This window comes from Peromyscus maniculatus, chromosome 9, assembly GCF_049852395.1.
Source record: "Peromyscus maniculatus bairdii isolate BWxNUB_F1_BW_parent chromosome 9, HU_Pman_BW_mat_3.1, whole genome shotgun sequence".
Taxonomy (NCBI): Eukaryota; Metazoa; Chordata; class Mammalia; order Rodentia; family Cricetidae; genus Peromyscus; species Peromyscus maniculatus.
In genome coordinates this window covers 9105443-9169296 of record NC_134860.1, presented here as the reverse complement: position 1 = coordinate 9169296, position 63854 = coordinate 9105443, and the positions used below count along the sequence as shown (strand labels likewise).

The window sequence follows — 63854 nt, the reverse complement described above, 5'->3', positions numbered from 1 at the left end:
GAAATTCTGACGTACACTATAAAATGGATCAACCGCAAGAACCTTGTGATCTGTGAAATAAATCGGCCACAAAGGGACAAATGGGTGAGATTTCACTTACATGAGAGACCTAATACAGTGACACTTGCAGATAGGAAAAACAGAATGTTTGCCAGGGACCAGGAGAGAAAGCAGATGAAAGTTGCTTAATAGGTAAATAATTTTACTAGGGAAGATGAGAAAGGTGTGGAGAAGAGTGGATATACTTAATGGCATCTAATTTGCACCAAAATATGGTAAAATAGTAAATCTTAGATTAAATAAATTTAAGAACAATAACAACACACACACACACACACACACACACACACACACACACACACGTGCGCTCAAGTGTGTAAAGCCTTTGCTCTTTGTAATGCTTTCCATTCACCCACGTGAAACATCCCGCCACAGGCTAGAGCCTCAAGGAAACAGCCTGTTCTTCCCCAGTTCATCTCCACTTCCTCCAGATAAAGGTGCAAGTTGCCAGAGCAGTCTTAGATTCGAGCTTCTGAGCCAAAGCTGAGGCAGGAGAGCCTGCTCGGAGCCACATTCTTGTGATCGTGGAAAGGGATGCAAGGCGACTGGAAGAAGCCCTTCTTCCTCACCAGGTCTTCCTCTTCTTGGCCCGCAGGTTCAGCAGCTGCACTTTCTGGTGGTCCAGCTCCCTCCTGATGCTCTTCCTACTACTCCCAACTCAATCCGGCCCCAAACCTCTCAGTTCTGCCTGTAGATATCTTCATCCTTCTGCACTTTACCATTACTCCTTATCCCAACTGCTGAGACTCCTCACTGCCCCTACGTACAGTTGGTGCCTTCTCACATGTTCCTCTGGGTAACCCGATGTCCCCACTAGCACAGGACCCTGGTTCCCGCAGTGCCAGAATGTTCGTGCGTACCACAAGAAAGACTGGAACTCGTTGACACCTATCTGTCCCTGGAGCTCTCCAAGACGCCAGCTTCCCTGAGCCTCTTTGGACTGACCACACGCTGTACGTGCAGAATTCTTCTTGGTGATATGTTAAAGCATGTCCCCACATTTTTTGGCCCCTCCATCAGACTGGGAAAAATACCACACCACTCCTGTGGCCTTCAGGAACTTCTAAGCTGCCACAAAGATAACCCACAGTTCAAGGCCACTCATCTCTAAAGAAGCCCGTCAGCCTCTGTGGGGAAATGGCCTTGAGAGGCCCTGAGACCAAACAGCGAAGGAGGGAAGCGTGTGCAGCCTCCTGCCCACTCCATCCAGAGGTGGTCAAATCCTCCTCAGAGCCCACATTCACAGAAACATGAGAGATAATAAGGTCATGCGGTTTGAAAGAATTCTTTTTTTAAGATTTATTTCTTCATTTGTTTACTGTGTGTGTATGTGTGCGTACCTTCGGAAACATTATGCACACTACATACCTGCAGGTGCCTAAGGAGGCCACAAGAGGGAGTCAGATGTCCTGGAACAGGACTTACAGGTGGTCAGATCCAATGTGGGTGTTAGAATCTGAACCCAGGTCCAGTGCCAGAGCAGTAAGTGCTCTGAACTGCTGAGCCTTATCTCCAGCCCCAAGCGATGTCATTCTTGAGCTGTGGGGTTTGGAATGTTTTTAGGCTGTAGCAGGTAAGCAAGTCCGCTCCTCCACTCCACCTTCATTGCACCTTCACCCTCTCCCTGCCAGTCTTCTGTCCACTTCCTAGGAGTCTGAACCTCACATCCTCCTGCTACTTCCTGGGAGTCATGACCCCCACCTCCACCCTTCCCCTGCCTGCTTCCTCTGGGTCCGGTCCTCATAAACACACCTCCGTCATTTGCCTTCTGCAGCTCCTGATCCCACAGTCTCCTCCTGTCTGCTCTCAGCTTTGTGTCCTGTCCTCAAAGCTTTGTTCTGTCTGCCTCTTGTGTGTCCCACCCTCACAGCCTCCTCCTGTCTATGGCCTTGGGATATAAACCTTTTCTTATATATTCCTTGTGGATCTTAACCTCATCATTTTTTCTTACCAGATTCCTATAGATCCTGATTTTCCAGCCTCTTCCTGTCAGCTTCCTATAGCCTAAGTTCACAGCTTTTCCTTACCTCCTTCCTAGGTATCCTAACATGCCCTACCTTAACCTGTCAGCCGCCTAATTCCTAGCCATACCTATTTCCTGAGTCTGCAGGCACTATGTACTTCCCACATGTCACAAATACTATAATAATGTATGTAATATGTGTTTACACTGCCTACTCAGTGGTCAGTTTTGAAGGAAGGAAACGGCCCACATTACTGTTTCATCTTCCAGTGTCTATCACAGGAATAGATTCATCAGCCACAGCAGAGCCTATCAGAAAACCTCACTGAAGTCAGTAGAATTCTTCTTTCAAATTGTTGGGTTGAAGCTAGGGAAAAGAATTCTTTTTTTTTTTTTTTTGGTTTTTTGAGACAGGGTTTCTCTGTGTAGCTTTGCGCCTTTCCTGGAACTCACTTGGTAGCCCAGGCTGGCCTCGAACTCACAGAGATCCGCCTGGCTCTGCCTCCCGAGTGCTGGGATTAAAGGCATGCGCCACCAACGCCCGGCGGGAAAAGAATTCTTTAGAAAAGTAGCCACTGGCATTTCACGTTATCCCTTTTTCCAACTGTGGGACATCATGTAGATAAGCCCTATGCCCACGACAAAGCAAGCACTCTGCTGCTCTGATGCCTGTGTTGGATAGCCATTCATCCTATAGCCCAGAAATGGGGTCTCAGTGACCCAAAGCCCATGAACAGATGTTCCCCAATGTAACCCGTAAGCACTCGTACTTTACTAATGGTCTTTGATGAGAAATCTATACCTGCCAATGAAAGGAGGCCAAAAAGCCTGCCCAGCAACCAAATGACATCCAAAACCCAAATTAGAACCAAATAATTATTTGGCTTTTGTGATGATGGACTGATGAGGACATTAGGCAAATTGTATTATGTAAAGTGTTCAATGTGCCTGAGTTTTGTGTTTATTACCATGGGACCTCTGCATCAGAATTCAGTCTTCTCAAGTATTTCTCCTAATTTGGTTGCCAAGTGGGGAGGCCAGTTAATGCAGGTGGGTTTCAACTTTCATGTCACCCAAGAAGATCAGGAGGGTGAATAACTCTTCATAATGAAGAGAAAAAGCATGCCATAAAGATAGGTTCCTAAATGGAGGAAATGATGGATAACATTTCTTCTCTATATATTCAAGAATGTAGATGACACATGAGTATGATGAGAAGACAAACTCAAAGCACATAAACAAATAACTGACATGTAACATCAAGAGATGAGAAGTAATGCATCTAAAATGAAAACCATCTTGGATGAGATCAATAGCTTATGAGAGAATTAGAAATCAGGGGATTTGGCAATGGGGCACCGTACAAAATGGCACACAGAGAAAACAAAATCTGAGTTAAGAGTAGCAGCGACCTGTGATGTGATTTAATATACATTTGACTGAAATCACAATTAAAGGAGGGGAAAGAATAAGAAAAATTAGAGCTGTGATAATGAATTTTTTTCCAAATTTATTAACAACTGTAAATTCGGTGATCTAAGAAGTTCAGCAAACCTTAAGTAAAATAAGTCTAAATAAAATTCTTGCCAACAAATGGAAAGGGGAATGTTTAACAGCCATAGAAAATGGATGTTTTAGAGTGCATCACAAAAATATTAAAGTTCAAAGGCAAAAATTACAGCCAGCTGATCACTGGAAACTATCCAGGTGAGGAGAGGGTGGAGGAAAGAGCTTTGGACACTGAAAGAAGTGCTTGGAGGCCAGAGCATAGTTCACGAGGGGTAGATCACTGGTCCTGAGTTAGACCCGGTACAAAATAGGAAATGAGAGAGGAAGTAACGGTGGGTTAGCAAAATCATAAATTCTGATGATCCCAGAGTGGACAGTGTTGAACAGATAACAGCACTCTAGTCCACTGTCTCTCAGAATACTAGCTAGTACAGATACTGTGTCCTTCTCTATTAACACATAACAAAACGCTAGCAATGTGGCCACTTAAAACTTAACTATTTTTACAGAAATGACTCAGCAGTTAAGAACATTTGCTGCTCCTCCAGAGGACTTGAGTTCAGTTCCCAGCAACCACATGGAGGCTCACAGTCACCCATAATACCTGCTGTAAGGGATTCAATGCCCTCTTCTAGCCTCCAAAGGCAACCACACCTCTCTCTCTCTCTCTCTCTCTCTCTCTCTCTCTCTCTCTCTCTCTCTCTCTCTCTCCCTCCCTCTCTCTCTCTCTCACACACACACACACACACACAGAGAGAGAGAGAGAGAGAGAGAGAGAGAGAGAGAGAGAGAGAGAGAGAGAGAGACCTAGACGTATAAATAAAATAAATCTTCAAGATTGTTAGCATTTTCACAATATTATGAGTCAGAAAGGCAGGCATAGCTTATCTATGTATTTATTCTATTCTCTTAGGGTCTTATGGCAATATATTGGTTGAAGCTAAATTTATCCTCAGTAAGAGGGTCTGAGACCTCTGCTCTGGATGCTTAAAATCCGAGCATATGAAGATAATAAACCACTAACCACCCAGCTAATGTCCAGGCTTCCAACCAGGTTGTCTGGGTTCACCATGATCCCCAGTCCCAGCTACTGTTGACCGAGCAGGCTACTCTCACTACTCAGTCACAGACAATGATAATGAGGATTAGGTGAGCTGGCATGCCCAATACCTGGCACTAAGTGCTCGTGAGTGTCAGGTACTCACCATCGTCCTCTGATGTCCTCAGCACAGCCCTTGCTATCATGGTCTCGAGATAAACTGTTCCAGACTCTGAGCACTCCGGATGCGATGACCCTGGTCAGCAAGACAGGGGTGAGCCAAGACCAGGGACCCTGCCCACCACACAGATCTCCTTCTCCCTGGGACTGAGGTCAGTCCTAGCTGCACATTCTCCAAGCAGGCCTGAGACAGCTACCAATGGGAACCTCAGGGAGCTCTGGACAGGAGGCACCTGAGAGATCTTGGTCTGCTGCAGCTTGAGCCTAGCATTTGCAGAGGAGGCCCAAGTTTAGGAATGGACCATTCCTAGACTGAGGGACACCTGGGGACCTAGATTCAGATGACAAGGTCAATGCAGCTCAGCTGGGGAAGAAGGAATCCCTCCTTCCTTGCACCAGCCCCAAGACCTGCATTCACAGAAGCCAGCACAGCGGGACTGGTGGGCTCCAGAGAAAGAGCTGGGAGGCTTAGTGGTCTTGGCCAGCACAGAGTCCAGTTCCTAGGATGATGTCCAGGGCTCAAGTGCTGACCCAGGGTTCCCTGAGATGCAGGTCCTCAGGGCTCTGGAAGCAACCTGGTGTAGGAAAGTCCATACCAAGTGGAGTCCTAGAGTAGGAAACACAGGCCAGGCAGGTGCTGGCACCCCGGCACCCCCATCCACCCAGAAGGCCTCCCATCCCTCTCTGCCACCCTGACTTTGTCTCCTGCCACCAATGTCCTTCACCTCCTCAGAGCTATGTGTGACCCATCACAGCACCCACATTCCAAACACCTGTGTGTCTGGGGTGTGACAGATGGGAGGAAAGAGCATAGAGAGAAGGAAGAGACGGGGAGGAATCCAGAGGAAACGAGGCAGGGCAGCAGGGGAGGGCGGGGTGGCCGGGGATTAGTATCAGATCGGGGACCTCCAGCTTCAAACCAAGCTTTAAGACCTATAGAGACCCACACAGAGACAGAGGAGGGACAGCTTGGCAGGCCATCAGGACCCCGATCCTGCAGGATTCTGAGCTCAATGAAATGGGGTCACAGCAGGGTGGCAGAGAGACTGGAAAGCTCACTGGGAAGTTGCCAGCACAACAGACTAAGGAGAGCCTCTTCCCCCTGCTCATTCATCACCACAAGGCTCCACCGATGAGAGGACCAGCACTTAACGGGAACCGCTCCTGAGCCAGACTCGGCTGGGTTGGCACCCTGCTTGGAGGGCTGGACCACACTGCTGCCACCTACCCTCCTTCCCAAGCAGAGTGACTCCATCTACTTGCCTCACCAACCCCACTGCCAGCCTGCCTCATTCTGAAGATCTCCGCACACTATCCACGTATGAACACCTTCACCAAAGGGCCAGATGTCTAGATCAGTTAGAATGTAGATGTAAACCTTGGACCTAGCCGTGAGTCCTGTAGACTTTGTTGGATTTCTGGAGTCGCCACTATCACTGAGGACCACTTCAAGTAAAGACCATAGTCACTGGAAGTAAGAACAGTCCATCCTTGGCTCATGAGTAGGGTCACAGCAACAGGGGGTCGCACAATGGATATTCTGAGTTGGTTGGTGACAAAGACAAGCTTCTCACCCCAGATCTGTTTCAGGAGCATCTTCCCAGATCAGAGCTCTGAAGAGTTTGGAATTAGGAGATAGTGCTGGGGAGAGGAAGAAGGGAAACTCAGGGGGTCAGGTGTTCCATTGCTAAGGGGCCACAGGAGAAAGAAAAAGTGATGCTCTCTCATACCCACTGGCTACTGACGCCTCCTGGTGGGCATGAGACAAAGCCCAGCCTGAGGGACATCTGAACCCAGCCAGAAGGGTGGGGATGAGTCTTGGCATGAGTAGTCCCTAGTTTGGGAGGCACTGGGATGCATAGCATTGCTGGGTAAGGGAAGCCTGTGAGGGGCCAAGTCTACCCCAGCAAGCTCCCTCACTCCAAAAGCATCCCACTGAGTAAACAGAGATGAATCTTGCCATAAAGAGGGACTCCGACTGATGCCATTACTAATTGCTGGCAATAAAACTGCTAAATAAAGACCAGAGACGAAATGATGCATCTACGGGAGGTACACCGACAGAACAATTAGGCTTGAGAGATGAACCCATGCTCACAGGCTGCACAGCCAGGCATGTATTATTAATAAAAACAGACAGTGAGCCCAAGTCCATAGCAAAGGAAAGGGGGCCACAGCCTCTCATCCCACGGAAGCCATCAAACTCTCTTAACCTTGGCACACAGCGGTGTCTACCACCAGGAGGCGCTAGACCCTGACCCCATGCCTGGACCCTGATGATTCCACTTGCTCCTTCCCAGGTCTAGGCCCTCTGCTCTGAGAATTTGATGTCAGGAGATGGTGCCAGGGAGAGCAGGGAGGCTAGCTCCCGCTGTGACTCGACGCTGGACAGGTGCTAGTACCTCTCCGTGGCCCGGCATCACTCAGCCGCCACTTTCAGTTAGCTCTGTGCCAAGGTTAAGAGCCGGTGTGCGGAAGTGGCCCCCACCCTCTTGTTGCATAACAAATTAACCTGGAGCTCAAGAGCTTAGGCTGCTGCTGTGTTGCCTGAACATCACCAGGGAAAGGAGTTCTTCCATCCTCACCCAAACGGGCTTCCATTCTTCTAGGGCTGTGGACCCTGAGGCCCTGAGGTTCCCGCCTGGGGGCATGCAGCTGCTCCTCCCCCTCTATCCCTACCAAGCCTTCCAAGACGGGGCAATAGGCTGCATCCGACAGGGGAGCTGCCATCTTCTCGCAGCCCATCTTGGAAGCAGTATCTCAGAATCCTGAATTACTCAATCCGGTGTACACTCAAGATGAAGGGATCGTGCAGGAGGCTGGGACCGCTAAGGTCACCTTAGAGGCAATCTGCCACATCCCTGTATGTGCTGGGGTGACAGATGATGAGGTGAGTGGTGTCACCAATGAAAAGGAAGTTAGGGTTCAAGAAAGTCAAATAAGTCAAGGGAGAGAAGGAAGGGGAAGAGGAAGAGGAGTGGGGAAGGGGGTAAGTACGAAAAAGGAGTCTCCTACTCTGTGTTATTAGTCAGCTTTACATGACTATGAGAAAACACCCAGCACAGACTGCTTACAAAGTAAAGAGGTTTGTTTTGACTCGTGGTCCTAGAGAATCAAGTCCAAAATGCAATAGCCTCATTGTTCTGGAAAAGGCCATATACCTTTGCAGAAGCATGTGTCTGAGAGCAACCAGGTTCATCAAGAGCAGATGGCAGAACTTCTGGAGTCTGGGGTCCCATAATCTCCTTTAAAGGAACACCTTCAGTGACCTAATGATGTCTCACCAGGCCCCACTTTAAAGGGCCTAACCCTGCCAGTCTTAGCACCAAGCCTTTAGCAAATGAACCATAGCATCCTGGCACCTACCTGACCTTCTAGGTGTAGCACTACCCTGCAGCTCCTGAGATGTACAGAGGGATCCATGCCCCTTTGTCAGTGGGGTCCCCTCATTTCTCCATCCAACTACTGCCCCCAGGGGGCCTGGGCTGCATATGCATACTGTCACCACCCCATTGCCTTTGATACCATTCTTTTAACCAACTCACTTTTTTATGCAGATCAAGTATTCTGTAGGTTGGGGGGAGGGGTGTCCTGGAGAGATGGCTCAGTGGTTAAGAGCACCAGCTGTTCTTCCAAAGGACTTGGGTTCAATTCCCAGCACCCATATGGCAGTTCACAACTGTCTATAACTCCAGTTTCAGGAGATCTGACACCTTCATACTGACATACATGAAGGCAAACCCCCAATGTAAATTAATAAATAAATAAACAAACAAACAAATAGTCTATAGGGAAACGACCTCAAAGGCTTGCCGTACAGTTACTCATTTCTAACATTTGACTGGTACACATCTACATGGCAGCAACACTGCCACACCGATTGCCAGGTATTTCTGGGCCAGTAATTCTCTGCAGTCCACAACCCAGGAGCTTCTCTGCCTTGGCTCCGTGCAGGGCACAGTCAGCCTGCTGTCAGCGCAACTCAGGAGCTCAGGAGCCCTGGAGGGGTGGGGAGCAGGACACACAGGAGCCAGCCATCTGCTTTGGAATGGGCAGGGATGAGGGTCCCTGTGCTCCAAGCAGACTCTACTCCAGTCTCCACTGCAGAGAGCAGAAACTTCTCTCCCCCCGCAAGCAGGAGGGTTCCTAACAGGGCCCTGTCACAGGCTATCTTCCCGGTGGGCCAGCAGCAGCAGGAAGACAGGGTGATGGAGTCTGGGTTCTACATGCCCTAAGTGGGAATTCTGGCTGTTGGACTCTGGATAAGTCACTCAAACCTGTGAGCCCATTTTCTCTGAAGAAAATAAAATAAAACCCACTCCTGTGCCGCGAATGTGCGTCACAGTTCTCCTGGGTCGCTAACTTTAATCTCTCTTGCAGTGGGGAGGAGGTGGGGCCTTAAGAGTTGCTGAGGGGGACTTTGTGGGTAAATCAATGTCCTTATCACAAGAGTGGGCTTGTTACGAACCAGCCCCGACTCACGTGCATAGCCCCCACCCTCTCTCACACGTACCATGTGATGCTTTCTGACCCAGTGAAGCTGGACCAGCCAATCTTCCCAGTCTGCGAAATGATGAGCCAATAAACTGCTGTTCTTGATAAATCACTCGGTCTCGGGCATTTCATTACAGCAGTGCAGAGCGAACCAAGACACCGGCCTCACAAACAAGGAGAACCTGGCACCATGCCAGCAGCTGGACAACACCATGAACAACCTCTGTTTCATACTCACAGCCCGCCTTGATATCCCCAACACTTCTGCCTTTCCTCGTAGATTATGCCAAGCCTTGAACCTTGGCTCACAAGCCCTTGGTAATGTGTCCCAGCCTGTGTCCCCCACCTTTCCCCACCCTCTGCCATCTGCTCAATCCCTTTGTTCTCTTCACTTAGGAGTATTGACTACTTTTGAAATTATTATCATTTTTCTTATGTTAATTTTAATGACACATATTGATTACACATATTTATGGGAACTACATTTCCATACATTATACCAAATGTGAGGGGAAGATTAGGGTGATGGGCATATTATATCCTTACTTCTTTGTGTCTGGATACAGTGACTCTTCACATATATACATCAACCTTTCCACAAAGTGAAGCTTTCACACATTGTACAGGCACCTGTAAATCTTTTTGAACCAAAGTTAGACTTTGAAACATTGGTCAATGAATTGACATTTGAAAGAAAACATCACTTTAGTAGATTTGTGTATCGATGCGGAAGTGTTTGTGCTCTACTACACTATCATTTTTTATTCTCTCTCTCTCCCTCTCCCTCTCCCTCTCCCCCTCTCCCCCTCTTCCTCTCCCCTTCTCCCCCTCTCCCCCTCTCCCCCTCTCCCTCTCTCCCTCTCTGTCTCTCTCTGTCTCTGTCTCTGTCACACACACACACACACACACACACACACACACACACACAGTGGTAGTCCCAGCACTGTGAAGGTGGAAACAGAAGGATTCGATTCCTGGACATCACTAGACAGCCAGGACAGCCGAATCCGTGAGCTCTGTTTCAAAAGGCAGAGGGCTTGGAAGATGGCTTGTTGAGTAAAAGCATGAGGATCTAAGTTCAAATCCCAAAACTTACACAAAAAGCTGGACGTGTAACTCCAGTGCCGTTGGGGGACAGAGGCAGGAGGATCACCCGGGCTTGCTGGCCTCCAACCTAGCTCAAGTTCAATGAGAGACCCTATCCCAGGGGCCTAAGGTAGAGAGTAACAGGGCAGGACTCCCAATGCTGTTCTCTAGCCTCCTTGTGCACACATGGGCACATACACACACACACACACACACACACACACACACACACATTTAATTGAAGTGGAAAAAGATTGAGGAAGACATCCAACCTCTGGCCTCCACACACGTGTACACACACATGAACATACACACATACACACACACACACACACACACACACACTCATAGAAAGAACAAACAAATGAAAGTCATTGGGCATCTAGCTGTTACAAACTGCTGCGCTCTCACCAGGGTTCACTGGACAGAAAACACTGGGCTCATCAGTGAGGAAAGAACAGTGGAAGAGTCCACATCACAACTTTAAAGAAGTTTCTAGAGGCAGAATGTACCAGTGGAGGGAACCGAGTCACATTACTTATGAATGAGCTGTCAAAGTACACAAAGACAGGGTACTCTTCCCAGATTATATACTTTAGAGGGGAAAAAAAAAGCAAAGACCAAACAGTGCAGAAGACACGCTAATTTTGCTTGAAGAGAGAACATATCGGCACACACATCTCTGCCAGCATGCAGATGCTGAGGAAGAGGGGCAGAGAAAAGGAGCCTGGTAATACCCTTCCTTACTGTGTGAGTAGATGGGAGCAAGAGGTCCGAGTTCAGAGAAAGTTCACAGGCCCTTACGTTACGCTTCAACATGCTCCAGATTGCTTTGCCAAGGCGAGCAGGCTGGCATTCCATCTCCTCTTGATAAATTGTTCCAAAACATTAATAAGACATTGCCACAGTCAATGTTGCATTCTTCTGCTTCACACTTTCAGGATCCCCATTAGCTAAGCTTTTTCCACTTTGAAAATAGTTTCCTCCAATCAGCATCACTAACCATTATGGAAATACCGATCAAAGTCACACCCACTAGCATGTTCACTTTAGAAATAAAACAAATGTCCAGTGTGATAAGCATACTGAGAGACTGGAACCCTTGCACACTGCCAGGAGGGATGGAGGAGGGTGTGATCAAAATGGAATGTGGTATGGTACCCCCTCACATGAGTAAAAGAAGAGCTTCCGTGAGATTGACAATCCCACTCGTGGATATACACCCAAAAGATGTAAAAGCAAAAACTTGAACAAATAGTTGCACAACTGTGTTCCTAACAGTGCTATACACAAAAGGCAGAGGTAACCCAGTACCCAGCAGCAGGTTAATTCATAAGCTAAATCTGACACATATCTATAGTAAAATATTCTGGAATGTTTATCTCCTCAAAAAGACACATGTTAAAGCCTTAACCCCCAAGTCTAGCTGCATTGAGAGATGGGGGTTCTAAGGGCGAAATTAAGATGAAATAGGGCCCAGATCTGATAGAACTAATGTCCCCATAACAGACAGTGGAGATAGCGCTCTCCTGATCCTCTCTGTCCTCACCTCACTCACTCATCATCATGCATGCACAAGGAGGACAAGCCACATGGAGACCTAAGAAGATTGTCTACAAGCTATAAAGGGATCAATCCACTGGTACCCTCATCCTAGAACTCCAGACCCATACTGATAAAATAAATCTCTGAGGCTTAAGCCACCCAGCTTGTGGTGTTATGGGACGGCAACCTGAACTAATAAATGTCTGGTATGGTTAATGCTAACTTGCCGCATCTGATGTCTTAAATCACCACGAGTAACAAATCACGCTTAACACTTTTTAAAACTAGTTGATAGCTCCTTCAGAATTCTGCGTATAAAACAGTCTCAAAATAAAACAGATTGATGAGGAACAGACCTAGTTGCTAGAAGTGGGGTTGGCATGCAGTTCTGCACCCCCGCTGAATGACAGTGAACGTGAACCTGCACACGCAAGTGGTACATCACCCAGCTGTTGCCTGACCCACAAAATGAGCTCAAGTAAAAAGTGGTGACATCCTAAAGATGTACAGATCACCAGTGCCAGTGCCAGCGACCTGCCCAAGCCTACGCAGCCTGCTTTGAGGGGACATGGGTAAAAAGAACCCAGGAACACTGTACCATTTCTGCAAGTTTTATGAGTCTAAAATTATTCCCATACCAAGAAACACCCTTTTCTGTTCTGAAGGCCATGGTGGTTTTTAGCTACCCTAGTTGAGATTCTGCCTCAGATCCTAGGTTGAACATCAATCTTTGTGATGTCATTGGGGTGGGGGGATGTGTGTATATATTGTAAAATATTGCTACCAACAACAGCTGACTTGAGCCCTCCATGTCTCCATTTGGATAAACTAAGTGGTTAGGACTGTTGTAAAGGGTTCCTATGTGGGTCGAATTTCTTGGGTTACAAGCTGTGATATTTGTATCTTTAAGAAGAATGGCCAGGAGCCAGGCGGTGGTGGCGCAAGCCTTTAATCCCAGCACTCTGGAGGCAGAGCCAGGCGGATCTCTGTGAGTTCGAAGCTAGCCTGGGCTACCAAGTGAGTTCCAGGAAAGGCGCAAAGCTACACAGAGAAACCCTGTCTCGAAAAACCAAAAAAAAAAGGCCAGGTTGGGACTTTATCCTGTCCTTGTCCCCTGACCAGCAGGGGCTTCTTTACTCTGCCAGCTTTGCATCAGAAAATTCCACTTAGAGAGCACTCAAGGTTGAACAACTGACCTAGAGGCATTGCTGGTAAAGGTGATGGAATACATTGGGCTTGCCTGTGGGTTCTTTCCATCAACTCTTCTACACCTACTAGCACAGATGCTGCTGTGCAGGGAAGGGGTATATCAGGTCATTTTTGTTTTCTCCCCATATCTGTTACCACCCCGACCTCCCCTTCTGATTATCCTATCTCTTGCTCTTTGTAGCTGCTTGTCTAGGTTGTTCTATGAACATTCTGGTAGTTCAATTATGGAACCTTCCTTTTCTCCCTTCTGTACTGTGTTGAGCTATTTGACCTTGGAATAATCTAGTGCTGGAGGGATTGAGGTCTAGGTGCCTCCTCTGCTTCAGCTGCTAACTGTCCTGCAAGCTGGGTATATAGCCATATCCCAGCTTCAGTTCCCAGGCTGGAATCCCAGGTGTCCTGTGAATTTTCTTCCTGAAGCTGCTGTAACTAAGTGCCAAAAACTGGTTGGACTAAAACTAGAGATTATTGTCAAAAAAAAAAAATATTCCCAAACAAAAAGCTTTTTTTTCTATTGGATTTACTTCCGGGAATTCCTTGCCTGAGCCTATGTTTTGAAGTGCTTTACCTATGTTTTTCCTCTAGTGGCTTCAGAGTCTTGGGTCTTACATGAAGGTTTGTGGTTCCTTTTGAGTTGATGTTTGTGAAAGGTGAGAGATAAGGGTCTAGTTTCGCTCCACTAACTGTGGGAATACAGTTTTCCTAACATTGTTTGTTGATGAACCTGTCCTTTCTCCAAAACATGTTTTTGACACCTTTGTCAAAATCAGCTGTGTGGCCTCTAGTCTGATAAGATCAGGCTTGTTTGGGGGCTGGAGAGATGGCTCAGTGGTTAAGAGCACTGGCTGCTCTTGCAGAGGACCCAGGTTCAACTCCCAGTGCCCACATGGTGACTCACAACTGTCTGTAACTACAGTTCCAGGAGACCCAACACCCTTCCACGGGCAAAACAGAACACCAATGCACATGAAAGCAAATAATTTTAAAAAATCAAGTGTGTTTAAAGTGGCACAGTCAAATACAGGCCCTCTGCTCTGTTCCGACGGCCCACGTGTCTGCTTTCGCGTGGGTGCTATCCTAGTTTTTCCACCTCAGCTCTGTTATAAAAGATGGCACTGGAGATAACTCCAAGACTTCATTAAAATAAAAAGCTTCTGCATCCAAGATAAACCATCACCACATAGAAGAAGGATCCTAAAGATCAGGAAAAATCACTTTGCCAGCTACACAGCACACATATGCAGATGAGCTGTTTTTAAAAAACTAAACACATACACAGAAGAAAAAAAAACTCATCCAATCAATATTTGGGCTAATAAACTGAATAGATGGCTCTCAAAAGAAGACATGAAAATGGCAAGTGAAACTTTGAAAAAGTGTTCACAGACCTTCATTACCAGGGAAATGCAAAGTCAAATACTTTCAGGTTCTCTCACCTCAGTCAAATAGTTATCAAGAAACAAATGACAGGGTTGGAGAGACAGCATGGTCACTAAAGGTTAAAGTTCACAACCCAAATGACAACAGATGCTGGTGAGGATGTGGGGAAAGGGAACTTTTAGTCACTGCAAATGGGAGTGTCAACTTGTGTAGTCACTGTGGAAGTCTGGGTAGAGATTTCTCAAGAGGCTAAAACTAAAACTAACATAAGACCCCGCTATGCCATTCTTGAGTAGATAGCTGAAGTGACTCTAAGTCAAGACACCACACATCTGTCCACCCATGTTTACTGCTGCACTCTTCATCACAGTCAGGAGCTGGACTAGCCTGCGTGTCCATCAACAGATGAATGGATAACGAAAATGTGGCATGTGTACCCAATGCAGCCATAAAGAAAAATGAAGTCAGGACAGTCCCAGGAAAATGGGTGAAACTGAAAAGCATTATGCCAAGCAAAATAAGCCAGACTCGGGAAGATAAATACCACATTTTGTTGGTTGGTTGGCTGACTGGCTGGCTGGTTGGTTGCTTAGTTGGGTGGGTGGGTGGGTGGGAGGGTGGGTGGGAGGCTGGCTGGCTGGCTGGCTGGCTGGTTGGTTGGTTGGTTGGTTGGCTGGCTGGTTGGTTGGGTGATTAGTTGGTTGGTTGGTTGGTTGGTTGGCTGGTTGGTTGGTTGGGTGGGTGGGTGGCTGGTTGAAACAACCTTGATTTTAAATTACTAGACAGGGAAGATGGCACAGAGGTTAAGAGCACGTGCTGCTCTTACAGAAGACCCAAGCTCAGGGCCCACCACTCACACTGGGCAGCTCACAACTGCTTATAATTCCAGTGCCAGGGGATCTGATGCTGCTGCCTTCTGAGAATACCTGCATGCACATTATCTACACACATAATTAAAAATAAAATAAAAGCAAAAGTGGAGGGGGTTGAGTGGGTGGGTATGAGTGAGTGTGCAGAGTATGAAACTAGAAAGGGAATTGTGAGAAGGGAGGAAGAGGTCTTAAGGGTGGTAAGAATACACATATGAGGAGAACAAAAAGGGGAAGAAGGAGGAGGAGGAGGAGGAGGAGGAGGAGGAGGAGAGAAGGAGGAGGAGGAGGAGGAGGAGGAGGAGGAGGAGGAGGAGAAGAAGGAGAGAAGGAGGAGGAGGAGAGCTGCAGCAAGAAGGAGCCAGCTGGAGGGGAGACTGCGCATGGAGGAGGGCTGTGGGGGCGGGGTGAGGAGGAATGGAAACAAAGCCTAATGACCTGTGTGTGAAGGTGCCTGGTGACATCCATTACTTGTATGCTAACCTAAAAAGTAATTTCAAAAGGAAAAAGAAAATCATGACATTTGCAGGAAAATAGATGTAACTGGAAATCGTTAAATAAGTCAGACTCAGAAAGACAAATAGCACATTGTCTCTTATATACAGAACTTAGATTTTAAATTATGTGTGTTTGTATATTTATATCCTAAAGCTGGAAAGGGGGGGGGGGATCGTGTGAAGAGAGGCAGCAATTTTTTTTTTTTTTTTGAGACAGGGTTTCTCTGTGTAGCCCTGGCTGTCCTGGATCTCGCTCTGTAGACCAGGCTAGCCTCGAACTCACAGAGATCCACCTGGCTGATTAAAGGCGTGTGCCACCACCGCCCAGCCTGAGAGGCAGCATTCTTAAGGGAATGAGAAAGTGAGAGGGGATGCAGAGCATATGAGAAGAAAGCAGAGGAGGTACTCCTCTGGAAAAGTGGGGGGACCAGCAGGCTGGGGGACAGGCATAGAGGAGGACAGGAGGGACAGGATAATTAAGGAAAAGTATAATGCACACAAACGGAAATGCCGTAAGGAAACCAGTTTCTTCGATGCTAACCCAAAAGGCTATTAAATACGGGGCCAGTGAGATTGCTCAGCAGGTAAACGAATGTGCTGCCAAGCCTGAGGACCTGAGTTCAATCCCCAGAACTCCTGCCAATTGTCCTCTGCACTCATACGTGAGCAGTGGCACATGTATGTGAACGCAAAATAAAATTAAAGTGGAAAAAACTATGAAAAAAATAAATATATTTTTGTTTTGTTTTAGTGTAGTCAATCCTTGGGAAAGTAGCTGTTTTTTTGTAACCCTCGGTGACAGAACCCACTACATAGTGTGTTGACGTACAGAGTCAGCACAGCTCCAGACGCATTCCAGGAGAACACTCAGTGAGTCCATCTCACAGATGGGAAAACTGAGGCTTGGAGAGGTCAAGGGACTAGTTGAAGACACACAGTCAAGGGATGATGCGGAATCCTTGTTTCCTGGGGAGAGCTCAGGTCATCCCTGCTGTGCTTCTGATCACCCCCTATTAGCCACCTTGCCTGCCACCTGCAGGCCGGCCTCTGGCAGGGAGCAGGGAGCTAATTCGAGGCTGTGGGCAGAGCAGCTGTTCCCAAGCCCCAGCAGCCTGCCTGCGGCCACGCTGCTCCAACGTTCTTGTAGAGAAAGTGCTCCACTTAGGAGAAGCGATCGCCGCTCTCCCGCGGCAGAGTCATTAGCTCACTGACGACTCCTGGAAAAACCATTTGGCCCTTGCTGACAGATGCGGCCATTACAGGATCACTTAGCCCCTCTCCCTGCCCCTCCCGACCTTGGGGGAGGAGGAGAGCTCAAGGCAGGCAAAGCCCGGGGGACAGTCCGGGCCGTTCACTTCCTGCCTCTGCCTCCTCCCCAGTCCTAGGCTGGCTGCATCTCTCCAGGCCCCACTGACGCGGCAGCGGGAGGCAGCTTCAGACGCTGTAGTAAGCTGTGCCAATGACCTCGTCCTCCTGAGACCCGTTCCGAAGCTGCCCGCACCTTCAGCATCTCCTTGGCCCCTCACAACCGTGTGTGCTGGAAATGAGGGTTATAACAGTCACTCCACAGGTGTGGACCCGAGAGGGACAGCGCAGTTGCGCTGCCCAGGGTCACACAGGTAGTCATGTCAAGCCTCAGATTCCCAGACCTGTCCTGCTGGGGACTCCAGTGGGGGAGCCCCCGGGGTTGGGCTAGAGCAAGGGCCATTTCTCTGAATCAAAAAGATGGAATGAGCTGCTGGGCCTGGTTCTGGAGGGAGAACAGCTCATCCTGGGAGGGAGAAGGGGGCCATGGTCAGGACAGAGAAAATGCAGGTCCGGTATGTCACACATCACTTCTGTTGAACAGCTGTTGATGGTGCTGTGGCTCCAGGGGTCCACCCTCCCAGGCAAGAGCTCTGTTGTCACTGGAAAGGCCATCTGGAGGCAGGTGGGAGCCGCTGGGTGCGGTGTGGCCACAGAGTCCATGAGCCTCCTGGATTTGGGCAGACACGTTACACATTTCATGCTTCTGTGTGGATCTGAAGCGGTGGCCGAGCCCTGCTATGAAAATATCAAGTGCTGAATTACGAGGAAGTGGACCTCCTGTGTCCTGGAGTGGAGCCTGGGTTGGGGCTGTGCTGCCTTTCTTTTTTAAGTGGAGGTGGGTCAAACAGCCCAGGCTGGCCTTGAACTTGCTGTGTAGTAGAGGACAACCTTGAAGCCCTGATCCCCTGCTGGCACTTCTTGAGAGCCAGGACAGGCAAGCATCACTACGCCTATTTTCATGTGGTCCTGGGAATCACACCCAGGGGACCATAAGGCAAGTACTCTGAGCTTCACTTGGAGCCCTCAACGGCCATTTTATAAATGAATCTCTCAAATCTCTCTTTAAGGAGCGTATCGTCCTTATGGTGATTCTTTCCACCACATCTATCCTTCCCTGCCTCTAATGCACCTGCCCTAAGAGGCACACTCCTTGTCTCTATTTAGGACTGGGTGAAACCTGGCAGCCCTGATTGGCCGCACTCTGCTGGACCAGGAGTATCTGCTGGGCCCAGGCTGGACTGATCAGTTCCACTACCCAAGCGGTCCAGATGAAGCTCCACAACTACCATGAACCAATCAATGTCCAGGTGAATGAGACAGAGGGGAGGTGAAACAGGGTCTGTGCCGCCCAGGGCAGACATCAGAGGCCTCTCTGCAGAGAGCCACAGAAAGAAATAGGGAGACCCCCAACAACTGCCTGGTTCTTGATTCCTGCCCCCCTGAAATCCACGATGAGTCTGAGACATATGAAGTGACCTGGTGTCCTTTTGACTTAAGCACAAAACTAAGAACCTGTACCAGGGCATCCTCATTCCGCCCAGAAGCCTGCTTCCCCTGTCTCAGTGCTGAGGGTCAAGTGCAAGCCTGAGCACATGCCTCCTTCTGGGTGGAAGTCCTGCTCTTCCATGAATTTTGCTGGAAAGGGGTCTGGTGAGCTCCTTCATCCCCTTCCCCCCTTTCCTTCTTGAGGACATGAGGTTTCCAACTAAGAAACCATTTCCAGACCCTGCTACCTACGAGCCATGGTGGGAAGAGAACCAGCCTTCACGCTGTGCTTTCTCTGCACCAGGCACCAATCAGAAATGGATCCAATCATCGCCTTCAAAATAACCCCAAGAGCCTGTTGCCATGGTTACAGAAGAGCTACAGCACAGAGAGGTGAGATGACTTGTCAGAACCACACAGCCAAAAGAGCTGGGATGTCAAACATGTCAAATGTGTACCGTGGGCAAGACTCTGAACTGGCAAAAGTTTTACTTTTTCTAGTGAAGCCAGAAAGTTTCATCATGTGCCTTGGTTGAGTCCCAGCCTGATTGGTGGTAAGCACCCTAGAAAAGCCATCGGAGGTGCCCAGGAGCTCTCATACAATCGTGGCTGGGAATCCCTGCTGGGTCCGTCCCCAAACAGACCTGCACACACCAGAAGGCTAGTGCTCTGGCCCAGAGGCAAACCAAGAGGGAACAGGCTGGCTTCTGCTCGGCTAGGCTGAACCCAGGGAGGCCTCCTCCCTTCCCACAAGCCTTCAGGCCAGAGTCCATAGACAGCAAGCAAGGCAACAAAGCGGCCCACTTGCCATCTGTCAGAGTTCTGCTACTCACCTGCTCTCAGAGGCCACCTGTGCCCTGACGATAGGAGCAGGGCCATTAACACTGCTGTGTGCTCAGCAGTGAGCCCCTGTTCCTCCACTGACCCTCACCAGGCAGTGTCACTCTAGAGACGCTATCCAACCTTCCTGCCCTCAGTTTTTATATCCATTAAATGGGTACAGGAATGTCTCAGATGCTTGTGGCCAGAAGTGTTTGAGATTTGAGACGTTTTCAGATATTAATTTTTTTAAATAAATATAAAGAGATGCTTTGGGGAAAAGACCAAAATGAGACCACAGGTTTGGTGTTTTGTAAACACTTTACATAGACCATGCATAGTTGTTTCAATGATTTGGGGTATGAAGTGTGGAATGGAATTTTCTACTTCTGTAAGGTCAGCACTCAAGAGCTTTTGGGTTTGGGAACATCTGGGACTTTGGATTTTCAAATAGGGTTGTATTGGAGCAGGAGCAGTACTTACCTCATGCGTGGATTGTGATGGTGTAATGCATTAACCCCTGTTGTGTTCCCAACAATGGGACAGTGGTGTCTAACAAAGCTCTTGCTATCCACTTGAGAGCCCCCTGCACTGGATAGTCCTAAAAAAATGCAAACTGACAAAGGGAGGAAGCCTCCTGGCAATGGCCCAGAGCCTTGTACCCAGGTCACCCACTGTGATACCCCGGGGCCCAGCTATCGCTCCTCTGCCCAGAACCATCACCCTGACCAAGGCTGGCCACTGCCCATGTCATGGCTGCGGTGGCTTCTAAGCTCTATTTCCATAACCCACCCTGCATTAAGATATGCTCTTTGGAATGTTTCAACTAATAAATTAATAATAGTTATTAATCAATCATCAATCAATCCCTAGGGCCTGAACCTCCTTCCCAGACCAAAGCTGGATGTCTTTTTATAGTCACATTATGAACTTCTGCAGACAGGGCAGCCCACAGGGGCTCCATCTGTAACTGCCCCAAAGAGCACTTCGCCAATGATGGCCCTGATTAGGACAAGGTGGGGCAGGTGGCCTGAGTCCCGAAGACCTGAGGGAGAACTCTGGGTTGCACAGGGGCCTCCAACCTGCCCCAGCATCTGCTAAAAGGTTCTTGTGCCTGAGGCTTCCAAGTCCTCCTCCTGCAAGCTTCAAGAACATTTCCATTTGCACGCTGGCCAAAATGGAGTATTAGAGAACGCAGACTCCACCCAGCCCGGAAGCTTTGGGATCAGGGACTAGGAAGGAGAAGGAGAAGTCTAGGGAGGTCTTTAAAGTCTAAATTTATTCAGGTGTTTAAACGAACAGAAACAGTATCATGCATCGGTTACCTTTCCCCTTTGTACAGCAAAACTAAGTGCTCAGATATCTCTGCAGAGGTTTGGCGCTCACTTTTTCCCTTTCTTTCCAGAACGTCAGGCAGACTTTTCAATGTTATCCAGTTTTGCACAGTCACTGGAGTGTCGCGTCATGAATTATTAAATCAGTGCTTCGTGGTAATACATAATTTCTTATCAATTATTCATGCTAATGTGTGTGTAGTTTACTTAATTGTGTTATTGACGATCAAAAGTAATTTCCTGAAAGTCCTCAAGGACACAAAATTTAATCAGCATAACTACTTTTCGGATGCAATGCTGTTAAGTATTCTTAATTTGCCCAACAGTTCACTTATTTATGTACCTTTCTGGAGGAAATACGAGTTTAATCAAACAATTAGATTGAAGAGTTAGTGCGCATAAGGGCTGAGCATACATTGCCCAACCAAACCTTCGTAATTACAGGCAAATGGAAGCAACTCGGCCGCTTTTTGGCAAATCACTTCATCTTTGTACTCAACAAGCAAAATACAGCAGGAACAAGGATCTGGCTTTTTTTTTTCCTTTTCTTTTCTTTTCTTTTTTTTTTTTTTTTTTTAAGGAGACAGTGTGTTCTCTCAAATGCGTTCGTTGCAGTAATCGTGAGTGAGGTACGGTACACTTAGGAGGACTACAGGGATAGGGAAGAGTCAAGAGGGAGGCCGAGGGCCTTTCGATGACCAGAACTGAAACGAAAACAGCTTGCATGAAAGCAGCAGCTCTTTGCATGGAAACATCATCAGCCAGAGCTGCCCATGCCGCCTGCCTGCTGCAGACCACCACCCTTCCAGGACGGGAGGGGGCGGGGCTCACGCTATTGCACGTCTCCCTCTGATCTCTTCCGGGTCACCACCCACGTGAAAGAACACAACCACACCAGACTGAGGCAGAAATCTCTATGCAGTGTGGCCCTTTGGGATCCATTCTCTTCCACCACAAGGAGTCATCTTCCTGGGTTCCCTGTCTGCACGTTGACACATCATCGGCCGGTCCTGTCTCATCGGCCCCTGCAGACCCCCTCCACGTGAAGAAGGGCCGTTGACTTGTGCGTGAGTATTTCAGGAGACTTCCTGGGGCTCTCCTCCCTCTTCAGGGGCTCTTGACCTCTCACAGGCCACAAAGCTCCTTTCTGGTTGGTGACCTTCCCAGCATTCTTTACCGTTCTTCGAAGAGACACAGGACCTGCGGTGGACGCTCGAATTGCAGGGGACCCACACTTGCCCCGCACCCGCAGTATCGAGATAGCAGCCCCCGGGTCACAGAACCGACAGGCTGTATGACTGGGACCAGCCAGATGTGTCCAGGGAACTCTGCCAGGGTCAGGACCACTGTGCAGTCACCCCACATCCTGTCACTTCCTACCCAAAACCTCAGCTAAGACCTTCAAACAAGAGAAAGGGGGTCGTTGCCAGTCTTGGCTGAGGGGAGTGAGAACTGGTAGATGTTCTGCTAGTTCTGCGGCTCTGGAATAATATGAGAGTGACTGTCTCCTTTCCTGTCGTGAGATGTCACTTCTTGGTGTCTTTCGGAGGTGATCCATGCCACAGTCCTCGGAGTTGACAAGACCTCCCCAGATAGCTCAACAAGAGTGCTGAGGTGAACAAATATGCTTTGTTCCGATGCTGCTTGGCCTGGAAAACAAACAGACAGCCCAAGGGCCTCCCCACGGAGCAGTTTCCAGAGCCGCTCAGTGCCATTGGGGACTGTCACCGAGAAAAGCCACAACAACACAGCCCACCAGCAGAGTTCTGGAGTGACTCTCCGGGTGTCAAATGGCTGCAGGCCTCTCTTTCCCTGCCAGACCCATGAGGAGGTGGCTACTCCTGGAGAGTTGCAGGGCTGAGGCTGAGAGAAGCAGGGGGTGGGCAGGGCTCCAGGCTGGGTACTCCGGACCCTCATACACTCTTCTCTCCCTCACTCTGTTCCTTGGTTGGGGAGGTCTTGTCCTGGCTGCCTTCCGGAGGTGCCTGCTTGGAGGCGGGGCTGGGGCTGCTGCTGGTGGACGGCAGGAGATTGGCTGACTGCAGAACAGCTTCTGAATGCTCACGGGCCTTCATGCGCAGGGCCGCCACGCTGGCGGTGCGGTTACTCTGGCAGCCGTAAGTGGGGAGGAAGGAGAGCCCCATGGGGTCTGGGACACAGCAAGAGCACAGTGGGCCTCCTAGAGGAAGGAAGACAATAGGCTCCATCAGTGTCCACACCCTGTTTCTTAGGGCTGGGGAGGGGCTGGGCCCCAAAAGAGGGACATTCATTCCTTTTGGTTCCAGATACTAGACTGAGGACAAAATCCCAGGTCCCCAAGGATGCATGGCTGTAGGCATCCAGTTGGTAGTCCAAAGGAATATCAGAGCATCAGGAGACCTGGTCAGTCTTGATCCTCTCTCTCACCAGCCATCTGTGTTGTCTTAATCCAACATTGGCTTCTCTGAATCTTAGCTTCTATTTTGGGATATGTATCCCAGGATTGTTATGAGGGGCTGATGAAGTCATCCCACACTCCCAAACTGTGTGTCAAGTCACCCTTGACAGCTCAGTGTGAGGCTTTGCTGGGTAGCCAGCCACTGTGTCAGCTGCCAGCTCGAAACCACTCACAGCTTCCATGTGAGACCAGAACACATCCCATCCAAGAAGGTCAAATCTTTGTGAAGCATACCTTTGCAGGGACCACATGGGGGGGGGGGGGGACCACATGGGATATAAAATGGAAGTGGTGGTGTGGTCTGCCTGCAATGTTGGAGAAGCTGAGCAAGGCTCGCCATGTGCACCAGCTCATTGCAGGTGTCAGCGGCCTAAGCTGATTATCTTTCCAGTTATAAGAATTCTTTTCCAAATGCCTGCAAAGTTTCCGAGAAGACATACTGCTCACTAAGTCATTTGGATCTGGCCATTTGATGAAGAGAACTGTTGGCTATTGCTTATGGCCCCAGGGCTGGAAGGACTGAGGTCTGCGGCTCTGAAATAGTTGTTGGAAACACATTTAGCACAAACCCATGCCATGGGTTATTATTCTTCCTCACTTGTGGCCTATTGGCAGGCAAAGATGAGACATACTGCACTGCCATCCCTGAAGGAGCCCACGCCAGAGCTGAGAACCATGGAAAGACTAGAGTCCTCTGTGTCCGATTCACCTGCCATCCCGGACATGCCCATAAGTGCTTGTGGCTGATTTTCTACTCTCTGAACATGGCTTGAAATACCCTCTTCAGGCCACGTCAGAGCAACAACCCAAATGCCACTGCCCACTTAGCCTTCAAAGCCATGAAGGCCTGTGTCTCACAGAGACCAGCCTCTGGGGGTGACCTCAGGAGTAGGCATCTGGAAGGCCTCCACCCTGCTTTCCCAGGGACAAGCTTTGTCTCTCAGTGCCAGGGCTGGGCAACCCTCCTCCTCTGCAGCATATTCAAGGGCTTTGCCCTTCTTTGCCCATCCTGCTCAAAAGCAACAAGAAGATCCCCTTGGCCCTGTTCTCCATCACCTCTCATCACCAGTATGGCCCTGAGAGGGGTGAGTATTCCTCCTCGATCTCTCCAAATAAAGAGCCAGTCTCCCTGCCTTATAGAAGTGAGGGCAGCCACTTCCGGCGCCTTGGTTTTTAAATGAGGACCTGCTATCTATACACAGGTAGCAGCTACCACGATGGGGAGATGTACCACCAAGGCCAGGTGCACAAGGGAATTCTGAGAGCCATTTTCCAAACCCTGACCGCCTGGCTGGCATCTAACCTGAGGTGCATTTGATCAAGCTCTGAGCCCTGCCTGTTCCCTATTTCCCATGGCTTCACACAAAGTGGTATGCTGACACACGTCATAGTGAGATGTCACTGCAGAGATTCAGTTTTTGCTGGGAAGGATGTCTGTGCAGGCGCCATGATCTGGGGACCTCCCCTAGGAGGTCTTCTCCCCTCCAAGTCCCCTTTCCAACAAGGCACTTGTTGTCTAAGAAGGTGTGAAGAACCAAATTGTGAAGAGACTAAAATACTAAGAATTGTGGTCGCTTTGGGGAGAGGGATTGCAAAGAATTTGTGGTTCCTCAGTTTGGAATGTTACACTTTTCTATAAAGATCACAAACTTCACTTAAACCTAGAAACCTTCTTTGTTAATGAATAGTAAAAAGAAAGAAGACTGGAGATGACCCAGCCTTCTGAGAGGAGGCCGGGTGGCAGGGAGCCCAGGGCCACACACAAGTTGAAAGTCCCAGAGAGTGGGCTGGGGACCTGGAAGAAGCCGTAACTTCAGGATTAACAGGCTCAGCCCTAAGCAGCCACTGTTTTGAACTACCTAAGGAAGGCTAGTTTTGCCACAGAAGAGTACTTGCTCCAGCGTGTCATGTGAGTTAGATGCTCTGTGACTCAGGTGACAATTACCTTCTGTAGAATACAGAAGTGACAAAGCTTCTCCTGAGGCCACAGTCTACATGCCCTAGGTGACACCAACAATGGCCCCAACAGCCTCCAATAACTTCAGTCCTGGCCCTCAGGCCCCAGATTTAGAGGTGAATAAAAATAATTCAGAACCCAGTTTGTGGCCCATTTCCCATCCCACCCCCACACTACACAGATGGGGAAACTGAGGACCAAATGAAGTCAAAGGCTCTAGGGGATCCTATGATTAAAAACTGTAAGTGCTGCACACGATGGAGTGACGTTCTTCTTTGGAAGGAGACACTGACCCATGTCACAACAAGAAGGGACCCCGAGGACTTGATGAGTGAAATTAGCCATTAGGAAGACTGTGCTCCAGGATTCCAGTCACAGGGCATACTAAAGACAATAGACAAATCAACAGGGACAGGAAGGAGAATTCTAACTCTGGAGGCTGGGGCAAGCAGGGACAAGGGACTGCCATCTAATTAACACAGCTCTAGTTTTCGGAGAGGAAAAGACTTCAAAGATCTCACGAAGTAAACAATCATCCCTCAGCATTCATGTAGGACTACCTGCAACACCAAAACCCAAGGATGCCTTAGTCCCTTATAAGAAAGTGGTAGTGTTTGCACAGAACCCATGAGCACCCTCACACACTTCCTCTCATCTCTGCATGATACAAGCATTGGGCAAGCAGCCGTCATACCGTATTGTTTAGGCAATCATCACAAGAAAAATGTGTCTGCCTGGGTCTGCATAGATCCAAGTTTCAACCTGTAGGTGGTTGAATTGAGAAATGTGGAACTCTGTACATCCAGGTGGTTGCATATTTAATGACATTGAAATGTACACTTAAAAGTGGTGAAGGGGTTGGAGATCTGGCTGAGCAGTTAAAAGCACAAAATGTTCATGCAGAGGACCCAAGCTCAGTTCCCAGAACACACATCAGGTGGCTAACAACCACCTGGAATTCCAACTCCAGAGGACCTGACACCCTCTGGCCTCCAGGGCGTAGCACTCAAATACATATATTCCTCCTGTAGACATACATATATACACACCATTAAATTAATTAAAATAAATCTTTTTTAATGTGGCTAAGATAATAAAATTAGTTAAATGCACTTTTCCATAACTAAAAATAAATTTAAAAAACTGACAGGTTCAAAGGATGGGTCCAACTAGTAGTCTATGAAGATAAGGACCACAAGAGACTGCTAAGACTTTTCAAATTCCTACAGTGACTGAGGACTTCCAAAGTCCCTGGGGCCACCCTACACTGGCCTAGCCATGCAGCTTCACACCCACTGGCTAATTCCCTCAACCCTGCTGGCTTGGTGGGTCTTTGTCTAAAGCAGCATTGCAGGGTTGTAAACCTCCATCAAGCTGGTACATGCCTATAGATGAGACCATGAAGCAGGGCACCGATTCTCAGATGGACACTGACCACTGGGTTCCTAAGGCATTCATCAATGGTCAAATTGTCTAAATGAACTCACAAATGCCTGAACCCCCATCCAGGAAAGCTGAGGAATGAAGCCTCAGCAGAGTGAAGGATGTCCAGTGGGGTATCAAAAAGGGCCTTTCCCTGTCCTTCCCTGCCCTGCTCTGAATAAAAACATGGAAGATGTAACTAGCCAGGATGGAAATGTGTATGAGACAGACAGGAGATAGACTGTCTATGTGATAGCATCAAGAGCAAGCAGAAGACAATGGAGTCAGGATGGGATCTAACAGGGAGGAGTGTAGAATCTGTGATCTGTGCCCAGTGATCCAATTGTCCAAAGTGAAACCTGCTTTGTGTAGCTGGAGGGCTTCTCTCCAGGTTCCCCAAGCCCCGCAGTCCCACAATCCACTTATAAAATAATCACTCAGACGCTTATATCACTTATAAACTGTATGGCCGTGGCAGGCTTCTTGCTAACTGTTCTTTTATCTTAAATTAACCCATTTTTATAAATCTATAGCTTGCCACGTGGCTAGTGGCTTACCGGCGTCTCTACATGCTCTTCTCCTCGCGGTGGCTGCAGTCTCTCTCCCTCCGCCTTCCGCTTCCCAGAATTCTCCTCTCTCCTTGTCCCACCTACCTCCTGCCTGGTCATTGGCCATCAGTGTTTTATTTACATAGAGTGATATCCACAGCACTTCCCCTTTCTTCTTTTTTTAAAAAGGAAGGTTTTAACTTTAACATGGTAAAATTACATATAACAAAACAATTACCGAGCAAGAATTATAGTTACAATATTAAAGAAGATGTCCTATCTATCTTATATTTGTGAGTTTAAGGTTTTATAGCTAACTTATCTTTTATCATAACTGAGGAAATTACGACTAGCGAGGAGAAGAGCATGTAGAGACGCCGGTAAGCCACTAGCCACGTGGCAAGCTATAGATTTATAAAAATGGGTTAATTTAAGATAAAAGAACAGTTAGCAAGAAGCCTGCCACGGCCATACAGTTTATAAGTGATATAAGCGTCTGAGTGATTATTTTATAAGTGGATTGTGGGACTGCGGGGCTTGGGGAACCTGGAGAGAAGCCCTCCAGCTACAAATGGCGCCCAACGGCTCGAGTTTCCACCTTAAACCTGAGAATATTTAATAACCAATTCTAAACAGAGCCGAAACCAGGTTCCTGCTTCTTGTCTCATATGAGCAGCTAGACGCCGCAAAACGCAGGTTTGAACACTGGCGGGTTCCTGGCGGGTGCGTTTGACCGGCAGTATGGCGGAAATGAGGCATCTGCCAGCGACAAATTAAGCTGTGTGGTAGATTTAGTCTTTACTAGTATTTAAAAAAAAAAAAAAAAAAAAGAGGTTTCTGGGCTACATGCTGCTTTGATAAAAGCTTAGACCCACTATTTCTGAGACTTGATGACTCCCAGAGCTGGCGGAAAACGTACCACTGCCATGTTGGGAAGCTGAAGTGGGCGGAGCCAGCAGCCACAGCGCCGTTTCAGGCTTACAATGGTACAGTTTAAAGCAATAGGCTCAAGGCTCAAGGTAATATAAAACATAAGCCACATAAAGATGGCTACCACACAGAGAATCTGGATTATGTTCTCTTTGATATTCATAACTAAAGAAAAACATTTGATTACAAAACCTGTTGAGTTATGCCAAAATGTATATTTTAAAGGTACCTTGACTTCAAAATTTGGATATAAGGATATGTTACTTTGGAAAAGAGGTTCTGCTTTTGTTTCCACAGAAAGCCAGAGGCTGTGGACTTGTTCCAGATTAAGATACATCAGGTTTCACCAGCCAAGACCCCCTGAAAGGTCTCCGATGACACCATGGCCCAGATGATCCAACATCCAGACCGGTTTCAAGGCAACTGGTTCACACAATACAGCCTCACGGACTACTCCATAGGTCTAAAATTTTCTTTGTATCCCCATAAGATACAGCGCCCCCCTCCAGCAGGAAGTAGTAAGAGATGCTACGCCCAAATTCCCAAATATACCAAGCTGGCTTTGGAGGTGGAATTGGCTCACTCCCCCTCTAAACCCAGACATATTGCTTTAAAAAAAATGGTTAATTGATTCTTGTGTCCCAAATCAGAAGAGCCCTCTGGTGTGGGACAGACAAAAACCAATATTTTTATTTAAAACAGGTTGATTATAAATGTGATCTCTTTCAAAAAAAAAAAAGAAAAGGGGATATGATATAGATATATAGGAGGATATGGAGATGATAAGATAAAAGGGTAGATTAATGAACCTACTTTTAAAGAATAACTTGTTTAAAATGTTTTACATTGGTATAGATTTTAGTTTATGTTTAAAATGTTTTACATTGGTATAAATTTTGGTTCATTGATACAAACTTGAAGTTAATTTTGTTATACTCTCTCTATATATGTATATATTTCTATTCTTGTTTGAGGTGTTGTGTTTATATAACTCATTTAAAATTGTAATGGATAATTAAAAAATAGATTAATAATTAGTCATCTATGATAATCATATCTGTAGCCATGTTAGTTAAGTCTTCTAGGTATACATAGATATATTTCAGATAGATAGGTAATCTTCAAACACTTCATAGACCTGGAGAATATGGCATTTAAATAACTTAGAATTCTGTTGATGTGAGACACAATTGCTCCTGGCTGCACCAATTGATCCCGAGAGAATGTTGGGCTTCTAAGACATTTCCATTCGAAAGTTTGTCTTTTTGGCACAAAATGGCCTACTGGGCAAAGAACTGCCCTTGCCTTGACGGCTGACAGTACAAATGCAATGCTGTCCTTTCTGGACAAGCGGGACACAAGGAAAGCGACCACTGTACTCTGCCAAGACAGGGTAAGATGGTCTCTCAGAATTCCTGCTTCTGAAAATGGTCTGTCAGATACTCTAGGCCTGTAGCCAATTTGAATGCACCAACAATGCTGAGAAACTTTAGGTGACTGTCCAGGCTGCCAGCTGTCTTGGTCTACTCTTGCAAGACTCCCGAAGTTGCTTGCATCCGTCTACCATTTCTCAAGTACCATTATGTTCCTTCTCAGGTCTTTGATGGGATTGAAGACTAGCAGTTATAGTTACAACTTAGTATATATAATATCTTAGATAGAACATATTAAGTATTAGATTCAGGTTCTTTAGGATAGGACACCTTTGAATGATCTTTGTAACATGCCGTTTACCTATGCTCTATACTTCTCTGGATTTTAGAATGTGTTTCTTGCTTGATATTGTTTGCATTGGTTGTAGTTACATCTTATCTAGGTCATTATCCCTCATTATTTCTGGACAATATTTGATAACCATTCCTTTGTATATAGTCTTGTATTAGTTTAGAACCTTCTTCTTTAGACAAAAAGGGGGAGATGTAGTGGGTAGCCATTCCAGCCTGGATCTGGAAGCTCCAACCCCCATTGAGACTCTGGCAACTGTCACGCCTACGAGGCGGGGCGAGGGGAGGTGCTGGAAACCTGAGAGCTGGATGGGCAAGCGCTCGCTCGGGGCTCGGTCTCTGCGCCTGGACCCTGGATGGTGGAGATTGATTGTGCAGAGCTCCAGAGAACACCGCTGGATTGCTAGACGCCTTCCCCAGACCCCCGCGACCTATCCATTCTTTCATTTGTAAGTCATCCACTAAATAAATCTTCCTTTTAACTACGTGGAGTGGTCCTTATAATATTCCCCAATAGCTTTGTCCATGAGTATGTTGTCAAAGTGACTTTATGGGAACCTTGTTGTGACCCCATAATGTTATAAGCTGCCTTAATAGAGGCAAAATCCACAGGAATGAGGATGGAAAAATCTTCTTCCTCTCGGGTGGCTATACTATGCCTTTAGTACTCCACCAACAGATTCCTGCCATCACTCTAGGAAAAGGGGGTGACACTCCAGATTGCTGGGTACACACACACATATTCATTTAAATAGCCATCAGCCAATATCTCCCTTAAATCTCACAGCCATTTTTAAACAAAGAAAACAATGACTTCCACATAGAATCCCTATAAATCTAACTCTTGATTTCTCAGTAATCTTGCAAATAAGGGCAGGCCACCAGATGTTTCCACAAGTCATCATCCCAAATAGCTTGCATGGCCAAAACACTCCTGAGAACTTGAGACAACAGTGGTGAACTTCGTCCTCCCTGTCTCCAGAGTAGTTGGTTATCGAAGGGCCACAGTGGGGAAATTCAGGCCAAGACTCAATGCCCGGGAAAAGTTCATTCAAAGCCTTTCCCGGTGCTTCTGGGTTCTTGTACATGCATTTCTGGCTACAACTGTCTGGTTTAGAAGGCTGTCACAAACAGGGAAAGCAAACATGTTGGTGGGTAATATAGAGGAGACAAGATTACATAAACAGCCTTTAAAAAAACAAACTCAAAACACATAGAAACCCAGGGCTGTCTAGTCCTGGGAAAGCCCACAAGGGAGGACTAGGGAGGAAGCCCAGGGGTAACATGCTCACTGAGTCAGAATAGGGGCCTGAGTTCAGATCCCCAGAACCCACAGAAAAGCCTGGTTCAGTGGTCCTCGCCTGTACCTTCTGAGCTGGGGGCCAAAGACAGGCAGATTCTAGGGCCTCACTTCCAGCTGAAATGGGAAGCTCCAGGTTCAGTCAGAGACCCTGTGTCAAAAGCTAAGATAAAGTGATGGAGGGAGATAGCTTTTGACTTCCGCTCCTTCTTGAACAAGTGAGCACACACACATATGGACAAACATGTACACATATATGTGTATACACACACACACACACACACACACACACACATATAGATAATTTTTTAAAAAAATTAGGAAATGATGGCTTGAAGCTGTCATAACAGATTGGCAAGTCACACAAAATGAAGTTGTATGAAGCTTTGAAATCCACGCCACACTTATGACTATTAGTGACAGTGACATCGAGTTGGCCAGAAGAGGCTGAGCATTCTTCTCTAGTGCATCAAAGAAGTAACAAAGACATTTAGAAAATGCCTACAGCAAAATCAAGTCATCATTGAGTTCAGAAGCTCAAGGATGAAAGGATGTCTCTCGGCCTGCTTCTTACTTCATTTCCACTTCATAAGTTACCACTGAGATCTAGTCTAGAAAGTAGGGTGCTAAGTCCTCAAACTGTAACTTCCATAAATCCTGAAAACAGTAGAGAGCAATTGAAAGTCCCAGCTCACAGCTTCCTCAGTTTTCTGTTCTAATCGGCCTGACTTGTTCTGAGTATCCCAGAGCATGGCCCCGAGAACAGGAGATGGGCGTCACAATGCTCCACTGAGGCGACATTCCCCACCCTGCCATGGGGACAATTCCTGCACTCTTTTGGCCACGTTTATTCCTCCGCCAAATTTTCCATCTGCCCCAGAAACAGAATATTCATTCTATTATGAGAATTTTGAGAAGTAAGATAAACAAATGTTCAAAGCTCCTGATTTCTAGACCTGGAGAGCCAGAAGGGATTAGCTAGAGAAGTTATCATTCAATCTTTTTTTTCCTTCGTTTTCCCATCTTGTTTTGTTCTTAGTTTACCAAAATCCATCATCGGATTGGGCCAAAAATTAAATTCTCTACAAAGGAAGATGTTCTGGTATGGCACACGGCAATGAGAACCATGAGTGGTCTGCTCGTCAATATCCAGAACATACTGCTTCTGTGTTGAACTTGCACTGCGGGAGAATGGCTAGTGCCATGGGAAAGACAAGAACTAAATAGCAAGCAGGTCTAGGGACAGGAAGTCAGAGTGATCCGGCTTTGACATATATGTGGGCCCGCAAAATCTGTATATTGAGGTCCTAATCCTCACAGTGATGTCACAGGGAAGCAGAGCCTTTAAAAAATGATTAGTTCACAAGGGAAGCATTCTTCCTGTAGGATCTCAAAGAACTTGAGAGGTGATCGGTAGATGATAGACAGACAGATAGATAGATAGACAGAACTTGAGAGGTGATGGGTAGATGATAGACAGACAGAACTTGAGAGGTGATGGGTAGATGATAGATAGATAGATAGATAGATAGATAGATAGATAGATAGATACATACATACATACATACATACATACATACATACATACATACATACATGATAAATAGACTGAAGAAAGGAAGGAAGGAAGGAAGAAAGGAAGGAAGGAAGGAAGGAAGGAAGGAAGGAAGGAAGGAAGGAAGGAAGGAAGGAAGGAAGGAAGGAAGGAAAAGAAAAAGAAAAAAGAGCACACACAGCTGTCCACACTATCTATGGGGGATTGGTACCAGGACCCCCTGAGGATATGAAAACCCATGGATGCTCAAGTCTTTTAAATAAAGTGACAGAAGTTTGTCATTTTTCACACTCCTCCCCTAAACCGTAAATAATTGCTAAACCCCTTGTAACAAATACCTAATAAAATGTAAGTGCTGTGAAGATAATTGTGCTGTATTCTTTATTGTACAACAAGAAAAAGTCAATTTTCTATTTCTTTCTCTGTGGGGTTGAATCTGTGGGTGTAGAACTCTCAGAGGAATCCAATAACATGCATATAGAATATTTACAAATATATATGGCATGTTGATTTTGTTATCACAGGTATGTATAAATTTACATTTAAAAATTTTTAGAAATATAACATTTATTAATTTTAATAACAAATTTAAATTTATAAATAAGTTACAGGGTAAAAAAAAAGTTGCACAAATACCAAAAAAAAAAGTGGTTGGTTCTGTTTGCTGGTTATGTATCATCTTTTATTTGCGTTGTATTGTATTTTCTGAGCTAAGGAGGTATTGCTCTCATCAACAGCATGTCTGGTACTTCTTGTGGCCTCTGCTTTCCAGTCTGCTCCCATGCAGACAATGGGACAGATGTTGCTCCAGTCCCCTGAAGCTGCAAAGGAGCAAAGACTATGTCCTCAGCTCCCAGCAAAGACTCTGAATGGCTAATGGCCTCCGGCTGCACCAGACTATTAGTACAGACATAAAGCTGAGGATGCACGGTGAGATTCACCCAGAAACACTCCATACATCTCCCAGTCGGTGAGAACTGACATCTGTAAGTCCCGTCACATGGGACCCAAGCAGCCCCTAAGCCTGTAACACCCCCCAAAACCTCCCTCCCTTAGACCACCAACTTCTGCCATCATGCAAAAATACGTGGTCCTTAAACACAGCCTGAGAATTGTTTTGTTTGGGAAAATACTACCTCCTGGACACTAAATTAAAACATACAATTACATTTCCATTAAGTTACAGCAAATTCTGCTGAACTGATCTAATCGGCCTCTATCCCTATATGACATCATGCTTTAAAGGCTTGGCCTGAACATAAATACTTAATGTAATAAATACAGTCTGAAATATTTGATCTTCTTGGCAGCTTAATTGATCTACTACAGAGACTGACAGGAAAAATTAAGTTAGCTCTGTCTCGTCTCTGCCAATAGCACAGTTTCCTCCTAAAGGGCCATGTGACCCATGTGGGTGGCAGGTAGTGTTCGGCTACACTGTTTCCTTGTTGGGACATTCCAGTTTAATGGAAAGTTGAACGAGAGCAGCGATGCATGGACTGGTGCGACATTTCTTACCAATGCTGTAGTCCTTTTTGCTTTCTAACCAGATAAATAAATGAAGAACCATATTTCTGAGCCCCATTACCTATTTCCTAAATTCTCGAGGAGAACCTGCATGGGTCTGTGAGCAGATGCCCGTGATATTTTCAGCCTGGATTTAGGAGCTGTGGCTAGGTGTGTTTGTCATAACCAGCTACACTGCAAAGCCGAATTCATGCTCAGCCACTGTCTCCTGCTATGGACCCCTGATTATGTGTTCCTGGTCCTGCCCTGTGGTGTTTCAGCCTTTGCACCATGAGATATTCGCTTGTGTGTTTTCGTCACGCTTCCAAGCTTGCTGTAAGTACCCTTCTCCAGCCCGTGATCCCAGAACCAAAGGGTCCCGTTTTCATACAACGTAAACACTCAGGGAATATGTGGGGGATGGAGAAAGCGAGGGACAATCTGTCCTTTCTAGCGAGTTGGCCCATGCCAGTCTCTCAAGATTTCTATGGCCCAGGTTCCAAGCCTCCTCATGGAAGGGAACCCCGTGGCCACGGCAAAGTCACACACTGTGATTGATACCAAGAGCATGAAGCTACTTTGGCAAGTTCCTATAGTGCTACTAAGCCTGAATCACATACTACCTTGATGCCCTCTACCACATATAAATCCGATACCTCCACATTTACTCATCATTCAGAAAACATTCGTGGACAGGGGCCAATTCTACTCACAATCGCCACCAGGTGTTTGATGCCATTCCAGGGTTAATGAAGGTGTCCTGTTTCTTCCTAGATGCTTTTCCAGAGGTTTTTGGGGTGTTGTTGTTGTTTTGGTTTTTTGTTTGTTTGTTTGTTCCCACATCTGAGAACCCCCAGCACAGCCAGCGCAAATGCAGGGGCATGCATAGGCTGTTTTTTCTGGCTGCCTTGCTCAGCCTCTGGCACCAGCTGAACACTTCCTCTCAGCTCCCCGCACTCCTGGGCCCCATTGATTAGCAGGAAGGGCAAACCCATCAGCACCCATAGGAAATGACTTCCAGAAAATGAACTGGAGGTTTTAAGCTAGAAGATGACAGCAGGTGCCTGTCAAAGAAACAGAATCAATCCGAGAGCCTGGCCTGGGGTCTCAGAGAGGCACACTCGGGTGTCCCGCTGACGTGGCCTGCCACTAGCAGATGTACTCTGTGACCTTGAGCAGTACTATTGCTTCTGCTGGCCTCAGTTTCCCCCACTGCTACATGGAGAGATGTTCACCGAGGAGGTTCCTCACAAATCATGAGTGTCAGGTTCTCTACCCCTCCAGAATTTGAATGTACACCCCCACACACACACACCGCTGCAAAGGTCCATGTATTATTAAAAATTGGTCCCCAGCCTGTGGCACTGTTGAGATGGTGGGGATTTTAGGGGGTGAGACTGTGAGAAGAAGTTAGGCCCCTGGGGACATGTCTTTGAAAGGCAGATTGAAACGCTGACCCCCTGCTCTCCCATCCCTTTGCTTCTCAGCTGCCGTGAGGAACAGGCCTCCTTCACCACATGCCCCTGCTGTGACGCTCTATGCAGCCAAAGGCTCAGAGCAATAGTACAAAAAGATGAAACTTCAGAAACCAGGAGCTGAAACAGACTTCTCTTCCTTTTAAGTTTAGTGTCTCAGATATCTGCTCACCATCCCAGGAGCTAGCACTGATATAAATAATGAACAACAGCCAGGCAGAGAGGGAGCTAGGACAGACCCAATCACTTTCCACATGAGGAATGACCATGCTCTGTCCCTCAGGTTCCCTGTTCCCCTAAACTCTTGCATTAGGGAATCCTGCAGGCCTGCAGCTTTCCCGGGGCACTGGGCACTGCCCATGCACCATGGGCCTCTATCACTGCCCCCTGGGGGCCAAGAGGCCCTTCCTTGGATGAGCAAATATTTGTGGGGTTTAAGTTCTTCTGCCCCAGACATCTAAACCCAAGCTCTTATCAGGCCCAAACTAACCTCTGCTCCTTGTCCTCTTGGCCCTAAAGTCAATTGCTATTACTAACTGGAATTGCTGTGCTAGGCTTGGAGACATGCCTACTTACCATAGCACCTCTAGGTGTGGCCATGATGACCCTCCTTTCACAGGTGACCCAGTAAGGGGAAGAAGGAGCTGAAGCTAGTCCATGTGTCCCAGGAAGCCCTCACCCCACCCCCACCCCCGGGAATCTCCTACACCTCTTTCAAACCTTCCTCACTCCTCTGCCGAACAAATTCTTGTCATTTGCACATCTCTGTCGCCTGACTCAAGGATTCATAGCCAACTTAACTCCCTCTGCATATCCAGCCCCCTAGCCTTCCAGCCCCTTAGGGTAGGGAATCACCTAAGCCATTATTGGATGCTTAGCCCTTAGAGCAGTCTGTGGTGTCCTGCTGATACTGGATGATGAAGGCTCAGGGCTTTGGAGAAACACAGACAGCCTAGAGTACAGGCTAGGATCAATATCCCTCTACCTTCCTAAAGAGCCTTTCTCCACTCCCAGAGTACCTTGGCCTTCTCTCCTGCTTTCCCCAAGCTTCATTACCTTCCACTCTGCAAAGACCATGCTGGGGCAGAGGTGAGTGTCTTAGAAGGATCTAGAGCAATGGTTCTCAACCCCTTCCACAGGGGTCGCCTAAGATCATCGGAAAACACAGATATTTACATTATGATTCGTAACAGTAGCAAAATTACAGTTACGAAGTAGCAACAGAAATAATGTTATGGTTGGGGGTCACCACAGCATGAGGAACCGTATTTAAGGGTTGCAGCATTAGGACGGTTGACAACCACTGATCTAGAAATTAGTCCAATATAACCAACACCTTCAAAGTGTGTATAGCAATGACTGGGAAGTGAGCTGAGTTTAAAAACAAATGCCCTAATTCATGTCACAAGATCAACATATCCCTTATAGCTATGGTTGTTGGTCTCCAAAGAAAGCTTCCAATGAAACATAGCTCTAGTACTGAAGCCCTGGGAAGTTCCCTCCCCCAAGTCTGAGCTGGCCCCGGGATTGGCTTTCATCACTACAATATAGCAAAGATAGTACCCATCCAGCTGTGGGCCAGGTGTGGAAGGCTTGGCAACTCCTGCTTTTATACTCTTGGAACCTTACCACCACCAAACTTCATCCCAGCCCAGAATGAGAGGAACCACAGAGAGAAAGAAGGGGTGCCCCTGCTCCTGTCTGGAAGATCCCGAGTAAAAGCAGCAGAACCGTCCATCAGAGCCCAGCCAGTCCTCAGGACTCGGGGAGAATGAAGCAGGTTCATTATGTAACAGGCCCACTGTATCTGTTCCTGGATTCATCAGAGGAATCATATTCTCTGCTGAACACATCCAGACATTTTTCTTGTAATCACTCCCCGCACAACAATTTGCCAAGCCTTCAAATAGCATTAAGGAGCATAAGTAACCTAGTGATGGTTTAATGCAGACGGGAAGGTAGTATGGGTTATACACAGACACGACACCGTTTTATTGAAGGGACTTAGTGTCTATAGACTGTGGTGTCCATGGAGGATACTGGAACCAATCCTTATCAGAACAAAGAACAAGTGTGCTAAGATTTGAGGTAATCATGGCTAAGCAAAGCTAAACCAAAACCTGGATTAGAGATTCTAAGAAAATAAAACCAGCCAATGCTGGTGAAGATTCGGGAAAAGCAGAACAAATATTCCTTGCCTGTGAGAATGTAAACTGGCGAAGCCACTGTGGAAGTCAGTACAGATGCTGCTAAAAGAAATAAAATAGAAAGATTATAGGGGAGGGTCCACCAGAAGAACTCTGTGTGAAAATGCCAAAGGAAACCCGCTACTCTGTAAGCTAATGGTAAATAAACAGAGAGGCACAGATCAACCTCTTTGTGATAATAAATGCAGAAAGCCTAAAGAAAATATTAGCAAATCAAATCTAGTAATCTATAAAAAGGATAACATGACACATCTAATTTGGGTTTACTTCGGGAATGTAAACATTTAAAAAGCCAATCAACATAATTCATCATATTAACGCAAAGAAAAACCATGGGACCATTTCAGCAGCTGCTGAGAAAACATCTGATGAAGCTCTGCGTCCACTCTCAGCACTGATTTTAAAATCATGAACGAGGACAAGAAGGGGGTAGCCCCCTTTGATAAGAGGCCTCTTGAAAAGTAAAGATAAGCCAGGCATGGTGGCACATTCCTATAATTCCAGCATTTGGGAAGCTGAGGCAGGAGGATTTTGAGTTTGAGGCCAACCTGAGCCATAACATATGTGAAACTTTTTTCTTGAAACACCAAGGGCTGAGACTATAGCTTTGTGGTCAATCACATGGTTACTGTGGGAGACCCTGGGTTCTGTCTTAAGCACCACAAATAGTTAAGCAAATAAGGATCATAGACAGGATTGTAAGGCCTTGAGAGCTTTTCCAGGGGAGCAAGAATAGGACAAGACAGTTAACATCAACAGGACAGGAAGATGGAGTTGGGTGTGGTGGCACCCGACTTTAATCCCAACGCCAGGGAGACAGGTCGAGCTCTGTGAATTCAAGGCCAACTTGCTACATAGTGTCTGCAGAGTGAGATTTTGTCTCCAAAAAAGAGATGCAATATTGTCTGAGTTTGTTGATTTTAAAGGTCTACAAGAGCAACCTCAAAATGTCTACATCTAATTGGACAGAGAGTCTCGGAACTGAGGAAACCAGGACGTGATGACCAGTGGCGCTGGAAAGATGGTTACAGTAAAGGCTGATTAGCACAGCTACTTACGTGAGGTGTTAGCTGTAATCTCAACAAAACTTAGTTAGGAAGTCAGTCGAGCACAGGACTACCTGGTAGGGTCACTTCTACTCAAGATTATTTGAGAAGCAAAGACAGAAGGAGAACATAAGCCCAGGAGTTGAAGGTGGTGGAGGCAACATAGCAAGACTCTGTCTAGAAATAAAACAAGAAATTGATATACCAGGAATTCTAACCAGCAAATCCAGACAAGGAAAGGAAGAGTATACAAATATGAAAAAAAAAGAGACAAACTATACTTAGAGATGACCTTCTCAAGTATATGAGCTGTCACAAAGAATCTACAGCTAAACCTAAGTACACAGAGCAACACAGCCTGAGAGAGCAGACTCTCCCAAAATGCACACTGTGTGATTTATCTTCAGTCACGTGCCACTTAAAGATGGGAAGTTTATTCTGAGAAACACCATGAAAATTTCACCATGGTGTGAACGAACATCATGTGATGCACCTGTGATACGGTGTGTGTGTGTGTGTATGTGTGTGTGTGTGTGTGTGTGTGTGTGTGTGTATGTGCACAATTCAAATGGCAAAAACTACAGTATTCCAGAATGCCCACTTCAATGGGAAAGCTATCTCATCCTAAAAATCAGCAGGTTGACTGCATTTAGGTGAAGCAAGGAGATGTGACTTCCTTGAGGAAGGTCTCCTGTGATGCCACTGGCAAGCTTGCTGGACAGAGCATAATGTGCGTCATGAAAACTCTCTCCTGGCACACTCGATTCCGTGAATCACAGGTTAGAGGCATGGAGCTAAGCAGTTCAGTCCTCCAGGGAGCTCCTTCCTCGGCTGCCCTAGCCTCTCCAGCCCCCAGCAGGGCCTGCTCACCTGCAGCCAGCACTTTCCCGGAACAAACCCAAGTGCCACTGTGGCCGTTAATAACCTCTTCTATACTAATGAATCACAATCCCAAGGCTGTCCATTAAGACAACACAGAAAAATTCTTGATGTTGTCCTCTGGATACCCACTGCTGTTCTGTCAACCTTCCCTGTCCAAGCAGGGTCCTGTGACTTTCTATCAAGAGCCACGCTATGTGAGAGCCAGGCCAGCCTGTCTGACCAGTGTGAGTCCTCTCAAAGCATTCCATAGGCAAAGCACATGACCTAGAAAGCACCACGACACCGTACAAGAGTTGTTAAAGCCCTTTGACATTGTCAAAACTTAGAGTTATGGAAGATATGAGGCAAGGGTTGGTGGGAGGGGCATGCCAAGAACAACAAAGCTCCAGGACATAGAAGTCTCGGGAGCAGATTTTTCTGTGGGTCCGTAAGAGATGACCAGGCATGCCACAAGATGAAATCATAGGACTCTGAGCACTAGTGGCAGGCAGTATTCAACTCCCACGGCTGTCTATTGTCCTCACGCATGGCCTCCACATTCCATCCCATGTACACATTCCCCCGACTCTGCTAATCTGCTAACACACACACACACACACACACACACACACACACACACACACACACACACACACACAAATTTTTAAGGACTTACCAAAAAGGCTAGAGAAAGGGAGAGCTCAGGCCGCACCAGCCAGGCCACTTATTAGAATCCATGCTAGCCTCTGCACACTGACTAAGGAGGAGCGTGCCTGGGTTCAGGTTTCTGACTCTGTCCCTGGTGAACAGTTGCCTGGCCAGGGGAGCCAGCTGCTTCACTCTCAGATGGTGGCTACTCAGTGAGCCTGCAAGCTGGTCTCACACATCCCCTCTGCACACTCCTCAAAACTGCCCCACTAGAGGGTCCACAGGCTCCTCCCACCAAAGGCTGTCATCGTGGACTTTCTATATGCCTCTGTTTCCATCGCCAGCGTCCCCCAGCTGACCAGCACAACTGTGTCCTAGTGCACTGCGTCATCCCTAAGGTCACAACACCGAGCCTCCCGTGTATGCACCATAGCCCAGAAGCCTGCCTGGCTCCAGACAGCACCACCAGCACCAGAGGACAGAGCAGGAGGCATGGCATGCTTTCTGCCCTCACCTCTGGGCCTGAGACAGCCATCAAGTCCAAACTTCAGAAATGATGGGATGTAGGGATTTTTCAGACAGCGACCAATGTTGGCTTCTCCAGCCGTCTAGCCAAGTCCCAGGCTCTACCCTCAACAGGAATTTCCAAAGAGGCAAAATTGGTCCCTCTGATTTTCTAAGGAAGCCACCATCTAGAGTTACCTGCCTTGACTGCTTAGACTGAGCACAGCCCAGAGAATGGCCAGAAGTCCCTCTTACCTACATACTTTCTGGACCATCCCTCCCCCTCAATGACCTTAACTTTCAAAAATCAGGTGGAGATATAGCCCCATGGAATTTTCCACAAGATCAAAGAAAAAACTAAGCTGCTGGGGTCCAGTCTGACTTTCTTACTCACCAGGGAGGGATGCTTGATAATGGCTTTGCCTTAACAGTGCCCTTTGCCCACATCTGCTAGAGCCAAACATCTGCCCCAACACTGCCAGTTGTGAACAACTGACTTCCTGACCCTGAACTTGAGTTTTCTATTTCTAGAAAGCCGAGACAGGTTCTCTGAGCTCCTGTATACACAATGGTCTTCCCAACTGGCTGATGCAGTCTCTTGCTGGCCAGGGCCCTCGGACACTGAGTTCAAGCCCAAGAGAAGGAGACAGTGGACCCAGCCAGCATCTGGGGGTACAGGCAGTAATGGAAACTGAGTCACAAGCCAGGGCTCCTAGAACTCAACCAGGCCCTAGAAAGTGGGGCTCCTCTCCTGAGTCCACATGCCGCAACTCACTTCATTTTGAAGATTGAGGAAAGTCTGGGAAGAAAGGGGATGTTCTTTGAGAGTTGGGGATCTGACCTCTCTCCAAAGCATTTAACACACGTCCCACAAAACAACTGAGCGTTGAATCTCAAGAGTGTTCAGAAACCAACTTATAACAGAAGGACACATCTCACTCTGTATCCTGGAGTTACCCCAAACAAGTCTCAGGAGCTGCAGAGCCCACCTGGATCTACAGCAGACAGTGGTGCAGCCCTGGGGATTTCCAGATCAGAACCCGTCCTATCTGGAAGAGCTGTCACAGGAGGAAGTGACAACCCGGCCATTATTTCAACCATCCTAGCCCCAGCACACTAGGAAGCTATCCGAATCCCCTCCTTGCCGGATGCTGACCATGTATGTCACCACAAGAACTTAGCAGACAAGACTAAGACGTGAGCCTGCCTGGCCAACACAGAGGAGATTTTCAATAATTGTTCATTTCCCTCCTTTTCCCATGTGCCTGAGCTTGCAGAAAGTGAAAAAGCCAGGTGCTCAGGGAGGCCAAAGGGCGTGGGGCCACAGAGGGTGGCCAGGGAGGGCCCCGGGAAGGGGCTTTGCTGGGGAGGAATCTGAGGAGGAGAGAATAGGAACACAGGAGAAGAATTCAGAAAGCAGAGAAGACAGAGAGAAAAATCCTTCTCAGCTCAGCAGGGACCACAGAAGGGCAGGTCCCTAGTACTGCTCATGGATGTGCTGTGTGTTGACCCCCAAAACTTCGGAGACAGCATTCGAAACACAAACTGTTGTGGACTGAGTGATTGTTCTCCCCCACATTCATGTGCTGACATCTTAACCCACCAGCTGACAATGTTAGGCGGCAGGGCTCTAGGAGAGACAAGGGCTGAGAAGAATGGTGCCCTCCTGAAGGAGGCCTGAGGACTAGCTCACTTACTCTTTCTGCTGTGTGTGTAGCCCAGAGCCAGGCCTCAGTAGAGACCCGTGCTGCTGGAACTCTCACTTCCAAGCTTCTAGAACAACAAGAAACAAATGTCTCTTAACTAAATACATCATAGTCTACATCAGTGGTTCTCAACCTTCCTAAAGCTGTGACCCTTTAACACAGTTCCTCATGTCATGGTGACCCCACACACACCATAAAATTATTTTTGTTGCTATTTCATAACTGTAATTTTGCTACTCTTATGAGTCATAATGTAAATATCTGTGTTGTCCAATGGTCTTAGGCGGCCCCTGTGAAAGGGGTCACTACCCACAGGTTGAGAACCACTGGTCTATGTGCTTCTTTATAGCTGTCCAAAAAAAGTAAGGCAGGAATCTTCCAAATAAAAACACATTTCCAACTTCTATAGAAAATTCAGAAATTCTAGCAAAATTATCCACTCTCCCATTTGCTACCTTCAGCTGGCTTGGTAGGCCACTGGCCCTCTGTGGGCAAAGCCTGCTGGTCTTTCTAACCCCACCTCACCTCCGCCCAGGCCAAATCTTAGAGTTCCTCAGCATCGTTCCTGCCATCACTGTCCCTAGGAACGCAGAATCTGTGTTTTATTCATGCCTGTCTTGACCCAGGAAAACGACAAATCAAAAGAGCCCTCTGCTTCCAGAACAGTAGGCAAGGGCTCGCTTGTCTCTAGGGAGGCAGAATGGGACTACACTGCTCAGTTGTCTCACTTTTTCCCTCTCCCTCTAGAACAATGGTTCTCAACCTGTGGGCCTTGACCCCTTTGGCAAACCTCTATCACCAAAAATATTTATATTATGATTCATAACAGTAGCAAAATTATTGTTGTGGAGTAGCAATGAAAATAATTTTACAGTTGGGGGGGGGGGGGTCACCACAACATGAGGAACTAAATTAAAGGGTTGCAGCCTTATAAGGTTGAGAACCACTGCTCTAGAAGCATCCTAGTATGCTGTGGGTCCACCTTCTCTCCTTACCTAATCCTGACCTGCCAGGAACAGTGTGCACACGGAGGACACTGTAGGCTCCCAGGCAGGCCCCTGCGGTGTGCAGAGATGGTGAGCACACTGTGATTCCTGCCTCCTCTGCAAGGCCCTGCCCACCCCAGGTCCCCCAAAGCAATGTCCTATCAAAGGAATTCAGTTCCTAACAAGGTAGGCACAGGACAGCCTCTGGGGGTGCACAGCCCAGTCCAAAGGGACTAATGAAGGGGTGCAAGGGGAAATGGAGGAGAAAGCAGGGAGGGAGGCAGATGTGTATAAACAGCTGGCCCAATCAGCAGCCCTCTGCCAGCCCTGCCCTCTACCTTAGGACACCATCAAGGTGGATGCTCCCTAAGACACAGAGAGCACAAACCTCAGCTGACCCCCCCTCCCTGCCCACCCACTGCTGCCGGACTGCTCTGCCCTTCCCGTCCCAAAGTTTAGCTCTTGCCTGCCCCACCCTCCCTCAGCCACTGCAGGCAAAGCTCCGCTGAAGGGTCCCATCTCTGCTTCCCAGAGAGAGAGACACCCCGAGAACTACAAGAAAGGAGAAATGTGCAATCGCTCCCACTTAGAGGGCTGGTGTGGAGGGAGCGGAACATGTTTATTAGAGGTGGCCGTTCGCGGCTGAACTGCCCCTCGCCACCGCTGATAGTGCTTTATAGACAGAGGGATGAGGCTTGCCCCTTTGTCGGGATCAGCCCCTTGGATAATGCCAAGCTCCTCTGGGACCTTGAGCTGGCTAAGCAGCCCATCTCTGTGCAGATTGCACACCCCTTATCTGAAATGCCCGAGACCAGAAATGGTTCTGATCTGGGATTTTTTTTTTAAGATATGGGGAATATTGAATATGCATAATAAGGTATCTTGGGGTTGAGCCAGAAGTCCAAACACAAAGTTTGTGTAGGTTTCCTGGGCATTTACACATTGAGCAGGAAGGGAATTTTGCACAATAATTTTAGTACCTCTGACTGTTGACAACCTCCTGTCACAGGAGGCCGGTGTGGAATTTTCCACATGTTGCATCACCTCTATAGTCAAGTGTGTGGTTCCGGAGCCTTTTATACTTCTCAGCTTCGAATTGGGATGCTTCGGCACAAGCAGCGGATATTGCAGGAGGCCTGTTCTCCGGGAAAAACCTGCAGCCCACACCCACATGCCCATCCCCCAGGCCTAACGTGACAAACACCGTGGGGCCCTCCCTCTTTCCGGCCAGCGCAGCAGTCACCAGATGACTAAACATCTCCAGCAGGGTTTTGTTTCGTGCTGTTTTGTTTTTGTGGACTGGGATTGAAAGACACTAGATAAGCCCCCACTTCTGGGGACAGTGCCCCCAGAAATCCCCACGGAACAGCCCGGCAAAGCCCTTTGCTCTGGGCCTGACCAAGCAAACTACAGTAGATGTCTCCCCTCTCAATACCAGCCACTGACAAGACATCGGAAGTCCTAAGGATTCAGACCTCTGTCCTGAGGAATCCCCGCGGAGCGCAAATAAGCAAGATGCACAGAACAGGTCCTTGGAAGCTGAGACAGCCATCCCTCCCAGACCTCCCCAGGAGCTCCAGATCAGCGCCTTCAACTATGACCAGGGTGAGGGAGGAGACTGGAAACGTGGCTGCTTCTGAGAGGGCTTCCTCTGAGAAAAGCCCTCTGTTGGGTGGGATGAATTAACATTCACCTACATTCTCAGGCTGTTCGAAATCAAACAGGACTTCAAGTGTGGAAATGGATGGTGACTGTGAGCCTGGCTGTGACTGATAGGAGCAGAAGGCTGCCCAGCGGAGACAGCGGGGAGGCCAGACAGTCTCCGCCCTCTCGACCATCCCCACCCTCCGCACCCGCCCAGCAAATCTTACCTTTCAGAGATGCCACATGTGACAGGGCCTGGGCATAAGTGGCTGTGTTCAGGAGGGTCCCTGGCAAGCAGGAGGGGAAGAAAGGCCCAGCAGGGCCCACGGTTCGTCCCAGGCTGGCAAAAACAGAACATTCCATTGAGGTCTAGCCTGTCTACAGAGCTACCCCAGACCCATCGTCCATGGCCCAGCTAACCTTACCTCTGCTGGGCCTCCAGGGCTTCCTTCTTGCTCCGGGCCTGGTCCCCTGGGGGCGGGGAGTTGATGTTCCTCACTGGTGGTGGTGTCACCTCTGCCATGGGCTCCTTGGCCCCTGGCTCCTGGTCAGACGCCCCTCTCTCCGTCTTCCTCCATTTGGCTCTTCGGTTCTGGAACCACACCTGAATCCCCCACAGGAAACACACCCAAGGGAGGCAGACAGTCAGCCAGGAGGAGCCAGCCGTGACCCAAGCACGACCCCCCAGGAGGCCCATACCAACACCCTCAGTTCTCTGCCTCCGAACTTCAGGCCACAGATGGATCAGCTGAACTGCCTCTGACAGGCACTTTTCAAGAGGAGTAAAGAGCAGAAAACATCAAGGGCATGGCCCACAGGAAGGGAAAGCGTCATCCTGTAGGAGTTTGCAATGCTCAGTTGCCTGCGAGAACCTGAATTTGATGTGAAAAGTTTTCCCTACAGGGAACACGGTGAAAGCAATTTGCAAAATGCTGTTCCGGGGGGCTTCTCGTCAAAGGAGATACACCGCACCTTCCAGCAAGCTCACACCTGGGCTCTGCCCTGAAGAATCGTCCTGCAGGAACCTGTTCCTGACCGGCCACCCACAGCACCCAGGAGCAACCCTCCCTCTGGAGTCAGCGTGGCTTAGAAAATCTGAATCTTGGTTAACAAATGTGGGCTGGGGTCCTCAGCAACCCTCAGAGATAAATAGTCCTGTCACCCCCATTTCACAGACAGGGAGGTTCACTGGCCTGCTGAAGTTCATCCAAGTGGCAAACTGAAAAGCCACAACAAGAAGCCCAGTGGCTTGGCTCAGGACTGTGGGCCACACTTTTGGGAAAGAGGGCAATGCTACCACCCCTAAACATTGTTGGAAAGACAAAGTTAAATATTTCACAGTGCCTGGTGTACGGCAACTGGACACTCAGTAAAGATGGGCTACTGTCCCATCTACGTTACTACTTTATCCTTAGGTGAGGAGAAGGTCTGTGTCTGACCTTGACCTTGGTTTGGTACCCCCTTAGAAATCAATCGGTGTCAGGTGATTCCTAAGTCTTGGGAGATAATACACACACACACACACACACACACACACACACTCTCTCTCTCTCTCTCTCTCTCTCTCTCTCTCTCTCTCTCTCACACACACACACACACACACACACACACACACTCTCTCTCTCTCTCTCTCTCTCTCTCTCTCTCTCTCACACACACACACACACACACACACACACTCTCTCTCTCTCACACACACACATACACACACACACACACACACACACACACACATTTGCCTGATAGAATCCTGGAGTTCCAGCTCAAGATGGTCACAGAAGGCAACAAAAGCCCACGGATCTTTTCCCAGAGAAACCACCCCCTCCTCACCTTTTCTCTTCTCAGAGATAATTTCTGTCTAAAAACTGGGTTTGGCCAGGCTTCTCTCCAACTCCCAGGGACAACATGCCAAACCCCTGGCCATGGAACACTGGAATGGGGAAAGAGCCTGGGTCCTTGAGGCTGAGCCCTCGGCCAGCCCACCCCATCTCTTAATTTTCTTTCTCCTTCAACTGAGTTTCTTTCTTTCTTTTTTTAATCGTGTTGGCTTTTAATTGCACATATCAGCAACCATTGAATAATGATTTTATCTATATTCTAAATTTAGGGCAGTTAAATGCAAAGCAAAATGCAGACACTTTCTTGTGTCTTAATTGAATGAAGGTCACAGCTATAACAACATTTAATTGAGCTATTTTTCATTATCATATTTTAATGGCTTTTCACTGACAGTTCGCCTGCTTCTGAGGAAGGAGCATGATGGAGTCGTTTATTTCCCTATTTAGTTATTGTTGGACAACATCAGCTTCGATTAAGACCCTGCTTTATAGAACATTAATCATATTTGAATGAGCAAGTGGTGTAAGTGTAAACACATCTCCCTTCCCGCCACCAAGGCTCTTGTCCCCACATGGAAGGCGGCGAAGCACAAGCTTGGCTGCCATTGTCTGCCTGCATAATAGCCAACAACAGCCTGGACAACACTTCTCCGCTCTAATTGTCACCACCCTATCTTACCCTTGCACCTTTCAGGGACAAGTTATGATCTGCTACTTCTGAATGCTCAATAATTGTGTCATTTATCTCAATTTGCAGTTCAGTCTTTAGGCAGCTATTGGCAAGCTGGCATTAAAAAAAGAAACTATAGACGGGGTCCGGGCCAAAGAACATTTTCATTCCCAAATAATAATCAGTTTAATTTGCCCGCATATGACCAATGATTCATGTTCAGATTTAATAATCAGGATCACATAATCTGATTATAGGGGAAATAATTTGTTTACAACCCCCAATTTACTGCTCAGAATTCCATTATCTCTCTTCAGCCATTGGTTTTTAAGAGATACTAACATGACCCAGGGGAACAGAAAGCAAACTATTATATTTCCTACAATTAGATCTTTGCATAGTCTTAACCCCAAGCTCCTACATAAAAAAGAACAGAAACAGCATGGAGGAAACCCCATAAATAAAATGAATATATAATTGTGCTCACAGAATAACTGGCCTGGAGAGGCAGCCCTGTGAGTCTGCCTCCCGTACTCACTAGGGCACGGCTGCTGGGCTCGGTCGGTCGGCACTTAAAAGCAGCTTCCAGAAAAGCATTGCAGCTTCGTGGCCGCCACCCCAGCCCGCCAGCCCATATCTGCTCGGCCCTTTCGCTGCTGCTGTTTAAAGATTTTTAAATTGCACGTGTTTTCCAGGTCCACTTTGCTCAAAGAGTCTGTGCAGGGGAAAAGTTGGGCATGATGCAATTTCTGGAAAGCAGATCCTGCCCTGTTTCCCATCTGAAAACGTGGTTCTCTGCAATTGACCGGCCTCACCCTGGAGCGGTCAGATTTGCTTTGCGAATAGCATCTCAGCTTTTTTTTTTTTTTTTTCCAAAGCAAGGAAATGGATGTGCATTGATGTAATTTAGTACCTTAGAGACGTGGACAAATTAGTGTAGAACATTATCACTAGTTAATTATGAATGACCGATTAATCAACCTAATCTAATATTCCACATTATGTTGATGTTATTAAAGTGCATCATGAAAATGACAGATAGTCCTCATTTGCTTTCTTTGGCCAAATGTGCACTCTGCAGTCATGATGTCAAAAAAAAAAGTTTGCCAGTTTTAATATTAGAGAGTTAAATAATTTAAAGGAAGGTTTACCTGCACTCTGGCTTCTGTGAGGTTTATTTTCATGGCTAGCTCTTCTCTGGTGAAGACATCGGGATAGTGTGTTTGGGCAAACACTGCCTCCAGAGCTTCCAACTGGTAAAGGAGAAAATGTTTATTGGTGAGAGGCTGCGGGTGAGGAAGAGGACGTTGCCAGGGGTGGTGAGGAAGCAACTTTGAAGATCAAATCCAGGAAGGAAATGAGGAAAAGAGCTGTCTGAAAAGATTCCACAAAGGCCTGAAAGGAGGCCCAGCCAGTAAAGGCCCTTGGCCCGAGCCTGAAGAACGGAGCCTGATCCCAGAGACACTGTGGAAGGAGAGAACCAACTCCTTCAAGTTGTTCTCTGACCTCTTCATGTACACAATGGCATGCGTGTGCACATAGGTGCATGCACACACGTACAACACATATACAATAAATAAATAAAATATAATTTTTTTAAAAGATAAGGAAAATTCCACAGAATGACGATTTAAATCCCAGTTGATTTCATAGCCCAGGCTACTGACAACCACAGTGTGCCCTCCGTGGGACATAGAAATAGACAATAGACATTTCTGTGTGTTTACATTTCAAGTTTATCATAGGGATAAAGAGTCGAGGGTAGCCTCATGAATAGAGTAATTCCCGTGGTGCCACCGCGGGAGTAGAAAAGACTGTCCACGTATGGAACCGTCGCTGAGTCAGCCCCACAGAAGCCTCACAGGAGTGTGGGAGTCACCTCCGCTCTGCTCAGCGAGGAAGCTGCTCTTGGAACACTCAGCTCTGGGAAACCAGGAAGAAAAGTTTCAGCCAGCAACTCCCAGCCAGCAACAGTGTCTGCTCATGAGTCAACCTTGTAGTCAGTTTGCCCATCTGTCTATTTGGGGATAAGAATGCCCAACCTGAGGCAGGGTGTGGCGGTGCACACATTTTATCCCAGTACCCGGGAGGCAGAGGCAGAGGCAGGCAGATCTCTGTGAGTTCAAAGCCAGCCTGGTCTACAGAGCCAAGTTCCAGGACAGCCAGGGCTACACAGAGAAACCCTGTCTCGGAAAAAAAAAAAGTCCAACCTGCATTCTGCTGACAGGGAAATGTGCCTCAGATAACCTGTCTAAGATACGTCAAAAATTTCATATCTGCTTCTTTTACTGATTATCCAGAGTTACAAGGCCCAAGTTAACTATCCTTTCCCCAGGCAAACGCATAAGTTATTCAAGAAAACAAAGACCTAGTTAACTCAACAGTTGGTCTCCTTTTAAAAGACAAGGGAGAAGGCCTCATCTGTGATGTGGGGGGAGGTGGGAAAAACTGGTTCTCACATGGGGAGTCTGTACTCACCTGCTGAAGGGTGAAAGTCGTCCGGTTCCTGCGCTGTTTTCTTCGAAGAAACCCATCGTCGAAATCCCCTGTGGAGTGGTTGCCAAAAGGTGCCGTGCCTGCAAAGAGTATGGGGTCAGTATGGACAGCGAGACCAGGTCTTCAGACCCTCACACACACAAACACAGTAACCCCCTTCCACCGCCTCCCCAGAGAGCCCATCCTTCCAACGTGGTCCCTATGCTCTTAGAAAGACCCTTCTTCTTGCTACCCCCAGCCCTGTGTTCCCACAAAACCTTGGACTGTAGAAGCAGGCTTCCCTACTGCATAGGACAATGGTGACCTTAATACCCAAGACAGTGAAGCCCACTCCCAGTGAAACTGTGCTCTAAGTCAGGAGGGGTCAGTGGCTTGAGTGAACTCTGGTCCTCGCCTGCCTTCCCACCCCTGGCTGCAACCTGTCCCTTATCTGCTCACCCCGTACCTTGGCCCCTCCCACGGAAGCCTGAATTCCTCCCTTGCTACTATAACCACCAAGGGCTACAGGATGGGGAAGAAAGAAAACACCAAGAGCTGTTCACACCACTTTCCTTCTAGAAGTGCAGAATTCAAGGAGATAAGGAGTTTATAAACGATTATTAATTACTGCTGGTCACAGCTCATCAGCACCATGGCGGATCTATTACATAGACACCCACTAACAAAAGGCCTGCACCAAGCCAACTTGCTAGGGCCACTCTCCAAGGGCACTCCACCAGGTAACCAGGCCTCACACAACATCCTGCTGTCCCCACTTCCCTGGAAAAAGACACTGTTCTCGACAGCAGCCTCCCGTACTTATGATAAAGCCAGAACAGAGTCTGGCCCCAAACGTGCATTTGGGTCGTTTTCCAAATGTGCACTATTTACTTGATAGTCCACAATGGCTTCTTAGGAAAACAAATGGGTAGGCTTCCATTAACCAGTGCGCATTTCACCTGCCATGGGCCCCGCTGTCAGAATCACCAAGTGCTCAGGACCAGTTCTCAGGCCACAGCGTCCAAGCAGCATTCTTCACCAGCACCTCCGCCCTGGAAGGCCAAGTTGTCCAGACCTTTTCATATCCCGTCCACTACAGAGAGTCCCCCTGAGTCATACTTAACCCTACCTGACCACATGTCTTGTCAAAATACTGCCCCCCTTCTCCACTAGAGCTTTCTCCTGCCGTCTTCCTGTCCAGATGGCGTTCCTTCTCCAAACCCTGGTAAGTATTTCTCTTCATCTCAGCAGACAGCGAAAGGGACTGCTGCAAAGCAGTCTTGTTTCCATCACTTTGCAGGAGGCCATGCTGTCTCTTTTTGAAGTAAAGTATTTGACTGGTAGGCACGGCACACTCTCAGACTTCCTGGTCACTGTCTCCCCCAGTCTCCTCACTTACACCTTGCTCCGACCCTGCTCACAATGCTTCCCAGCGGAAGCCTGCAAAAGCTGACCTCACCAAGCCAGAAAGACAAAGACTGACCACCTAAGAATAAAGAAAAAGGGATGAGAGCGGCCTTCTTGAAAAGAACTAGACTCCTCGATAAACTTACACGCAGCTCCTCAAATAGAATATAACAGGACAATTAAAAAAAAAAAGACTCATTGCTTTGTCCAAAAAACTGCATAATGATACCCAGAACCGATAAATTGTAATAAATTGTGCATGTTCATTTATTATTCATTTGGGTATCAATTGGTGAAAGTGTATCAGAAGGCAACTGAATAGTAACAGTCAAAGATTTAAGTGCACAGGTTTTTAATCTATGAATACAGTTATGAAGTATGCTGAGAGAGAGAGGGAAGAATGCTCTTGGAGATGTTGCAATTAAGAAATAAACAAGAAACACACAAAAGCATCCATCAGCAGATAGATTCTGCAAAAAAAAAATACTGGAATACTACACAGCAGTCTAAAAGAAAATAAGTAGATCCATATACATATGCATGGAAAAAATCTCAAAGATGAGACACTACAATCTCGGTGCAAATAAGACATAACAGACGTGAGATGAAAGGCTCATGTGACAGAATCACAAGAACCACACAGCATCGGATGCCTTTCAGGGAGGAGAGGAGGGCTTTGCTAGGCAGTGTGTGGGTTCTTGTTCTGAAAAACCCTTGAGACCCATGCAGCACTCTCTAATTGAATCTGAACAAAGTATCTGAGAAGTAAGGCTGCATTCACGCTTTGCTTCCTCCTTTGTATCTCCCTAGGTCTGTCCTTGGCCAGTCTCAACTTTCCCATCTTCAGAGCATCATCCTACTCCAGCAACACTGACCTACACGTAAACTCCCCTCCTGAAAAACTGGCACAGATCTATACCTATAAAAGTCTGAAAGGTGCTTAAAGCTTCCCTCTTCTTCTGGTCACATCAGTCGGAGTCAGTGTCAAGGTGAGGCCTGCACAGAGCATGAATGGCAAATGCAAGCCCCCCCCCCCCCCAGAAATAAGCAAAGAGCAGTAAGCAAGTCAGAGAGAGAGCCTGGGCTAGGGTGGTCTCTGGTCTAAGTCACCCTTACAAACGGGTTCCCCATTGGGTCACCAGAATGTACACAGCTTGCTAAATGCCCAAACCTCTTCCTTTCTCGCTTGACAATAGCCTGGGCTGGGAACTGGCAATCAGTGCTGAGATGCGGAGTCCACAGCACATAGAAACTACACACCACTAACCAGTAGGGTCTCCTCCAGTCCTGGGCCATAGTTATCAAGGACTGCACCTTTCTGACTTGAAAGCCTCCCTGCCCGGGTCTTTCCTGGTGTTGAAATGCAGGCATGCAGAGCTTAAACACTGCTTCCCACCAGCTTTCCTTAGCAAACTCTGCTGGATGCTTAAGGGCTTTTATAGAGAAAATGAAAACAGACTCTCAGATCGTGGCTGAGACTGGAAACTGCGGAAGGTAACCTACAGCAAGGTGGACAAGTGTCCCAGGGATATACAAGTTTCAGGGTCTCAGGGCCACATCATAAGCCAGAGTGCGAGGCAGGGAGAATTTACCCTTGGGTCCCCTGGGCCCTGGCTTAGGGACACCCAGAGATTCAAGCTCTTCACTTCTCACCATCCCTGTCCCATCTAACAACTGGGAGCAGAGACCACACACGGAATAGGGAAGGACATTTTTTTTTCTCTAAAGTCTAAAGACCTTAAACAACCAGACCCTGGTCCTGGGGGCTTGCGAGAGTGGGCATTTGTGGTCAGAAATTCAGTGAATCGCTGAGAGGAAGCTATGCCTAGATACGCCGAGCAGGTAACCAGCACAGAGCTTGCCTCCAGGGACAGCTTTGCCGCTAGGAACTGATATTAAGTTGTCCAGAATTTTGTGTGAGATCCCGGAGAACTCTCGCCAACGCCCAGGGTGAGGACAGCCTAGCCATCGGGGCCCTTCCTGGCGTGCGGTGGAGCCTAGGACGCAGCGGGCAGTTCAACTCGCCTTGGCTTTCTGGGATGTTAGCAAAACACCGTGAAAGATTGATGCGGGCCCCCTGGGTGGAGGAGCCCCGATTAGAGGCGTGACACCAGCATCTGTGCTGGGAGGACCAGGCGTCCCCGAGGCACCCATAGCCCCGGGCAGCGCACGATCCAGGCGGAGAGGGAGGTGGGAGGCAGGTGGCACCCGGGCGGAGGGATGGAGCTGGGTGTAGGGAGGGGGCTAAGGGCGCCCCTAAGCACCACCATGCGGCTGCCACCTCGCGGGGCGAAGACCCCAACACCCATCAGTCCTGCTGCGGTCCCGGCCGCTTTTGGCTGACTTGGCCTGGCCAAACAGTCCGGAAAGGGAAAGCGGCGTTTACTCACCCTCAAGCTGTGGCGGGCAGTGGAAATAAAACATCGCCGACGGTCGGGTGGGCCCTGACGGCTGGACCAGGGCTGGTGGTGGCCTGGCAGACCTGTGCCTGTGCGTGGCTCCGGCCTGGCTGCAAAGCAAACAGCAGTAGAGCCTGAGTCTCCTGCCCGCGCACCCCGAGGATCACGGGGAGTGCCCCTCCTACAAAGCCCTTCCACGAGCCCTTGGCCCCCTGGGGCCACCCCGCGGGAGTGGGGCTGGGGGGGAAGTGGTTACACCTCCAGTCCCAAGCCGTGACCCTACGCGTAGGTCCTTTCGCGTAGGTCCGGCTGCTGGACAACCGTGCCCTCACCAAGCTGGGCACAGTCTGGCTCCTGGTTCTCAGGGGTCCCGGCCGCAAGCCCTGCACTTGGCCACCGCAGCGAGGTCAGGCGATCGCGCAAGGCCATCTGCACACGCAGCAGCTCGGGCCAAGAAGCTGGTGGAGCCCCAAGGCCCAGAGCAGGGAGCCGGGGGAGCGGATCGGGAACCCTGCCTACCTCCGCGGGAGGCGGGCGAGAAGGCCCGAGTGTGATCGCCTCTGGTCCGCACGCGGGGCTCGGCTGGCGGCGGGCGGGGCTTGGCGCTGCTGGCGCCCGCAGGACCAGAGAAGTGACTGGGGAAGTGGCCAGATGTCTTGCTGTCTGTCTACAGCGCGCGCCGCCGCTCAGCACTCGCCTTTATAATCTCACGCATAATTGGCCTTAATCTGATTATTTCCAGCGCTGTCTACAGCGAGTAACTTGGATAGGTCTATTGGGCCTTACAAATGGCCCACGTGGTGTAAAAAAAAAAATCCGTCACTTCTCAGCAAACATCAGGAATCTTTTTTCCTCTTTTCTTTTAAAAGAAGCTAGAAACAACAGCTACTAATATCATCCCCCCCCCCAAAGAGATTATGTTCTAAACACTCGCCCCAACCCCACCCCTCTGGGTCCCTTCGGACTCAAACCTTCTTTCTCTGAGTGATATTGGATTTGGGCTCGCCCTTGTCAGAGGCCTGGCGACTCCTGAACTGCAAAATTACCAAAGCGCTGCTAATTGTCGCCGCCGGATGGGTTTTGGGGGTACTCTTTGCACACGGCTTTCCTTTCCAAGCGATCGTACAAAAGGAAAGTTTGATTTTGTTCTCAGCAAGGGGTCCCTGAATTTATGTTCGCTTCTCCCTGCAAATGATATGCGGTGGGACCCTTCGCAATTACTTTTAAAATGCATCCGAGGCAGACACTCAGCGGAGAGAGACCGCCCTTCTCTCTGCCTGGGTGAAAATTAAACTCTAAAGTACCGGGTTGAAATTTTCAAGTCAGGGGCGCGGGATTGGATCAAATCACATAAACTGCAAAAAAAGCAAGTCTAATGGCGCATAATTGGTTCTGTAATAGCATTACACCAGGATAATAGCCCGTTACGGCCCCCTGCACTATTAAGTGCTTCCCTGGCGGAAAGCCTTTATGATATTAAAGGGGGAATATAATGATATTTTGGTTATTAAATGCGTGTAATTAATTTATGCACCACTGAAAATAAAGTTGGTATTATGACCCACTCAAGATGCATCAGAAAATGCGAGTCAGACAACTGTTGATAAGTTCTGGTGTCTATGTTCCGTCTAGACTGCCGATTTTATTTTGGGAGGATGGCTTCTTGGACAGACTGCATAAATTGAATATTTTATAAACATTCTAATGCTGCGTTTGAGAGCCTTGGCGAAGCGGTGGGTCGGGTCCCTGCCCGGCCTGGGATCCAGCCTTGATCTTAAAGACACAGAGCTTTGGAAACAAAAGGCCTGGCGGGCCCACTCGTGGACAAACGCCCTGGGCGAATAGCGCGGAGCTGGAGAACTGAGTGCTGAGGCCCTGGCCGGGCTGTGGACACCCCAGGGACAACAGCCAGGAAGAAACCCTGCGCCGCTCTGGCCGAACCTCTTTCCCTGAAGCGGCCCTTTCTCGGCTCAACCGCCCCTGGCCAGAATCGGACCTGCAAGGAGCAAGGAAAGGCTGGAAATTCCTTCTCGGCTTGGAGCGGCCAGACATCGCCGCGCCAGCTCTCCTCTAGGGCCACAGACTCCGAGAGTCCCGGCAGCGGGCCCGGGTGGAGAGCGCCGGCGAGTCGGGTGGGCCCCCGCGGCAAGCGGGGCAGTGCACAGTTTCGAGACCAGGAGCAGACCTTTTCTCCGTCCCAGGCCACTGCTGGCTCACGGGCGCCGGCTTCCCTCCAGGTCCGGTTCAGGGAGCATCCCTGTTCTCTGCAACCAGTTCCATGAGGCGAAGGCCCCCTGAACTCCGGAGTCTGCTGAGAACCCCCTCGGATGCCCTCCTGTCCTGGGCTGCAGCTTCCCGCCGGCTCCCTGTGCGCTCTGGGAGTCGAGAGCGGGGGAAGCGAGGTGAGAAAGGGTTCCCTGCTAGCTCCGCTCAGCGCGCACTTGCGTTATTCAAGGGAGCCTCGGCCCCAGGAATCTAACGCCGGCTGCCGCGTTGGCCCCAGAAAACAGTGACTTCCAAGCTTCGGATCACCTCCCTGTTGCTGACACCGAACCACAGAGGTTCCTGTGAAGCCCAGACCTGTCCCGAGTCTGATCAGACTCGTCCGGGGTGTTTGAGCCTCGCTCCGAATCAGCCGACTGATCAGAACCTTGGACAGCGGCAAGCGTCCCCACGCTGCCCGGCGTTCTGCTGGCCACAGAAGCCACCAGTCCCCAGGGCCCCTGTGGGGTCCTACACTGCGCAGCATCAAGGCCCGCGCAACCGATTCCAGGCGATCCTAATTCTCTCTCAGTCCAAACCTTCGAAAGTTATTTGGGACGCGCACTTAGCGCTGGGAGCAGGAAGAGAACTCCCGACTCTGCAGTCTCAAACGCACGGCTCCTACCCGGTGGCTACAGCTGAGAAACAACCCATGACCCCCTGGCCTCCCCGCCCGGCCCTCCCAGCGCCCCTTGACGCGAGCCTGGCCACGTCCTTGACTGGGCAACCAACCCAGCTCCAGGAAAACACCCACCTTGCGAGGAGCTCCAAGCCAGCTCGGGACCCTCAACCTCAATTCGCCCGACGTCCCTTTTCCATATCTACTAGGCTGGGCTCGTTCCTGTGGCAAAACAGAGAATAAACAACTAACCAAACAACTGCAGAAACGAAAAAGCTACAGCAAACTTTGATGACGTGAACCCCTTTCCCCCAATTGCCTCTGATACTCGGGGCCCTGGAGAAGGTGACTGACAGATATTCGTTATGATCTCCCCTCACCAAAAAAAGAGGAGGTGGGGGTATTAGCTAGGAAACTCTTATTTTTCCTTAATTCTTGTGCAGTAAAATGTATTCCCCAATTAACCAAATTTGCCGATCTGTCCCGCTTGGACACTCTGATAATTTACAACCTAAAAGTGTACTTTCTTTATCTAAAGACCAAGGTGACTGCTTTTAATTTTCTCTAACCTCTTTACACTTGATGTTCACCAGACTCATAATGTTAATTGGCTTCATATACGGATCATCAGTTTAATGAAGAAATAAATCCTGTGTTGCTTTATGTTTTAACAGTGATTGCTTTAATGAGGAATGTGACGTGTTCCAAAATCAAAGCTGCAGGAGACATTAGATGGGGCTTCTATTAGGACAGAAATGCTTATTTAAAGTTGAAACACGGGGTCATATTTCAACATTTTTCTACTGGGGCCCTCCCCACCCCCACCTACCTGGGTTGCTTCCAGCCTCCACAAGGAGACACTTCTGTGGTCCTAGAGGCTCCTTCTCATAATGTTTAACTCCATCAGCTTCACGCTGCATTCCCTATAAGAATCATATTCTGGTTATTGCATAGGGCATGCTAGCTTGCTTACCGCTTGTCCAGCAGGGCATAGAGAAGCCAGAATAGAGTGGGGAGTTCAACTTTCAAGGTTGTTCACGGTTTTTAAGTAAAGGAGGAAGAGAGTAACACACACACACACACACACACACACACACACACACACACACACACAAGACTTGTGTGCAGATGTGTTGCAGAGGCAGCTTCCCGGTGCAAATGTAGTCATAGCACTTGAAACCCAAGTCTGAATTCCAAAAGGCAGACAGCTCCCAGATTAGAGGAGTGGGCTGCTGATGACCCGGGCTCTGCGGGGGAAGCGCTGGCCCCCCACCCAGAGGGTGGGAGCTTTACATCCCCTATCAATTAATAGAAGAGCAAATCTGCTTTCTCTAATGTGTGTTTGATTTTTCTAATTTTAAACTGGTTCTATTGAAGGGAAAACTGCCATTGCAGAAACACTGAGAGCAGCAATAACATGCTGGAAATGGGAGCATCCTACCTGCAAGCCCTCGATTGTTTGCAGTTATGTTGTGAGTCATTTTAAATTGATTCCTGGAAAGAATCCTATATCCCTAGAAAATGGAGGAGTTCGGGATGCTGGCTTGAGCTCTCCACCACCATACACAGCTGGGCTTCTTCCCGTGTGCCTGCCCTGTTGAAGGAAATTCAGGGAAGCACTTCTGCGCACATCTTGTGCTACCTAACCCATGAGTATACACTGGACCTGTGTACTGGACCTGATTGTACAACTGTGCTCAGGAGGGATAGTCCCAGTTTTCCTTTGAAATTTTACCTTTAGCAAAACCAATTCCAGCAGACACTGCTTAAATCCATAACAACGGGAGCAAATAAAAATACTCCAATAAACCAGGAGAAAGAGAGAACACCTGAACTCCTAACTACTTAGTTTTGGAGAGTCCAAGATATTTGTGTTGTTATTTGGATGATAGTTTTAGAAACTGTGTTTTGGTGCTATTCTGAGTGAGCATGCCGCCTGCACTCCGGAAGGGAAAGAAAGCTCGGGGTGTGTTTAATTGTGTATTTAGAGAGAATGTGTCAGTCTTTCTACTTACAGGCAAAGGTGGGGTCATTTTGTAGTTTTGGAAATGGTCAATAAAGCTTGGGTTCGCTACACATGGTAGAATACACTTTTTAAAACAGTGCCTAATTGAAATTCTGAATGAACAGTTAACTTTTGAACAGGATGTGTGAGCAAAGGAAAGGATTAGTTATGCTTTTTATTATCTTAGACATTCTTTGTAACTCACACATTTATCTGTCATGTGAGAGCGATAAAGCCGTTCACATGCAAACCAGGTTCTAATAACCTCCTTTGCCACGGTCCAGGACCACAGGACCACAGTGATGTTATATGGTTCCCAGGAATCTCACAGCTCAGCTCTAGCTCTTGGCCTTGGAGAGACCAAGGCCTCCAGTCCTCAAATGGAAGAACTAGGGCCATGGCTAGTTCCATTTGCTCTGGTCTTCAGAAGCTGAGGGAACTCATTTTCTGACCTCCGTGGCACATTCTGTGAGTGGGACAGCAGTGCCTACCTCCAGTGCTAATGAGAAGACCAAAAGCCCATACTAGAACATTTTCAGAACCTTCGACCTGTTCTGTGTAATTCTGTAGGGTGGGAATGTGCCATTTGACGTTTATACAAACCCCACAGAATGTCTCGCACTGAGTACAAACTGTGTTGTAAGCCCTGGATAATAAAGATGAGTCACCATAGGGGCAAATGGATCCTTCTAGTGTTAAGTATCAATTATAGAAGAAAAAATTTGTCAGGGCAAGGGGGGCATAAGGGAATGCTCCTTGGTTTCTGTTTAATTTTGCCACTTGTAGAAAATAGCTCTAAAAAATAAAGACTGTTTTTTAAAGTTTTGAAAATACATATTATACGTAACGCCCAGTACCCAGCAATCACTCAGTGAACAACATCATCATCGCTGTCATCATTTGTCATTATTCTGCTACAATGACAGTGTCTAACTTTCCAGGCTACAAGGGGCCTTGTTTCTAGAAAGAGCTACACAGCTTTGGGTGGTCAAGATGACTCCTGAGTCTTCTGTGGTCTCCAAGATGAGTTTCCCATGGGCCAAGGCAATGGTCTCCTGGAGAAAGCACTACTGTGTCTTCTCAACCTGGCCCTTCGCTTGTCTGCCATGATGGATCCCTCTATTTCCTACTTTCCACACTTAATTACATTTGTTCAGTTTTACTTGGCACGTCTATTTGGCTAGAAAATCCAAACAAGGGCCTTTGTGTTGGGTTCAAGATGTTCTATTTGGCAATAGAAGTGTTCTAGAAGTATGCATTGATGCCCTTGACCTAAGTATGGCACCTCTGCATAAATACAGACTTCGATGTTTTGTAGGCCTCTGCTCCAGCATATGACCTCCTTACAGACCATGGGACACTCATGATTTCCATACTGATAATGACCTCTTGTCAAATGTTAGGATAGGAATTGATTATGTTGAGGGAGACTGTGGGGCGTTTACCCACCACCCCCACAGCTTCCCAGAGTTTTCTTGAGTGCGAGCAGCAGGAAATATTAGATAGAAGGATTTATAGCGGAGAATGTTGCGGAGATAAACAGATAGAAAATAAAGGATAGCCTCGAGAGGGCCTGGAACCTATTCCAACGGGCCCCGACTGTCTCTGGCCCAGGGTTTTTATAGAGACGCCAAGGGGGTGGAGCAAAAGACCTCCTCCCCCAGCACAGCCAAGTGCAGACCATCTCAGACACCTGCACTCAGGCCCGTGGTCCTGATCATCCTCTATTCGGACCTGCTGGGTAAAGCCACGAGGAACCCCAGAACGGGCTCCCACAGGTCCCCCCTTCTTAATATATAAAAAAATAACTATTAATGGCTTACAGCAATCTCCATAGCTGTTACACCTCCCAGTATGGGAGTAGAGGATGATATAAATGGCATTTCTCTTTTGAATTAGGTCCAAGGTGACCACAGCAGTCTTAGCTGCCTCAAGCCCTTTCTAAACCAAAACTCTTAAGGCGACTACAAACTTAAAGAATCCCTTAGCTTCATCATTACCATTAACAGGTTAACATAAATATTGCTATACATAGTCACAAGTCTCTCAATCTTACAACTCAAAGCAAACTCTTAACAGAACCATTAGAATTAGCATATATGGTGCTAAATATAGTTAACAATTTTCTCTGTCTTACAACTTTAACTCAGTCATTTGAATTTTCTTGTTAACAGAACATAGGAAAAACTTCGATGTATCCACATCAAACTTAAACATTTTCTTAACTCCACAAAACCAGGGTGCATTAATATCAATAGGTTTCTGCGAACATAATTCAATCTCATAACTCCTCCTTTTCTTTATAATTTTTTAAACAAAGTCTCAAACCTAGTTAGAGGAACCCAAACTTATCTGTTTGAACAGTTCCATTTGTAACACAAAACCAGTTCCATAAGTAATTCCATTTTTACATAAACAGTTCCACAAAACAATTCATAAATCTCCAGTTAATAAAGCATATACGCATACACAAAATTGCATCTTGATTCTAAGTAGAAATACATTTCTTCATTTAAACAGTTTCATTTTTAACCCAATTCCAGAAAACCGTTCCTAGGTCATTACTATAAGTAAGCTCAAAATTGTCCCATTGCAATGAAATCTCTATTGTTCATTTCATTTAAGTACCAAAATTCAAATGATAAATATTGGTACTAGTCTTCCAAATTTGAAGAAATCCATAACCAAAATGTTTTTGTAATTTTATCTCATTTTAAGTTCAAAAAGTTTAAATAAGAAATAAATTCTGGTATCAGGCTTTTACTTCCAAATATGAAGAGACTTTTTTAACCAAAACTTTTTGCAGTTAATAATTTTTGTTCAAACAAGCGTCTCTGCAACTTTTGTTCTCACAGACAGACCTTTTTAGTTATAGTAAGATTTTAAACCGCACCGTTTTTGCTGTTAGCTCAGGTTTTTCTGTGCTGCGTTGATATTCCACGGATCTCAGCTGCGGATGCCTTGTGCTGGTTCTGGCGTCCGCCCTTCTTAGCTTCTTAGCGGTTTCTGGAGCTTTTGAAATCATTTAGACTGCCTACTTTGCAGTCTACTAGGACACTATCTCCTGTGTCTCAGGTGTTTTCACCATGTACATTAATAGACTCACACTTAACATTTACACTTTTTCACAAACTCACATATAACATTTTTTTGCCTTGCAAAGCATTTAGACTCATATTCAACATTTACACGTTTTTACAAACTCACATACAACATATTAACATCTACTTATTTATACTTTATAGAACTACTTTAGCAAATATATTTCCTATTAATTCTTATATACTTATCTTATTTCTTATTTAAACTTACATTTACAACTAGCATCTTACAAGCTTATTACATGTCTTAAGACTACCTTAGATACTTCTTACAAGCTTATATTCTTAAAGGAACTCTATTGATCTATTTTACAAACTTATATAGGCTACCATTAGCATATATCTAACTTAGCAAACACCTAAAGATTTCTTAACACAGATCTAACAAGACAGAATTTTACAAACTCACATATCTTATATTCGTCTCTCTACTTCTTACTCTTAATTATTATCACCATCTCTATCAGAAAGATTCTCTTAACTAGACAGGAAGTACGTACATCATTTCTAAAGTTTACAGTTTATAGTTAGCTTTGTTATAAAGCACTGGGATTTAGTGAGTGTTGTCATTATAGAGTTGTGATACTTGTTGCTAGGGGATTGTAACATTCTCAGGACGAAGCCACACCCCAAAGTTGCGAGTTCTCTCAGCAGTTCCGGACAGGCAGAGATGCACTGTCAGCGGTAAACGGTTTTTTAACTAGAGGCTGTCCCTTCACCCAAATTCATAATAGCTCCCCTAAGAACTTCAATTCAAACAAACGTTTCTATTACAGCAGTACTTTTGGTTTGTTCTACTGAAAAACTTTACGCTGAGGGTGAAATTATCATATTTAGCTGCTGTAAAGCTCTTCGCCAAAAACTGCACAGCCTATTAGGTGGTATTTTAAGGATTTTAAAGTGACTTGTTTGCTCTTATAGGTAGCTTTTTGTCATCCAACTACAGTAAAAACTTTGCACAGCTATTAGGGTAAATAAGGCACTTTACCAACGGTGCCCCAAACCACGAAGCACCTAGTTCCTTATCCTTTCAATTTTTCTTTGGAACTGACACTTAAACACCCTTAGACGACTTTTCCCCTTATTCTTTTAAAAGCTGTATTTTAATTTTAGAGCTGACAAAAGTGTTTCAGGGCAATGTTGCCATCTTTAGCGGAAAAACTACCTTTCCCAGAATGCATTTCCCTTATATCAGTCCATAATATCAGTCCCTTATATCATTTCCCATATTTCTTTTCGGGTCTGAGAGCCAACTGGTTCTCTTTTACTAGACTTGCTTACAAATTCTTGCCCGGGAGGTTTGAACAAAGTTTTTTGGCTTTTGCAATGGGAGATTTGAACAAGCATTTTACATTTTCAGCTATGGGATATTGGGAGGTTTCTATTCTCCTCAGCTGGCATTAACAGGTGTCTCTCCTTCATCAGACACTGGCTCCCGAATCAGAACCACACCTGCCTCGTTAGCGCGCATGGAGGCTGGCATTTCTGATAGCAACTTTGCTCGGGGCTTGTGCTTGTCTTAGCCAGTCAGTGAAAAACAAGATCATTTACAACAGCTTTTCCATAGCTCCTTCAGAGATTTTTTCCCACTGATTTTATTCTCATTTTGCTTGTTCCTTCCTTCCCCGATGCAGAGCTTCAGCTATCTGTCTGCGGCTCTGTACCTCTGCTAGCTGCCTTTGGAGGAAGGGGCTTTTTTTTTTCTCCCCCTGAATCTGCCTCAAATTCTAGCAGCTTTTTCAGGTCATATTTTCTGGGGAGGATTATGTCTGGTCTGTTTCTTCAGAGTCTTTCTCCCCGACAGTTCCCAGTTTGGTCTCAGTTTATCCCCTCTACCCCAGAAAC

At 47.4% G+C, this 63854-nt stretch overlaps 1 protein-coding gene across 1 annotated transcript; it reads right to left on the bottom strand.

The window, feature by feature from the left end:
• Window positions 1–20700: 20700 nt before the first annotated feature.
• On the bottom strand, window positions 20701–54774 carry Drgx (dorsal root ganglia homeobox). The gene is made up of 7 exons (XM_006976722.4): window positions 54542–54774; window positions 54014–54132; window positions 50220–50317; window positions 48893–48994; window positions 45659–45837; window positions 45461–45573; window positions 20701–22956 (listed from the first exon to the last, which is right to left on the bottom strand). The coding sequence occupies exons 2-7, from the start codon at window positions 54045–54047 to the stop codon at window positions 22691–22693; spliced, it is 792 nt and encodes a 263-aa protein (XP_006976784.1). The 5' UTR covers window positions 54048–54132; window positions 54542–54774; the 3' UTR covers window positions 20701–22690.
• Window positions 54775–63854: the final 9080 nt, after the last annotated feature.

Bases quoted from the DNA above. Each gene is read 5' to 3' on its own strand.
- Drgx (XM_006976722.4), bottom strand. From the start codon at position 54,047: ATGTTTTATTTCCACTGCCCGCCACAGCTTGAGG. The intron at 50,318-54,013 runs GTGAGTAAACGC...TACTCTTTGCAG, and splicing joins CTGCCCGCCACAGCTTGAGG to GCACGGCACCTTTTGGCAAC. The intron at 48,995-50,219 runs GTGAGTACAGAC...CTCCTTTACCAG, and splicing joins CGACTTTCACCCTTCAGCAG to TTGGAAGCTCTGGAGGCAGT.